This window comes from Haematobia irritans, chromosome 5, assembly GCF_050003625.1.
Source record: "Haematobia irritans isolate KBUSLIRL chromosome 5, ASM5000362v1, whole genome shotgun sequence".
Lineage (NCBI taxonomy): Eukaryota > Metazoa > Arthropoda > Insecta > Diptera > Muscidae > Haematobia > Haematobia irritans.
The window spans coordinates 120,795,527-120,867,615 of NC_134401.1; the positions used below are offsets into that span (position 1 = coordinate 120,795,527).

Genomic DNA, 72,089 nt, shown 5'->3' on the forward strand with positions numbered 1-72,089 from the left:
CACGCAAAGAAAATTTCCTTAAAATTGAGTCAACCAATGCAAATGTTTACGCAAAGCATACAATATTTCATTCTTTACAAAAAGTTTCATTTTAATAACGAGAAAAAAACACACTAAACTTTGGAAAGTCTTTCGTTTTTTTTTTTATTAAGATGTGTAACAAAATTTTCTTAATCCTATGTATACGTTAGAAATTCCAGAAGCTGACAATATTAGAACTAAATAAAACTAATATATAAGCCTACTAAAAATTTATAAGGAATATTTTCATAGTAATTAAGCACATTTAACTATTGACTGGAATGGTACCATTGCCATAAGTTGATATTTTTCTGTCTAGTTCGTTGAATTGGATCATTATAATAATGTAGCTCATTATGGATGATAAAAGCTGAAAAATAGATTAAAAGAATAGAAAAACAAAAAATTGTTATTAGCGATGACATAAACAAACCAGAAAGGATGAAGATCCTCGATGGGAGCTATAAACACAAAAAAAACTATTTCCCTACACAAAAAAAAAAAATCTGATTCTATCACGAAATTAATTGATCCAATTAATTTTTTAATTGAAATGTCTTCAATCACAGAAATGATAGTATAAATTAATTAAAATTTATTGAAAGTCAATTAAAAAATAATTTATCCAATTAAACAATTATTTGATACTATTAATTTTTGTGATTGATTTTTATTTCAATTAAAAAATTTGTTGAATCAATTACATTTTTAATTGAATATTTTTTTTGATTTTTTTTCTGTGCAGAGAACGAGATTTTAGACAAAAGAATTCCCCCCTGTGAAGTATTTTCTTTTGACCCAACTTAATGATTGTCGATTGTATTTAAATAAAAAACAAGTATATATGGCCGTAAGTTCGGCCAGGCCGAATCTTATGTACCCTCCACCATGGATAGCGTAGAAACTTCAACTAAAGACTGTCATCCACAATCGAATTACTTGGGTTGCGGTAACACTTGCCGATGGCAAGGTATCTTAAAACTTCCTAACACCGTTTTCTAAATTGTGAGTTAGTCCATACGTGGTATATATTAGACACAAAAAGGTAGGTGTGGGTAAGTCTACAAATAATTACGAATCGATATGGACTTTAGCACGGTACGTAGGGAGCCAGAATTGAATTATGGGGTTAGCTTATATGGGGGCTATATACAATTATGAACTTGATATGGACCAATTTTTGTGTGATTGGGGATCAATTTATGTGAGGGCTGTATATAATTATAGACCGATATGGACTTAGTTAGGCATGGTTGTTAACGGCCATATACTAGCACAATGTACCAAATTTAAACTGACTCGGATGAAATTTGCTCCTCCAAGATGCTCCAAAACCAAATCTCGCGATCGGTTTATATGGGGGCTATATATGATTATGGACTGATATGGACCACTTTTGGCATGGTTGTTAAATATCATATACTACCAACACGTATCAAATTTCAACCAGTTCGGATGAATTTTGCTTCTCCAAAAGGCACCGGAGGTCAAATCTGGGGATCGGTTTATATGGGGGCTATATATGATTATGGACCGATTTCGAGCAATTTTTGCATGGGTGTTTGATGCCATATATTAACACCATGTACCAAATTTCAGCCGGATCGGATGAAATTTGCTCCTCCTAGAGGCTCCGAAAGCCAAATCTGGCGATCGGTTTATATGGGGGCTATATATAATTATGGACCGATGTGGACCAATTTTTCCATGGTTGTTAGAGACCATATACTAAAACCATGTACCAAATTTCAACCGGATCGAATGAAATTTGCTTCTCTTAGAGGGTCTGCAAGCCAAATCTGAGGGTTCGTTTATATGGGGGCTATACGTAAAAGTGGACCGATATGGCCCATTTGCAATACCATCCGACCTACATCAATAACAACTACTTGTGCCAAGTTTCAAGTCGATAGCTTGTTTCGTTCGGAAGTTAGCGTGATTTCAACAGACGGACGGACGCACGGACGGACATGCTCAGATCGACTCAGAATTTCACCACGACCCGGAATATGTATACTTTGTGGGGTCTTAGAGCAATATTTCGATGTGTTACAAACGGAATGACAAAGTTAATATACCCCCATCTTATGGTGGAGGGTATAAAAAAACAAGTAAATAAAATCAAAAGTATTTGAGATATGTGTCGCCAGATATCGGCTATATAGATTTTCTTTAAAATTTATGTTTTGGGTACTTTATGCTAGCAAACAAACTTTAATCCATTCGTTTCTCCTTCTTCATGTGCTATAAAAGTCATTTAAGTACGTGTTAATGTGGAAAAAAACATGTGGTTTTTCATATCGATTTTTTGCAATGACAGGAAACGACACTATATGTTTCGAAAATCCTTTTCGGGAATATGTTATAAGATTGTCGCTTGGATATTTTTTCCAAAACAATATTTGACCGAAATAATAAATAATTTAATTAACTTTATAAAAAAATTTAATTAACTTCATAAATAATTTAATTTAATAAATAATTTATATGTATGTTTACTTACCTTAAAAATTGTTCTACTATTCATTGCAAACATCCCCATAGCATTCAATATTGGTTTCTGTTGTAAATGCTTCCACATGATTTTATTTATCTAGGATAGACATAATCATTGAATCAATGAATACATTTAGAGACATTTTAATATGAATTGAAAATCTGTAAAATACAAAATGTTGAAATAATAAAAAAAGAAACACGGAGAGTATAGAAGGGATGTACGGAGAGAAGAGTAAGAGTCAGAGATCAATATGTCTATCAAAGAAAAACACATTTTTTTGTCAAAATTCGTTTTTATTATTCAACATAGTTCCCTTCAAGAGCAATACAACGATTATAACGACCTTACAATTTTTTGATACCATTTTGGTAGTACTCCTTCGGTTTTGCCTCAAAATAGGCCTCAGTTTCGGCGATCACCTCTTCATTGCAAATTTTTTCCCTGCGAGCATCCTTTTGAGGTCTGAGAACAGGAAAAAGTCGCTGGGGCCAGATCTTGAGAATACGGTGGGTGGGGAAGCAACTCGAAGCCCAATTCATGAATTTTTGCCATCCTTCTCAATGGCTTGTGGCACGGTGCGTTGTCTTGGTGGAACAACACTTTTTTCTTCTTCATATGGGGCCGTTTTGCCGCGATTTCGACCTTCAAACGCTCCAATAAAGCCATATAATAGTCACTGTTTATGGTTTTTCTCTTCTCAAGATAATCGATAAAAAATATTCCATGCGCATCCCAAAAAACAGAGGCCATTACTTTGCCAGCGGACTTTTGAGTCTTCCCACGCTTCGGAGACGGTTCACCGGTCGCTGTCCACTCAGCCGACTGTCGATTGGACTAAGGAGTGTAGTGATGGAGCCATGTTTCATCCATTGTCACATATCGACGGAAAAACTCGGGTGTATTACGAGTTAACAGCTGCAAACACCGCTCAGAATCATCAACACGTTGTTGTTTTTGGTCAAATGTGAGCTCGTGCGGCACCCATTTTGCACAGAGCTTCCGCATATCCAAATATTGATGAATGATATGACCAACACGTTCCTTTGATATCTTTAAGGCCCCTGCTATCTCGATCAACTTCATTTTACCGTCATTTAAAATCATTTTGTGGATTTTTTTGATGTTTTCGTCGATAACCATCACTTTCGGGCGTCCTCTGCGTTCACCGTCCTCCGTGCTCATTTCACCACGCTTGAATTTTGAATACCAATCAATTATTGTTGATTTCCCTGGGGCAGAGTCCGGAAACTCATTATCAAGCCAAGTTTTTGCTTCCACCGTATTTTTTCCCTTCAGAAAACAGTATTTTATCAAAACACGAAATTACTTTTTGTCTATTTTTTCACAATAACAAAAGTTGCTTCACAAAAGACGCTCTAGCTCACAAACTAATTGGCTTACAGACGTCAAATTTTTACACGAATCATTTGAAGGTTGGTACTATATAAAAATAATATGCATTTAATACTAGGGACGTCATCTATGTGTCAGACCGGGGACTTATTAGCCAACCTGTTATGATGGCTATATACAATTATGAACTTGATAAAGGGTGATACGGTCAAAATTTGGTCAAGGGAAAACGCGTGTAAACCGGTGAAATCGTTTATTTAAAAAATCAAATTAAATTTCTTTTTCAAGTTCAATTAGTATAAAATTCAGGAAAAATATTCAGTTAGGCTTTCGCTTTTCCAAATCCGAATTGCTGGGCCTCACGCTGGACACCTGCCATCAGATTTTGTACAGCCACCTTGTCCACCTTCTTCGCCGCAGAAAGCCAGTTTGCCTTGAACTGCTGCTCGTCCTTAGCAGTTTTTTGGTCTTCTTCAGGTTCCGCTTGACAATAGCCCAGTATTTCTAAATTGGGCTCTGGCGTGTTGGGAGGGTTCTTGTCCTTGGGAACCACCTGAACGTTGTTGGCGGCGTACCACTCCATGGCCTTTTTACCGTAATGCCAAGATGCCAAATCCGGCCAAAACAGTACGGAACAACCGTGTTTCTTCAGGAAAGGCAGCAGACGTTTATTCAAACACTCTTTCACGTAAATTTCTTGGTTGACAGTCCCGGAAGCTATGAAAATGCTGCTTTTCAAACCACAGGTACAGATGGCTTGCCAAACCAGATATTTCTTTGCGAACTTTGACAGTTTTATGTGCTTGAAAATATCTGCTACCTTTCCCCTTCCTTTTGCCGTATAAAAGTCCTATCCCGGAAGCTGCTTGTAGTCGGCTTTGACGTCCATTACCACGCAGTCAAACTTCGTCAGCATCGTCGTGTACAGCCTCCGGGATCGCGCTTTGGCCGTCGTATTTTGTTTATCATCGCGATTTGGAGTCACTACCTTCTTGTAAGTCGATAGTCCGGCTCGTTTTTTTGGCACGATGCACGGTTGTAGACGATACACCCAGCTTATTTGCGGCATCTCGGAGAGAGAGGTTACGGTTTCGCTTGAAACTACCGGCAACTCTCTTTGTCGTCTCAGCGGCTTCCGGTTTTCGATTTCCCGCCGATCCAGACTTCCTGGCTGTCGACAAACGTTCCCCAAACACTTTAATTACATTTGTAACGGTTGATTTGGCAACTTTTAGCGATTTTGCCAGCTTTGCGTGCGAGTAGCTCTGATTTTCGCGATGCGCGAGCAAAATTTTGATACGCTGCTCTTCTTGCTTGGACGTCATTTTGACAACTGAAGAGTGAATTCCAAAATCAAAATAGGAGCAACATTCTACACACACACACACCTTCAATATGAGGGGTGTTACGTCAAGTTTATATTGACCAAATTTTGACCGTATCACCCGTTATGGACCAATTTTTGTGTGATTGGGGAGGTCTATATCTCTATAGACCGATATGGACCTAGTTAGGCATGGTTGTTAACGGTCATACACTAGCACAATGTACCAAATTTCAACTGACTCGCATGAAATTTGCTCCTCCAAGAGGCTCCAAAACCAAATCTCGGAATCGGTTTATATGGGGGCTATATATGATTATGGTCTGATATGTACCACTTTTGGTATGGTTGTTAAATATCATAAACTAACACCACGTACCAAATTTCAACCAGTTCGGACGAATTTTGCTTCTCCAAAAGGCGCCGTAGGTCAAATCTGGGGATCGGTTTATATGGGGCTATATATAATTATAGACCGATTTCGACCAATTTTTGCATGAGTGTTTGAGGCCATATATTAACACCACGTACCAAATTTCAACTGAATCAGATGAATTTTGGGGGCTATATATAATTATGGACTGATATAGCGCAATTCCTGCATGGTTGTTAGAGACCCTATACTAACACCACGTACTAAATTTCAATCAGATCGAATGAATTTTGCTTCTCTAAAAGACACCGAAGGTCAAATCTGGGGATCGGTTTATATGAGGGCTATATATAATTATAGACCGATTTCGACAAATTTTTGCATGAGTGTTTGAGTCCATATATTAACACCATGTACCAAATTTCAACTGAATCAGATGAATTTTGGTCTTCCAAGAGGCTCCGGAGGTCAAATCTTGGGATCGGTCTATATGGGAGCTGTATATAATTATGGACCGATGTGGGCCAATTTTTTCATGGTTATTAGAGACCATATACTAACACCATGAACCAAATTTCAGCCGGATCGGATGAAATTTGCTTCTCTTAGAGGCTCAGCAAGCCAAATCGGGGGATCGGTTTATATGGAAGCTATATATAATTATGGACCGATGTGGGCCAATTTTTGCATGGTTGTTAGAAACCATATACTTACATCATGTACCATATTTCAGGCGGATCGGATGAAGTTAGCTTCTCTTAGAGGATCCGCCAGTCAAGGGTCCATTTATATGGGGGTTATACGTAAAAGTGGACCGATATTGCCTATTTGCAATACCATCCGACCTACATCAATAACAACTACTTGTGCTAAGTTTCAAGTCGATAGCTTGTTTCGTTCGCAAGTCAGCGTGATTTCAACAGACGGACGGACGAATGAACTTTATGGCATTATTTTAATTTACAATTAATTATTATTCGACCTTTTTGGACAAAATAGATTAAGAAACTTGATCAATAGTCATTGAAAAGAAAACGCCAGATACAAATATTTACAAGCCTGACTGTACATGTTTCAGTTCGGACGAATGAACCTTTCCACAGCCTTTAGTATAGATCTGGGTGGGATAGATAACTCAATTTTGGGTCCTTTAGACTAACTTCTTATGGAGAAAACATCTAGGAATTTTCCTCTTACAAATTCAATCAGCTTTACTCCCACAGTGCATCATCTCGTCCCTATATCTTATTTCTATTTCGTTTTGTTAGTGCAGTTATGTTGACTTACCATATTGCATTTCATTCCTGATTTTGGCGATATCTTTGATATGATATGAATTGTTTTATTTGCCTGAAATAAAAATATGGTAACGTTGGATATAATTAAAATTTAACAAATAACAAAAGATTTAATGATAAAGGTATCCACGAGCGTTTTAAAATGATAAGAATCAATAAACAAAGTTATTTAAATAAATTTACTGTTCTAGTATGATTGAAGAAATCAAGATCATATGGCCTGGGTGAAGACTCATTACTTATATATCTTGAAATTCCTTGCACGATTTTTTCTAGACAATATAGCCTATAAGGCGAAAAGTTGAATCCTATACCTACTAACAAGCACAATTTCTTCCAAATTAATTTCTATGCCGTAACAGTTGTGTTCATCAGTTTGCTCCATCAGACGCACGATATCCAAAGGTAATTATCTTATTTGAAAAGTTTTTATACCTACCACCATAGAATGGTGATGGGGGTATTATAAGTTTGTCATTCCGTGTGTAACACATCGAAATATCGATTTCCGACTATATAAAGTATATATATTCTTGGTCAGGGAGAAATTCTAAGACGATATAAGCATGTCCGTCTGTCCGTCCGTCCGTCTGTCTGTCGCTTGTAATCACGCTACAGACTTCAATAATGGCGCTATCGTCCTGAAATTTGAATTTAACATGGGCTAGTCATAGGACGGATGTCCACCATTTCACTTAAGGTTTGCTCCGAATTCAGTGTTTTCGATGTGAATTAAAAAAAAAATTGTGATATTTTGTCAAATAAATATTTTTTTAATTTGTTTATGATTTTTTAATGCATCCGAGCTTGTCTGAAACATAATTTTAATGGTAATTTTTGGTAATTTTTAATTTATCTTGTGTATTATCTGAAAACACTGATATTGAAATGTATAGCACTTAATAAGACAATTTGATAACTTGTGAGTGTAGTATTGAAATTCTTACCTCATTGATTAAAACATTACACTTGAATATCATCACATATATAATAGTCCATGGTAAGCTCCAAATTGCTATTACGACAACAAATATAACTATGTACCAAATACTTTCTTCGAAATTATTCATGAATAGCGATATTATCAAATAGGGTCCGGATGGAGCCGAGAGTAAAATATAGGAAAATATCAGCAATACTATAAATCCATAGCATTGATTTAAAATTTCATGACAAAGTCGCAACAATTGATATCGATTTTCAATTACAAGTCGAAATTTTTCCCGGGTTTCAAATGTGGTGTCCATTGCTAGGAATTCCAAATGAACATTTGTCTCGCGAATATCAATTATGAAAATATTTACAATGCTCATATAAATTGAAATAATAATTCCAAATATCATTTCAATAGATGACTCGACTATTAGGTACGAAAGATTTACAGTCCAATGGCTCAGAAATTGATAATAACTTGCAACTGAGTTAAAGAAAGTCGTGATAGAAATTATAGCATATGCATAAAACTGTTTACGACTAGAATTTTCTCTATTGCACTTTTCATTATGATACTTTAATAATTTTTGCATGCAGGAAATATTTTTGGAACGATTTAGGTGGAAATATCCATAGGTGCAGGAAATAAATAAACAACTGCTTCCAAATAATAATATTGTATGGTGATTTCCAGTCCCGGTATATTCCGAAAATTGGAAATTTTGTGGTTGTAAACAACAATTCACTAAAATGGAAATATACAGTAATTGTATAAGAAAAAATACTATCTTGGCTCTTTTTTCATGGGTGCGGTTGAAAATAATACTCAATTTCTTATTATTATCCTGTTGGCAGTAGCAGGTTAGCAAACCTAAGTAATTCAATGTTTTAATGTGTAAATACAGTTCTGGATAGGACGACATGTCAAACTATACTACTGACTATACAGTTAAGTGAAATTGAAATTAATTTCGAGTGAAGCAAGTTGATATCATTCTACAACAATCTAGCTTTAATATTTAATGTGATAAAGGAATATTGAATAATGATAACACCATCAACAAATGTCTTTTCCGATAAGTGTAGAGGCAGACAAAAGTTATTAGATGCAACCTTGGTCTTGCAGGGCCTGCACTATAGGATAACTGATATTAAAGCTAATATGTGAACTGTTCCGAGCATTGAACAAATTGGGGAGCTGATGAAGGCTCGCTTAAGGCAGAATGTCCTCGAGTAGCCCCTTAGGAAAAAACTACAAAACCATTGTGCTACAAAGACAAAAAATTCCGTGGTTAAACTAAAGCTAAATTTAACTTATTTTTATTACAAAAAAAAAACAAGTATATACGGCCGTAAGTTCGGCCAGGCCGAATCTTATTTACCATCCACCATGGATTGCATAGAAACTTGTACTAAAGACTGTCATCCCCAATCGAATTACTTGGGTTGTGGTAACACTTGCCGATGGCAAGGTATCTTAAAACTTCCTAACACCGTCTTCTCAATTGTAAGTTAGTCCATACGGGGTATATATTAAAAAAAAAAAATAAAAAAGACCGATTAAATACGTATATAATTCAGTTTGACAAATTTTCTATAGAAATAAAATTTTGACAAAATTATCCATAGAAATAAAATTTTGACAAAATTTTCTATAGAAATAAAATTTGGACAACATTTTCTACAGAAATAAAATTTTGACAAAATTTTCTATAGAAATAAAATTTTGACAAAATTTTCTATGGAAAGAAAATTTTGACAAAATTTTCTATGGAAATAAAATTTTGACAAAATTTTCTATAGAAAGAAAATTTTGACAAAACTTTCTATAGCAATACAATTTTGACAATTTTCTATAAAAATAAAATTTTGACAAAATTTTCTAAAGAAATAAAATTTTGACAAAATTTTCTGTAGAAATAAAATTTTGACAAAATTTTCTATAGATATAACAGTTTGACAAAATTTTCTATAGAAATAAAATTTTGACAAATTTTCTATAGAAATAAAATTTTGACAAAATTTTCTATAGAAATAAAATTTTGACAAAATTTTCTATAGAAATAAAATTTTGACAAAATTTTCTATAGAAATAAAATTTTGAGAAAATTTTCTACAAAAATAAAATTTCGTGTTGTTGCATTACTATGTAACAAAATGAAATAAAATAAAATTAAGGGACTTGTAAGTTATATGAAAAGATGATGTACGGTGGGAGAAAAGATGATTCAATTTGTAAGAGGAAATTTCCCAAATGTTTTCTCCATAAGGAGTTAGCATAAAGGGCCCAAAATTGAGTTATCTCTCCCAGCCAGATCTATACTAAAGGCTGTGGAAAGGTTAATTCGCCCGAACCGAAACATGTACAGTCCAGGCGTGTATAGATTTGTATCTGGCGTTTTCTTTTCAATGGCTCTATTAACCATGTTCCTTAATCTATATCTGTTCATAAAGCTCGAAAAATAATTGTATAATTAGATATAATGCATTTGGACGTCAATTGCCTGTTTCGGTATCAGGCTAACATGTAATATGACAAAATTTTCTATAGAAATAAAATTGTGACAAAATTTTCTATAGAAATAAAATTTTGACAAAATTTTGTATAGAAATAAAATTTTGACAAAATTTTCTATAGAAATTAAATTTTGCCAAATTTTCTATAGAAATAATATTTTGACAAAATTTTCTATAGAGATAAAATTTTGACTAAATTTTCTATAGTAAGAAAATTTTGACAAAATTTTCTGTAGAAATAAAATTTTGACAAAATTTTCTATAGGAATAACAGTTTGACAAAATTTTCTATAGAAATAAAATTTTGACAAATTTTCTATAGAAATAAAATGTTGACAAAATTTTCTATAGAAATAAAATTTTGACAAAATTTTCTATAAAAATAAAATTTTGACAAAATTTTCTAAAGAAATAAAATTTTGACAAAATTTTCTATAGAAATAAAATTTTGACAAAATTTTCAATAGTAATAAAATTTTGGTAGATTATTTTTGGGGATCGGCGGCTATAATAACTGTAGACCGATATGGACCAATTTTGGCATGGTTGTTAGCGAACATATACTAGCGCAATGTACCAAATTTCATCACGTATCAAATTTCAACCGAATTGGATGAATTTTGCTCTTCCAAAGGGCTCCGGAGGTCAAATCTGGGGATCGGTTTATATGGGGGCTACATATAATTATGGACCGATATGGACCAATTCCTGCATGGTTGTTATAGACCATATACTAACACCATGTACCCAATTTCAACCAAATCGGATGAATTTTGCTCATCCATAAGTCTCCGGAGGTCAAATCTGGGGATCGGTTTATATGGGGGCTACATATAATTATGGACCGATATGGACAAATTCCTGCATGGTTGTTAGAGACCATATATTAACACCATGTACCAAATTTCAACCGGATCGGATGAATTGTGCTCCTCCAAGAGGCTCCGCAAGCCAAATCTGAGCGTCGGTTTATATGGGGGCTATACGTAAAAGTCGTCCGATATGGTCCATTTGCAATACCATCTGACCTACATCAATAACAACTACTTGTGCCAAGTTTCAAGTCGATAACTTGTTTCGTTGGGAAGTTTCAACATACGGAAGGACGGGCGGACATGCTAAGATCGACTCAGAATTTCACCACGACCCTGAATATACATACTTTATGTGGTCTTAGAGCAATATTTCGATGTGTTACAAATGGAATGACAAAGTTAATATACCCCCATCCTATGGTGGAGGGTATAAAAATATTTATTAAATTTGGTTACCGGTTGGTACCGGTTTTTAGCCAGTAACCAATTGTAAAGGAATCCCTCTTCCGTTGGGCTATGATTACCAGCTCGGAACCATCCTCGCGCTACTTTGATGTGGATCCCATGTGATCCTTCTAGTCCGCATCCAGATTCAAGCTTACATTGTTCATATCGTAGTGTCCATATCAACCTTTTTCCTCCGGGAAACGTGTTCTACAAATCGCTCTATGACCTGTCAGTTCCTCTCACTTCTAGATTATATTTCTCAGAGTGACATGTCCAATTTCTTCTTCTTGCGCTGTCCGTCCTTCTGCCCCTTGGCTACATCTAAAAAATGTATGTTCCGCGACCTCTTCCTCGTAAATAACAGGTTGGCTGATAAGTCCCCGGTCTAAAAAAGAAAAACACATTTTTTTTGTCAAAATTAGTTTTTATTATTCAACATATGTCCCTTCAAGAGTGATACAACGATTATAACGACCTTCCAATTTTTTGATACCATTTTGGTAGTACTCCTTCGGTTTTGCCTCAAAATAGGCCTCAGTTTCGGCGATCACCTCTTCATTGCAGCCAAATTTTTTCCCTGCGAGAATCCTTTTGAGGTCTGAGAACAAGAAAAAATCGCTGGGGGCCAGATCTGGAGAATATGGTGGGTGGGAAAGCAATTCGAAGCCCAATTCATGAATTTTTGCCATCGTTCTCAATGACTTGTGGCACGGTGCGTCGTGTTGGTGGAACAACACTTTTTTCTTCTTTTGCCGCGATTTCGACTTTCAAACGCTCCAATAACGCCATATAATAGTCACTGTTGATGGTTTTTCCCTTCTTAAGATAATCGATAAAAATTATGCCATGCACATCCCAAAAAACAGAGGCCATTACTTTGCCAGCGGACTTTTGAGTCTTTCCACGCTTCGGAGACGGTTCACCGGTCGTTGTCCACTCAGCCGACTGTCGATTGGACTCAGGAGTGTAGTGATGGAGCCATGTTTCATCCATTGTCACATATCGACGGAAAAACTCGGGTGTAGTACGAGTTAACAGCTGCAAACACCGCTCAGAATCATCAACACGTTGTTGGTCAAATGTGAGCTCGCGCGGCACCCATTTTGCACAGAGCTTCCGCATATCCAAATATTGATGAATGATATGACCAACACATTCCTTTTATATATTTAAGGCCTCTGCCATCTCGATCAACTTCATTTTACGGTCATTCAAAATCATTTTGTGGATTTTTTTGATGTTTTCGTCGATAACCACCACTTTCGGGCGTCCTCTGCGTTCACCGTCCTCCGTGCTCATTTCACCACGCTTGAATTTTGCATACCAATCAATTATTGTTGATTTCCCTGGGGCAGAGTCCGGAAACTCATTATCAAGCCAGGTTTTTGCTTCCACCGTATTTTTTCCCTTCAGAAAACAGTATTTTATCAAAACACGAAATTCCTTTTTTCCATTTTTTTCACAATAACAAAAGTTGCTTCACAAAAGACGCTCTATCTCACAAACTAATTGACTTACAGACGTCAAATTTTGACACGAATCATTTGAAGGTTGGTACTATATAAAAATAATATGCATTTAATACTAGCGACGCCATCTATGTGTCAGACCGGGGACTTATCAGCCAACCTGTTACAGTTCTCTGAGCTGAATTTCCCCATACGATGCAGTTACTTTCGAAAGTATCTGTGACCAGAGAGCATCTGAGTAATATAATACCTCACTTTCCCATATCTTCTCTCTCGCCATAACTCCATTTGCCCTTAGTCTAGTTCCTCCATCGTTCCTGCTATTTATCTATGGTCTCTGGTTGAATATTCGGTATCAAGTCCTTCGCGCCTTGTTGTTTAGCTTCGAAAAACCTTTTGCCGCTCAATTGCCTGGAAGTCTATTGGGATCGCTGAAGTGATTCTCTGAACAGCCTTTGTATGTAGTGAAAGCAGCATTTTCGCTCTTTACCGTGTCTGTAGGGTCGACGCAATGATTTCACATCCATTGAGGAGTATACTGTTTGTCATCTGCATGAGTATCCTTTTTATACCCTGCGCCACACTGTGGAACAGGGTATTATAAGTTAGTGCATATGTTTGTAACACCCAGAAGGAGACGCGATAGACAAATGGTGTCTTTGGCAATAATGCTCAGGGTGGGTCCCTGAGTCGATATAACCATGTCCGTCTGTCCGTCCGTCCGTCCGTCTGTTTGTGAACACATTTTTGTGATCAAAGTCTAGGTCGCAATTTAAGTCCAATCGCCTTCAAATTTGGCACATGTTCCTGATTTGGGTCAGAATAGAACCCTATTGATTTTGGAAGAAATCGATTCAGATTTAGATATAGCTCCCATATATATCTTTCGCCCGATACGGACTTATATGGCCCCAGAAGCCAGATTTTTGGCGGAATTTGGTTGAAATTTTGCACTAGCAGTACAATTAGTAGTATAGTCAAGTGTGCAAAATTTGATTGAAATCGGTTCAGATTTAGATATAGCTCCCATATATATCTTTCGCCCGATATGGACTAATATGGACCCAGAGCCAGAGTTTTATCCCGATTAGCTTGAAACTTTGCACAAGGAGTACAATTGGTAGTATAGTCATGTGTGCCAAATTTGATTGAAATCGGTTCAGATTTAGATATAGCTTCCATATTAATTTTTCGCCCGATATGGACTTATATGGCTCCAGAAGCCAACATTTTGGCCCAATTTGGTTGAAATTTTGCACAGGGAGTAGATTTAGCATTGTAGCTATGCGTGCCAAATTTGGTTGAAATCGATTCAGATTTAGATATAGGTGCCATATATATCTTTCGCCCGATATGCACTTATATTGACCCAGAGCCAGAGTTTTATCCCGATGAGCTTGAAATTTTGCACAAAGAGTACAATTGGTAGTATAGTCATGTGTGCCAAATTTGATTGAAATCGGTTCAGATTTAGATATAGCTCCCATATATATGTTTTTCAGATTTCGACCAATATGGTCAAAATACCAACATTTTCCTTCTTAAATCGCCACTGCTTAGTCGCAAAGTTGTAAAAATGACTCTAATTTTCCTAAACTTCTAATACATATACATCGAGCGATAAATCATAAATAAACTTTTCCGAAGTTTCCTTAAGATTGCTTCAGATTTAAATGTTTCCCATATTTTTTACTAAAATTGTGTTCCACCCTAGTGCATTAGCCAACTTAAATTTTGAGTCTATAGATTTTGTAAAAGTCTATCAAATTCTGTCCACATCGAGTGATATTTAAATGTATGTATTTGGGACAAACCTTTATATATAGCACCCAACACATTTGACGGATGTGATATGGTATCGAAAATTTAGATCTACAAAGTGATGCAGGGTATAATATAGTCGGCTCCGCCCGACTTTAGACTTTCCTTACTTGTTCTATTTAGAAGAGAGCCTTCTATGTTTGACAGCAGCTTGCTCAGTCGCGACCTTATCGTACACACAAAACAAAAATCTTATTCAATCACGAAATTAATTGATCCAATCACAGAAATTATAGTATCAATTAAAAAAATAATTGAAAGTCAATTGAAAAATTTATTGATCCAATTAAAAAATTGATTGATACTAATAATTTTTGTGATTATTTTTTGTTAAAAAAAAATTTGTTGAATCAATTAAATTTTTAATTGAATATTTTTTTAAACTTAAATAAGACTTTTTTTGGTAAGAATTTTCATTAAATTTTTTCTGTGTAGCAGCTTTCTCCGTTGCGTACTATATCTGCTTGGAGTTCGTTAGTTTGAATCCAAGCTACTTCGAGTTCAGACTGACTGACTGGTTGGGATTAAAATGTCGTCGTATGTCCATCTCTATTTCTAGAGGCAAATGCGTGTCGTTAGTAGTAGCAGTTCGGACTTTTGCATGGCTTATTGTAGACCATGCATATCTATTCAGTCTTTAGCGCTTATGAAGGTTTCTCGCCCTTATCACTGCGTCTCAACGTAGCCAACAAGGAGTGTATCGTCTGGCATGGGTATTTCAGTATTTCGTCGTATGTCGCATTGCATAGATCTGCTGCAAGGATTGGGCGCTGAGCGGCACCTGAGGTCGCTTCCATTCTTCTTTGGCCCTGTTAGTGTCATAAAGGGTGATACGGTCAAAATTTGGTCAATATAAACTTGGCGTATTTCTTTCAATTTTGCATATAAAAAAACCTGAACACCCCTCATTTTGAAGGTGTGTGTGTGTAGAATCTTGCTCCTATTTTAATTTTGGAATTCACTCTTCAGTTGTCAAAATGCCGTCCAAGCAAGAAGAGCAGCGTATCAAAATTTTGCTCACGCATCGCGAAAATCCGAGCTACTCGCACGCAAAGCTGGCAAAATCGCTAAAAGTTGCCAAATCAACCGTTACAAATGTAATTAAAATGTTTGGGGAACGTTTGTCGACAGCCAGGAAGTCTGGATCGGGGGGGAAATCGAAAACCGGAAACTTAGACGACAAAGAGAGTTGCCGGTAGTTTCAAGCGAAACCCTAACCTCTCTCTCCGAGATGCCGCAAATAAGCTGAGTGTATCGTCTACAACCGTGCGTCGAGCCAAAAAACGAGCCGGACTATCGACTTACAAGAAGGTAGTGACTCCAAATCGCGATGATAAACAAAATACGACGGCTAAAGCGCGATCCCGGAGGCTGTACACGACGATGCTGACGAAGTTTGACTGCGTGGTAATGGACGACGAAACCTACGTCAAAGCCGACTACAAGCAGCTTCCGGGACAGGAGTTTTATACGGCAAAAGGAAGGGGAAAGGTAGCAGATATTTTCAAGCACATAATATTGTCAAAGTTCGCAAAGAAATATCTGGTTTGGCAAGCCATCTGTACCTGTGGCTTGAAAAACAGCATTTTCATAGCTTCCGGGACTGTCAACCAAGAAATTTACGTGAAAGAGTGTTTGAATAAACGTCTGCTGCCTTTTCTGAAGAAACACGGTTGTTCCGTACTGTTTTGGCCGGATTTGGCATCTTACCATTACGGTAAAAAGACCATGGAGTGGTACGCCGCCAACAACGTGCAGGTGGTTCCCAAGGACAAGAACCCTCCCAACACGTCAGAGCTCCGCCCAATTGAGAAATACTGGGCTATTGTCAAGCGGAACCTAAAGAAGACCAAAAAAACTGCTAAGGACGAGCAGCAGTTCAAGGCAAACTGGCTTTCTGCGGCGAAGAAGGTGGACAAGGTGGCTGTACAAAATCTGATGGCAGGTGTCAAGCGTGAGGCCCGGCAATTCGGATTTGGAAAAGCGAAAGCCTAACTGAATATTTTTCTTGAATTTTATACTAATTGAACTTGAAAAAGAAATTTAATTTGATTTTTTAAATAAACGATTTCACCGATTTACACGCGTTTTCCCTTGACCAAATTTAACCGTATCACCCTTTATATCAAAAATCGATCATAAGATAGTCGTTCAATATCTTCGTTAAGAATTTCGGAATGTCTCCAGGTTGTAAAGGGTGATTTGTTAAGAGCTTGATAACTTTTTTTTAAAAAAAACGCATAAAATTTGCAAAATCTCATCGGTTCTTTATTTGAAACGTTAGATTGGTCCATGACATTTACTTTTTGAAGATAATTTCATTTAAATGTTGACCGCGGCTGCGTCTTAGGTGGTCCATTCGGAAAGTCCAATTTTGGGCAACTTTTTCGAGCATTTCGGCCGGAATAGCCCGAATTTCTTCGGAAATGTTGTCTTCCAAAGCTGGAATAGTTGCTGGCTTATTTCTGTAGACTTTAGACTTGACGTAGCCCCACAAAAAATAGTCTAAAGGCGTCAAATCGCATGATCTTGGTGGCCAACTTACCGGTCCATTTCTTGAGATGAATTGTTCTCCGAAGTTTTCCCTCAAAATGGACATAGAATCGCGAGCTGTGTGGCATGTAGCGCCATCTTGTTGAAACCACATGTCAACCAAGTTCAGTTCTTCCATTTTTGGCAACAAAAGGTTTGTTAGCATCGAACGATAGCGATCGCCATTCACCGTAACGTTGCGTCCAACAGCATCTTTGAAAAAATACGGTCCAATGATTCCACCAGCGTACAAACCACACCAAACAGTGCATTTTTCGGGATGCATGGGCAGTTCTTGAACGGCTTCTGGTTGCTCTTCACTCCAAATGCGGCAATTTTGCTTATTTACGTAGCCATTCAACCAGAAATGAGCCTCATCGCTGAACAAAATTTGTCGATAAAAAAGCTGATTTTCTGCCACTGATTTTGGTAATAAAATTCAATGATTTGCAAGCGTTGCTCGTTAGTAAGTCTATTCATGATGAAATGTCAAAGCATACTGAGCATCTTTCTCTTTGACACCATGTCTGAAATCCCACGTGATCTGTCAAATATTAATGCATGAAAATCCTAACCTCAAAAGAATCACCCTTTATATTACGACTGTCCACCTTAGGCCATTGACAACGTTCTTAATATCTAGCGCCGACAGTAGAATTATAGATGTGGAAGAGTGACTGCCCTCTTGATACTTCCTTAAGGGATCCTAGCAGGGCTGTGGAGTCGGAGTCGGAGTCTTGGAGTCAGAGTCTGAAGATTTGGCTGGAGTCGGAGTCGGAGTCGTAAAAATTTTGCTCGACTCCGACTCCGGCTAAACCAAATTTTTTAAAACACTTCACATTTTTGTAACTAAAAAAGTTTTTACGCAAATTAGTTTCCAATGCGTTATGCATTCGATCAATGTACACCACGATTGGAAATAAAAATCAACTTCCAATTACGGCTATCATTTTATGTTTCCTAGAATGTTAGACTAGCAAATGGGCTGGATCGATCCATTTTAATCCCCATATCAATTTATTTGAAATAATTCGAACAATAATTCGAATTTATTGTTTTTAATTTTATTTTAAGGCTATATACCTACACACATATGACAGAAAAAATTGTCAAAGGTGTTTTTTATAGAAAATTTTGTTACTATTGTATTTATATGGAATGTTTTGTCAAAATTTAATTTCTATAAAAAAATTATTCGAAATATTATTACTATAGAAATTTTTTTTCCTATAGAAAATTAAGTCAACATTTATTTCTATAGAAAATAAAAAATAAAACAAGTATATACAGCAGTATGTTCGTCCGGGCCAAATCATAAATACCCACCACCATGAATCAAATATACTAATTTCCTTAGAAAATTTCATGGGGGTTTGATGACAGATCAGTTTAACCAGTTCGCATCCCGAAAATAAATGCAAAGATTTTACCTATCAGATTCCGGATTTATAAGAACTATTTTTGTTTGAGTTTTAAAGGAATCATAAACATATCCTGTAAATGTGCAAGAAAATTAAGAAAAAATACCTTGATTTGAAATCTAAAATCTATAGTACACCAACTGCTTTATGATTACGAGAAGTAATATCTGGCAAATTTACATTCATGGTAAATGCACCTTCTGTATCCTCAATATCAGAAATCGGTCTATATGGAGGCCTTACCAGCGTTGCAACAACGAATTTTTATTTTGGACCAAATTTTTCCAAAATTCGTACCAGGGGACCAGTTTTCTAATTTAAATTAAAATAATTTAAAAGTTCCAATTTTTCTAAAATTTTTCTTCGAAAGAAAATTTTTTCAAAATTTTATTTCTATATAAAATGTTGACCTCATTCTATTTCTATCGAAAATTTTGTCCATGTTTTATTTCTATAGAAAATTTGGTCCAAATTTTATTTCAATAGATTTCATTTTAGCCAAAATTTAATTTCTATAGAAAATGTAGCCAAAGTTTAATTCTATTGAAAATTTAGCCAAAATTTAATTTCTGTAAAAAATTTAGCCAAAATTTTATTTCTATTACATATTTAGCAGAAATTTGTACAAAATTTTTGCATAATATTGTATCCCAAAATTTTTTAAGAAGCTTATTTCTATACAAAATTTTGTTAAAATTTTATTTCTATGAAAAATTTGTTAAAATTTTATTTCTATGAAAATTTTGTTAAAATTTTATTTCTATAGAAATTTTTGTCCAAATGTTATTTCTGCAGAAAAATTCCATTTGGTCTGACCATCGGACCAACTTCAATAATTTTTTGGGTCTATTTTGGTCAATCGGACTAATGGGGCTAAGCCAAAAACATGGAAGGATACGTACAGTATTCAGCACATCTATTGTAGTTCTAGAATATAGACTCCAAAACGGAGGGCCGGTTTATAAGGGGACTATATCAAAAACTGGACCGATACACAATATATTCGGCACACCTCTTAATGGTCCTAGAATACCTCCAGATTTCAAATTTCAGGCAAATTGGATAAAAACTACGGATTGTAGAAGTCCAAGAAGTAAACTCGTAACATCGGTCTAAAAGGGGGCTATATCAAAACTTCGTCCGATAGTGACCATCTTCGGCACGCCTTGTAATGGTCCTATAATACCTCCAGATTTCCAACTTCAGACAAATTGGATAAAAACTACGGATTCTAGAAGCTCAAGAAATAAAATCGGGAGTTCTGTCTATATGGGAGCTATATTAAAACATGGTCCGATAATCACCATTTTCAGCACTCCTCCTTATAGCCCTAGAATACCTCTAGGTTTCCAATTTCTGGCAAATTGGATAAAAACTACGGTTTTTATAAGCCCAAGACCCCAAATCGGGCGATCGGTTGATATGGGAGCTATATCAAAACCTGGACCGATCTAGCTCATCTTCGACATGACAAACTTATTATACCCCTGTCACCATTCTATGGTGGTGGGTATAAAAATATTTTTATGTAGAAAATTTTGTCAAAAATTTATTTCTATAGAAAATTTAGCCAAAATTTTGCTTCTATAGAAAATTGTGCAAAATTTTATTTACACAAAAAATTTTCCAAAATTTCTATTAATAATTTTTTCAAATTTTATTTATATAGAAAATTGTCTCAAACATTTATTTATATAGAGAATTTAGTTCAAATTTTGTTTCTATAGAAAATTTTGCAAACTTTTATTTACTACACAAAAATTTTTCCAAAATTTCTATTTATATTTTTTTTCAAAATTTTATTTCTATAAAACAATTTGTCAAAATTTTATTTATGTAGCAAATTTTTTTCTTACTGCTACTCACTGCTAAGTCGAAAACAGGTAAAAGTGACTCAAATTTTGCTATATAAAAAATTATGAATGTTTCCCAAATATTGCACGAGATTTTGTAGAAGTCTGATTTCAGATTTTATCAAAATGTTGATCTAAATACAAAGTTGTGCAGAGTATGTTACAATCGGCCCGCCCGACTTTAGACTTTCTTTGCATTTTTATTTTTTGCTATAATTGTGTTACGTCCCATAACGTTAGATTTACAGGTACAGAGATTTTCTAGAAGTATATACAATTTTGTCTAAATCGATTCAGATTCAAATTCATGCATATGGGAATATAACCCTTTATAATAATTTTCGTCCACAAATACATATACTGTCGGTATCTTCTCATATTATGATGGGTATTTATATCATTATTTTATTTATTAAACATTGCCCTAAATTTGAAATAAAGAGTTTAATTGGTATAAATGCGAAATTAAGACCCTTCTTGCACACATAAATAAATACGATACTTTATATCGATCCATATATATACCCCATATAAAGGGTGATTCTTTTGAGGTTAGGATTTTCATGCATTAGTATTTGACAGATCACGTGGGATTTCAGACATGGTGTCAAAGAGAAAGATGCTCAGTATGCTTTGACATTTCATCATGAATAGACTTACGATCTGCCACAACGTCGAATTTTCAGTGAATGGGCCCTAGAAAAGTTGGCAGAAAATCCGCTTTTTTATCGACAAATTTTGTTCAGCGATGAGGCTCATTTCTGGTTGAATGGCTACGTAAATAAGCAAAATTGCCGCATTTGGAGTGAAGAGCAACCAGAAGCCGTTCAAGAACTGCCCATGCATCCCGAAAAATGCACTGTTTGGTGTGGTTTGTACGCTGGTGGAATCATTGGACCGTATTTTTTCAAAGATGCTGTTGGACGCAACGTTACGGTGAATGGCGATCGCTATCGTTCGATGCTAACAAACTTTTTGTTGCCAAAAATGGAAGAACTGAACTTGGTTGACATGTGGTTTCAACAAGATGGCGCTACATGCCACACAGCTCGCGATTCTATGGCCATTTTGAGGGAAAACTTCGGAGAACAATTCATCTCAAGAAATGGATCGGTAAGTTGGCCACCAAGATCATGCGATTTGACGCCTTTAGACTATTTTTTGTGGGGCTACGTCAAGTCTAAAGTCTACAGAAATAAGCCAGCAACTATTCCAGCTTTGGAAGACAACATTTCCGAAGAAATTCGGGCTATTCCGGCCGAAATGCTCGAAAAAGTTGCCCAAAATTGGACTTTCCGAATGGACCACCTAAGACGCAGCCGCGGTCAACATTTAAATGAAATTATCTTCAAAAAGTAAATGTCATGGACCAATCTAACGTTTCAAATAAAGAACCGATGAGATTTTGCAAATTTTATGCGTTTTTTTTTTAAAAAAGTTATCAAGCTCTTAACAAATCACCCTTTATATCCCCTCAATAGAACTACAAATTAGTGGTACTAAAATGAGATTTAGTTATATTACCCGGAGTCGACTCCGGAGTCGGAGTCGGAGTCGAGCTGATGAAAAATGCTGGAGTCGGAGTCGGAGTCGAGCAAAATTGGCTCGACTCCACAGCCCTGGATCCTAGTGCCGATTTCCCAGGAATTCCGTATTGTCTGGCAGAGAGACCCCCAACAGAGAATTTTGCAACTTTAGTTAAAACTGTTTTTGGAATTAAGTCCTAGATTTAAAGCTATTTAGATAATCCCCTAAAAATCTTCTTAATTTTAAATAAGCCGCATCTGTGACTCGGAGTCAATAGCAAAATCCTTAAGGGAAGGACAAAATCTTTGGTTCCAATTAATCTTTTTGAAGTGTATATAAATATCTTACCTCAACAGTTAAACCTCCACATTTAAACATCATAATGATGATAACGATCCATGGCATACTCCAAAAGCATGTGACAATTGTGGGTACAATTATAGTCATTATATCTTGACTAATATCAATATTTAAAATTCTCGAAATCACCAAATATGGACCAGATGGTATAAATATCAATAAATAGATGCATGTCATTATAAGTACTATGCCAAAGCGACGATTTAGACCCTGATGACATATGCCCAGTAAACGATTTTGTTGTTTCACAATATTTTTAAAATCATTATCGGTACCTCCAAATTTATTTTCGATTAGTTCACCATTTAAATGCCTCATGGATATAGTGAATATTTTGACAATTGTTGCATATATACTAATTATAATACCCACTACGGATGTGATGCTAGAGTGGAGTATAATTAAGAATAAGGTGGCTGGCCAGTTTTTCAAGTTTGCCACATAACTGAATGTGGAAATTAAAAAAGTTATTAAGGATATTGCTGCATACAAGAAGAATTGACGACGACATGCTTTGACCACTTGTCCTCCGGCTCCTTTGTTATACATGTCATTATAATATATTAATATGTCCTTCAGGAATGAGACATTCTTGGCATGTGTCACATAGAAATATCCATAGATACACGATATCAGTATGCAACTGCTTCCAAACAAGAATATTGAATGAAGATTACCCGTTTCCGTAAATATTGCTAAATAAAAATCTTTAGGGCGTATAATGCAATAGAGTAGCAAGGAATTATACATCAGTTGAATGAAGCAAAATATGCTTTTAGCCTGTCGGTCATAATTTGTTCCTCTCGCAATGTCCACATTATTGTTGGCACCGTCCAAGTGACAGTCACAACAAATTAAACCAAAGAAATTCAATGTTTTAATGTGTAAATATAGTTCCGGATAGTATGACATTCCAACGAAAACTGGAAGCAAATTCTAATTATTTTCAACAACAATGTTTCAATGGTCACACATACTATTAAGAGAACGAAAGAGGTGGGGATTGGCTGGATATACATGTAAGGACAACGGACTTTTCTTTACTACTCATCATTTGCGACTATTTAAAGTTAACATGTTTGTGTCATCAGTGCGTTATTCTAAATTGTCTTTCTACCGTTCTACGATAGAATAGAGAAATAATAAGTTTGTTATACCGGTCGTAACACATTGTAATATTTTTTTCCAAACTCATGTTAATTTATAAAAAAAGCAACTAAAATTTGGGAAGAATAATTCACGTATGTAAATTTCATAAGAAATTAACATAGCAGACCCAAATTAAATCATCTCACCCGGCCTGATCTCGCTAAAGATTATGGAAATGTGTAGTGGCCAACACTGAAACATATACGGGATGGGTTTCTGGAATTTTCTTTTCAGTAATTTAATAATATCAATTCCCTTAATCTTTCTGTCCAATAAACTCGCAATCCATGGTGGAGGGCACATAAGATTCGGACTTATAGCCGTATATACCTATTTATTTTGTTTTTTATACCCTCCACCATAGGATGGGGGTATATTAACTTTGTCATTCCGTTTGTAACACATCGAAATATTGCTTTAAGACCCCATAAAGTATATATATTCTGGGTCGTGGTGAAATTCTGAGTCGATCTGAGCATGTCCGTCCGTCCGTCCGTCTGTTGAAATCACGCTAACTTCCGAACGAAACAAGGTATCGACTTGAAACTTGGCACAAGTAGTTGTTATTGATGTAGGTCGAATGGTATTGCAAATGGGCCATATCGGTCCACTTTTACGTATAGCCCCCATATAAACGGACCCCACAATTTGGCTTTCAGACCCTCTAAGAGAAGCAAATTTCATCGGATCCGGCTGAAATTTGGTACCTGGTGTTAGTATATGGTCTCTAACAACGATGCAAAAATTGGTTCACATCGGTCCATAATTATATATAGCCCCCATATAAACCGATCCCCCGATTTGGCTTTCGGAGCCTCTAAGAGAAACAAATTTCATCCGATCCGGCTGAAATTTGGTACATGATGTTCGTATATGGTCTCTAACAACCATGCAAAAATTGGTCCACATCGGTCCATAATTACATATAGCCCCCATATAAACCGATCCCCAGATTTGGCTTGCGGAGCCTCAAAGAGAAGCAAATTTCATCCGATCCGGCTGAAATTTGGTACATGGTGTTAGTATATGGTCTTTAACAACCATGCAAAAATTGGTCCACATCGGTCCATAATTACATATAGCCCCCATATAAACCGATCCCCAGATTTGACCTCCGGAGCCTCGTGGAAGAGCAAAATTAAACCGATTCAGTTGAAATTTGGTATGTGGTGTTGATATATGGCCTCAAACACCCATGCAAAAATTGGTCGAAATCGGTCCATAATTATATATTGCCCCCATATAAACCGATCCCCAGATTTGGCTTGCGGAGCCTCAAAGAGAAGCAACTTTCATCCGATCGGGCTGGTCTAACATGGTCTCTAACATCCATGCAAATATTGGTCCACAACGATGCACAACTATATATAGCCCCCATATAAACCGATCCCCAGATTTGACCTCCGGAGCCGCTTGGAGGAGCAAAATTCATCCAATCCGGCTCAAATTTGGAACGTGGTGTTAGAATATGGCCGCTAATAACCATACCAAAATTGGTCCATTTCGGTCTATAGTTATATATAGCCCATCTCTAATCACACAAAAATTGGTGCATATCGCTTCACAATCATGGTTGCAACTCGAGCCAAAAATAATCTACCAAAAATTTATTTCTATAGAAAATTTTGTCAAAATTTTATTTCTATAGAAAATTTTGTTAAAATTTTATTTCTATAGAAAATTTTGTCAAAACTTTGTTTCTATAGCAAATTTTGTTATACTCGTAATTTTATTTCTATATAAAATTTTGTGAAAATAGTATTTCTATAGAAAATTTTGTTAAAAGTTTATTTCTATAGAAAATTTTGTTAAATTTTTATTTCTATAGAAATATTGTCAAAACTTTATTTCTATAGAAAATGTTGTCCAAATTTTAATTCTATTGAAAATTTTTTCAAAATTTTATTTCTATTGAAAATTTTGTCAAAATTTTATTTCTATTGAAAATTTTGCAAAATGATATTTCTATAGAAAATTTTGTCAAAATTTTATTTCTATAGAAAATGTTGACAAAATTTTATTTCTCTAGCAAATTTTGTTATACTCGTAATTTTATTTCTATAGAAAATTTTGTGAAAATTGTATTTCTATAGGAAATTTTGTTAAAATTTTATTTCTATAGAAAATTTTGTCAAATTTTATTTCTATGGAAAATTTAGCAAAATTTTATTTCTATAGAAAATGTTGTCAAAATTTTAATTTATGTTGTCAAAATTTTAATTCTATTGAAAATTTTGTCAAAATTTTATTTCTATTGAAAATTTTGCAAAATGATATTTCTATTGAAAATGTTGTCAAAATTTTATTTCTATTGAAAATTTTGACAAAATTTTATTTCTATAGCAAATTTTGTTAAACTCGTAATTTTATTTCTATAGAAAATTTTGTGAAAATTTTAGTTCTATAGAAAATTTTGTTAAAATTTTATTTCTATAGAAAATTTTGTCAAATTTTATTTCTATAGAAAATTTAGCAAAATTTTATGTCTATAGAAAATATTGTCAAAATTTTATTTCTATTGAAAATTTTGCAAAATGTTATTTCTATAGAAAATTTTGTCAAAATTTTATTTCTATAGAAAATTTTGACAAAATTTTATTTCTATAGAAAATTTTGACAAAATTTTATTTCTATAGAAAATTTTGTCCAAATTTTACTTCTATAGAAAATGTTGTCAAAATTTTATTTCTATAGAAACTTTTATCACAATTTTATTTCTATAGAAAATTTTGTCAAGCTTAATTATATACGTATTTAATCGGCCTTTTTAGTTTAATATATACCACATATGGACTACCTTGCAATTAGAAGACGGTGTTAGGAGGTTTTAAGATACCTTGCCATCGGCAAGCGTTACCGCAACTCAAGTAATTCGATTGTGTATGGCAGTGTTTAGAAGAAGTTTCTACACAATCCATGGTGGAGGGTACATAAGCTTCGGCTTGGCCGAACTTACGGTCGTATATACTTGTTTGAAGCTCTTTTTTTGCTGGGTTCGTGAGTGTGCGTGGGTAACGAATTGCGGAAAAACACGCTCACGAAAATAATCCCGCTTACGAGTTGAATTCATTTATAATTTTAGTGACATCCTAGGTGCTAAGAGTTCTATAACGGTCTCGATTTTAATCATACTCATGTTTTCAGTCGGGTTCTATAGGTAAATTACTCATAAAATTATTCGTGAGTCACGAGGTTTTTCGTGAGTCACGACATTTTTCATGAGTCACGACATTTTTCGTGAGTCACGATATTTGTCGTGTGTCACGACATTTAAAAGGAGTTCGTGCGTGAGTTCAAATTTTCTTTCCGTGAGTGTGAGTCCTACCAAAAAATGCGTGAGTAAGATTTCTACGTCGTGATTGTGCGTGTGCGTGAGCAAACTATTACTCACGTACACACCTCTACTCCAGAGTCGATCTAGCCATGTCCGTCCGTCCGTCCGTCTATCTTTGAACACATATTTGTGATCAAAGTCTAGGTCGCAGTTTTAGTCCAGTCGACTTCAAATTTGGCACAAGTATGTTTTTTGGGTCAGAATAGAAGCCTATTGATTTTGGAAGAAATCGATTCAAATTTAGACATACACAGTCTCACACAAGTTTACATATGATTAAAGAATTTGTATTTTATTTAAAAAATAAAATATTATAAACTATACATATACATGCTTTAATTTTTGTAAAATAATTTGAAAAACAAAGTATTTGTTAATTTTTAACAAAAGTTTTTTAGTGTGGTTTATAAAAAAAACAACAAGAAACATGCTTATTTAGAAGGTTAAAAACTCATGAGTATGTAAACTTGTGTAAGACTGTGTAGCTCTCATATCTTTCGCCCGATATGCTGTTATATGATCCCAGAAGCCAGAGTTTTACGCTGACATGCATCAAATTTTGCGTAAGGAGTACACTTAGTTGTGTCGTAAATTTTGGCATAGATTTAGGCATAGCTTTTATATATCTTTCGTCCGATATTTACTTATACGTCCTCAGAAGCCACAATTTTACTCAGTTTTTCATGAAATTATACACATGAAGGGTAAAGATTCTTACTATATATGCTAAATTTGGTTAAAATCGGTTCAGTTGTAGATATAGCCCCAGAAGCCAGAGTTTTACACCGATGCCCGTGAAATTTTGCACAGAAAGTAGAAATAACATTCTAAATATGCATCCCAAATTTGGTTGAAATCGGTACTGACTTAAAAATAACTCCCATATACACTCATAGAGAGACCATAGAGGTCACAGTTTCACTCCGATTTATGTGGAATTTTGCATAGGGAAAAGAAATAACATTATGACTATGCGTTCCAAATTTGTTTGAAATCGGTTCAGATTTACATATAGCTCCTTTCGCCCGAGTTACACTAATATAAACATAGAGGTTGAAATTGGTTTAGATTTAGATATAGCTCCCATATATATGATTTTCCGATTTGGGCAAAAAAAAAATGGCCAAAATACCTACACTGAAAAAAATATTTATGTAATATTAAAGATTACCTAATCTCAATTTTAGGATGCGCAATTTACACACTATTAAGGACAAATTTCTTTAAAATAATGAAATTTTAATTAAAAGAAAGTTTATAATCTTTGCTTCAAACATTTTTTTCATTAAATTTAGGACACAAATTTTGAAAATTTGCGTCCCTTCATTAAAGTTACATGTCTCTCAACTAAGACAAATTTTCCTTAAAGTAAATAAACACATTTTTGATTTAAACAAATCGTCCTTAAATTAACTTAAATATTGAATCTTTAGATTTAATATAAAAAAGCTTCAAATATAGGTTACGACTTATTTTGAGGATTTAGCATCTTTGGTTTAAAGTTTTTTTTTTGGAATGAAGAAAATATTTTTTACTTCGAGGTATCCGTCATAATTTGGATTTTTAAACTGGCATTTGTTTGCACGTAAATAGCTTTATTAATATATCGGAAAAATATAATGAAAATTCGATAAATGAGATCTGTATTCTAATTTTCATTTTATAGATCCCAGATAGGTCGCAAAAAAATTTCCTTATTTTAAATAACCCGCATCTTTGGAATCAATACCAAAATCCTTAAAGGAAGGTCAAAATCTTTGGATCCAAGTAAACTTTTTTTGAGTGTATGTTTCGCCACTGCAAATTCGAAAACTTGTTAAATTGAATAAAATTTTCATATACCTTTAATACATATACATCGACCTATAAATCATAAATGCACTTCTGCGAAGTTGCATGAAAATTGCTTGAGATTTCAATATTTCCCATATTTGTTTACTAACATTGTGTTCCACCCCAGGGCGTTAGCCGACTTAAATTTAAAGTCTATAGATTTTGTAAAAGTCTAAAAATTAAAGAAAACTACAAAAATTAGATGAAATATCCATTAACACACATATGTTATCTATATTAATTAATTATATTTTATTTTTCAATACATGTATACTGAATATAATTATTCTTGTAAATAAAAATTCCTATAATTAGTGGGATCTTCTTTATAAGACCGAGACTGAACTGCGTAGAAAACGGGTTGGGTAGAGGTGGATTCTGTTTACTACGACGATATTTGTTTTTGTTGTTTTTTTTCGGAATTAAGAACTGGCTACGAAATGGTGTCAATTATTGTGAAATATAAAAAAATCAATGTTTCTTTATGTTTTCTTCCTACCACAAACATTTGTTGTTTTGGTAAAAATCAAAATGTGATAACTTGTTAATGACTTTGCAGAAAATTCTTCAGTCACCAATAAGAAAAAGAGTTATTTAAATTTTAAACTAGTGTTAGTAGCAGTGACTCTCTGCTTAAAACAAAATTTGTTAGTAAGTGGGGGAAAAACTGTACTGTACAAGGCATGGGCCGTACAATCAAACATTGATTGACAATATTTCATTGAAATATAAAAATAAGGAATTTCATTTGTACGAGCGTATTTTATCAGTTAAATTTCAAAACGACTTTGAAAAACATGAAGCAATGAGGCAGACCAATGAAGTCTGGCGGGTGTAGAACGCCGCCAGTCCCCCCACCCACTATCCATCTCTTTCATATGCAATGGTGACTAAAATTATAATACCAGCTAACATTTGATAATCACGTGAAGTTTTATGAGAGAACGAGGGTTTTAAACGTGATCATATATTACGTTTTTGCAGAGACCAAAACTCTCCCAGTGCGTTTTTGTTTCTCTGTACTACAGTCACCACACAAACAGAAGGGTAATGACTTTTAAATTACGTCTCTTTCTTTCTCTCTCTCTCTCTCTCTTTGCGAAAACATTGTTTTTGTTTTATATTGGTACATATCAATTGGCGAACGAAAGCAAATAGAAGTCTTGGTCATGTTCACAATTTCTGCTATATAACAACATTTATTATAATTGTGCCGATTGTGGTTGTTGTACTCTCTTCAGTTTTTGTTTATTATTATTTTGCGCCAAAGGAAATACATTTATGAAATTAACAAGAACAACAAACGGAGTGTAGTACAAACACTAACAAGAAAATGGTCGAATAGGTTATCATTATGATTGGGAATATACTGTTTTTTTTTTTTTGCAATCACATGAATTGTTTTGATTATATTTCAGTTGTTAAATATAGGCAGTACTTTATAGGTGCATAAATATGGAGATATCTTATTAAATAATTTTAGTTAGGTTATGTTTGACAAAGGAGTCTGATCTTCTTAGGCTCGCTCTTCTCGGCTGACAACCCCATATGAAGCATTCGAATTGGTGTAGGATTTACACACTAAAAATATTTTTTTTTTTTCTTCCAAACAGCGTTCTCATTTTGGTACCATCGGACCAAAAATGGATTTCTAATTTTTAAATTGTTCCCACACTGAGAAAAATATTATCGTGAGGTCTATTTTGCTTAGCATAGAAGACGCATTTCTCTTATATAAAGTTTTTTTCCTTGTCCAAAAGTCGATCAACTTTCCAATGAAGTTGTATTGTCCTTATAATTAAGTGATTTAACTTAAAAATGGGTATATTAACATGAAAGAAAAAATGTTTGGGCTAATGTCAACTTGGCTTTAATAATTCAAACAATTCTTTAAATTTAATGAAATTGTCTTTAAATTTGTTGTCTTTTTGTATCTTGACTACACACAGAAAACAAATTTGTTGTGACAACTAATTTTTTTGCCAACCAATTTATTTGGTTCCATCTACTACCGGAATCTAACCGATAGAATTTGTTGCCTCAACCAATTGACAGTAAAATTGGCAGTCACAACCAATATAATTGTATTTGTTTTTTTATGACAGCCAACTATTGTTTGAAGTAACTGCCTTTTGAATTATCAGGGCAACCAATAAAATTGCTATCGGTCCCCATTTGAACCACGAACAGCTTGCAAAATTATGCAAAAAATCATTATTTATTTTTAGTACTTTATTGTTCAATAATATAAAGGTATAAATAATACATATTTAGATATAAAATTTTTTGTAATACTAATCTGATTTTATTGTTTCCTTCAAATCGCAATGTATTTTTCGAGTTATCTTCCGAATCTATTTTGTGCGCCGGGGTGTATGGGGAAATAATCGTAACGTTCTTTTCCTCCTGTAGCTACCGCCAAGATTTTGTTGTTGAGTGAGTTGCTACGTAGACCCAATGGTTTTTGATGGGTAACGTTCAGATGTCCCGAAACGGCTACCATTGCGTATACATTTAGACAAATCCATTATTTAAGATTGAAGTACTGTTTTGATGTGCATGAGATACAAGAAACATTTGAAAATACCTCTCAGGCTGACGAAACATAGATCCACTGGTATGCATCAGAGATCAAGGAGCAATCGAAACAATGAACTTACTTCTTTTTATTTCGTTTTGGCGATGGATGGATTAGCAGTATTCAGATTTTATTCGTATATAAAGGGTGATTCTTTTGAGGTTAGGATTTTCATGCATTAGTATTTGACAGATCACGTGGGATTTCAGACATGGTGTCAAAGAGAAAGATGCTCAGTATGCTTTGACATTTCATCATGAATAGACTTACTAACGAGCCACAACGTCGAATTTTCAGTGAATGGGCCCTAGAAAAGTTGGCAGAAAATCCGCTTTTTTATCGACAAATTTTGTTCAGCGATGAGGCTAATTTCTGGTTGAATGGCTACGTAAATAAGCAAAATTGCCGCATTTGGAGTGAAGAGCAACCAGAAGCCGTTCAAGAACTGCCCATGCATCCCGAAAAATGCACTATTTGGTGTGGTTTGTACGCTGGTGGAATCATTGGACCGTATTTTTTCAAAGATGCTGTTGGACGCAACGTTACGGTGAATGGCGATCGCTATCGTTCGATGCTAACAAACTTTTTGTTGCCAAAAATGGAAGAACTGAACTTGGTTGACATGTGGTTTCAACAAGATGGCGCTACATGCCACACAGCTCGCGATTCTATGGCCATTTTGAGGGAAAACTTCGGAGAACAATTCATCTCAAGAAATGGACCGGTAAGTTGGCCACCAAGATCATGCGATTTGACGCCTTTAGACTATTTTTTGTGGGGCTACGTCAAGTCTAAAGTCTACAGAAATAAGCCAGCAACTATTCCAGCTTTGGAAGACAACATTTCCGAAGAAATTCGGGCTATTCCGGCCGAAATGCTCGAAAAAGTTGCCCAAAATTGGACTTTCCGAATGGACCACCTAAGACGCAGCCGCGGTCAACATTTAAATGAAATTATCTTCAAAAAGTAAATGTCATGGACCAATCTAACGTTTCAAATAAAGAACCGATGAGATTTTGCAAATTTTATGCGTTTTTTTTTAAAAAAAAGTTATCAAGCTCTTAACAAATCACCCTTTACTATACATATTTAAGCTGAAATGTAAATTTTCAAAATATTATCGATTTATTGACATTTAATATTCTACTTACCTTTTTAACAATTTTACTCACATTGAAGTATTGAAGTTGTTATATCCAAATATTGGTTGCAGCAACAATCAGTTTTTAAATCTGTTGAAACAACCAAATTATCTGCTGTACAGACTTTTTGTCAGTTTTGCTGACACTTTGGGAAAATAAATCAATCAACACAACAGAGCGGTACACAATGAAATTTGTTTTTAATGAATTGAGTTACAACGACCAATATTTGGTCGTTAGTAATAGCATTTGATTGCATTGATATTTTATTGGTTATATCAACGACCAAACGAAAGAAATAACAAACATATGATCCACACAACTAAAAATAATGTATCTGAACTATCTTTCTGTTATCCTGCTCGAATTCCAACCAACCATTTCTCTGGGTGTACAAAGCAAAAAATCCTTCAAATATAGGACATGTTTTTCAAAACTTTATTTTAAACACCTTTTTTACTTGAAACATGGCATAAATTCTACTGGAAGTCGAGTCTTAATTTGGAAAATAAAGTTGCCGTTAACTTGCTTTTAAAGGACTTTGATAGGATATGAAGAAAAAAAAGCTGAGAAAACGAAAAATTAAAATTTGCTTCCTAGAAGCAAGTACACAAAGCCCAAATTTAAAAGAGAATTGTGTCTTAAAAGTATCCTTCTCCGCTTCTTTGGCTCGTAATCAATACCAAATTTTTTAAAGTAAAGACAAAATCTTTGGAACCGGGCATGCTTTTTTTTTGCAGTGCATGCACATTGCGCCAAATGACCGAAATCTCACGCATAAAATTTTTGAACTTGTGAAAATTAAACATTTGGTGCTACGAAAAAGTTGACAACACATTACCAAAAACAAATCCAAAATGGTAAAACAATATGGCAAGCCGTTTGGTCGTTTCAGGGCGACGAAGTGGCAACTCTTTGTTATTGATTTTTTTCTTGAATTTATAGTTTAGCAAGGTGCTTTAGAGATTTTGCTGGTACAAAAAAGTTTTTAAAGTTATAAACTTAATTTGAAATGTAAAGTTTAAGTCAAGGTATGTACTTTTAGTAAAAATTAACAGCGATTGTAAACATTGTTTGGTTATTGAAGAAAAATGTGTGACAAAAAGCATATTTTTTTCTTTGCTTAATTTAATATATGTCCCATGTTGTCTCGAGTAGAACTTAATATATTGGAATGAATTGGTACACCCAAAGAAATTTGTTAGTAGGGACAGCAGAAAAGTCTGCTAAAACAGCAGAAAGTCTGCTGAAAAAGGGACAGCAGTCACTGTTTGCTGAAATAGCAAACCTTTCCTGCTATTTTTTAAGATTGATTACACTAAAACATGTTTTATTTTGGCTAAAACAAATAAAAATGTCAACTTAGGAGCTATCCTAACATAATTAAAACAATATCTATAGTATTTGACCAAAAATCTGAATATTTATCGAATTGAGGCATAACAGCAAACAAAATGTTTGCTGATCGTATTTGGGAGCTTGTAGGTATATGACAGTGCAAAAATATACCAAAAACTACTTTTGGTTCTTTAATATGCTTTGGGGAAAAATTTATAACCTAGAAATTTTATAAATTGTTCACTTGGCCCGGAAGTACAAAAATATAAGAGAAGACATCGACTGCTGTTTTTAGCAGACTTTTTTCTATGAGTGTAGAGTTCTATATAGAAAGTTTGAAATGTTGGCTTTCTTGCAAGCATAAATTTGTCTACTTATAAGGGCTAATAAAGGTACTCTATTTTACATCCTTCTTCAAAATGTGAAAACTTTAATGCCCATATGTAAAATAATTTATTGACAGTTTATCGAAGGAATTTATATGGTAAAAGTAGGCTTGAAGTTTTCTTTAACGTTTTTGCATATGGGGGTAACTCTCTAAACTATTTGTCAAATGAGCGGAGATAATATCATTAAAATCGAAAAGAAATCGGAATTGTCCATTTTGTGAATAAAAAATCGTCAAAATGCCGATAAATCGGCAAAATTGGCAGCACTGAATATGAGCATGTCATGCATGATGCGGAGGGAAAGAAATCAATTAAAAACCTCTTGTGTGAGTGTCCTGCATTTGGTGTAAGGCGTAAGCGAATTTTAGGGGGCATATGACTTTAGATTACGAGCGGGCATGGGAAGTATTAACTTTGGTAATGTTTTTGGAACAAGACTAGCAAATGGACTGAATAGTCTAAGTGAGCCTGAAATAAATCGGGCTGCCACTTTAACCTAATCTTACCTAAATATATTCCGCCTCGATATAGAGATTCCTCCATTCCTCCATCTGTTAAAATAACGCTAACGAAAAAAGCCATCGGTTTATAACGATATTTTGATGCAATGTACTCAAGAATAGACCCATAGATCCCATATGTGGTGAACTAATTGAGGCAAGGCATTGGCTTTTATGCGGCTTTGGCAGTTAAAAAAAAACTTTCACACCTCTGAGGTGACCAAATTTGAAATCAACATCTTTAAATTCTGTATCCATAACCTGTACGTTTAGTAATTTATTTTCGTTTAAATTTTTAGAAATTTTTATTGATAATCAAACATGCGCAAAATGCAACTTCTTGAATTGATCTTATTTTCCATTTAATTTATATTCAACAAATTTGATTAAATCAATTACATATGTCAAAATGTCATTTTAATCTTTATTTAAATTTAAGCCATAAATATTTTTAGAAACCTTTTTGATATTTTTCTGATTAATTATGATTTGGCATATATATTTCATGCAAAAATATATGATCACAGTGATAAGCCAAAAATCGTGATAAACACGCGATTACCGTTTTAAACGTGTGTCACTCAACACTTGCTTTGACGCATTGTTTTGTATTATAGAATATGTTCGGGAGGAAGGAACTGATTTTTATTTGCACTCGAATGAGTTGACAAAAATGTGTTTTGTGATGTATGTGCCAGCGATAAGTTTTGATTTGATGGTATAAATGTATGACATCGAAACTTTCAACCGCTCACGTGAAGCATGTGTGGTTGATAAATTCCAAAAATGAAAAGCGAAATTTTGTATGCTTCACTATTTTGTATATTTTATGGGAATTTCATCATATTCAATCAGATTTAACGCCAATCCAATATCTATATTCATTAATTTTCTTTAGAAATAAAATTTTGACAAAAATTTCTATAGAAATAAAATTTTGACAAAATTTATTACAGGAATAAAATGATGACAAAATTTTCTATAGAAATAAAATTTTGACAAAATTTTCTATAGAAATAAAATTTTGACAAAATTTTCTATAGAAATAAAATTTTGACCAAATTTTCTAAAGAAATAAAATTCTGACAAAATTTTCTATAGAAATAAAAATTTCACAAAATTTTCTATAGAAATAAAATTTTGACAAAATTTTCTATAGAAATAAAATTTTGACAAAATTTTCTATAGAAATAAAATTTTGACACAATTTTCATAGAAATAAAATTTTGACAAAATTTTCTATAGAAATAAAATTTTGACAAAATTTTTTATAGAAATAAAATTTTGACAAAATTTTTTATAGAAATGAAACTTTCCTATAGAAATAAAATTTTGACAAAATTTTCTATAGAAATCAAATTTTGACAAAATGTTTTATAGAAATAAAATTTTGACAAAATTTTCTATCCCTTTCCGACCTATAGCCGATCCACGTGATAGATTTTCCTAAATTTTTCAATTCTGTTATTTATGTGTACATAGAACATTTTAAACTATTAAGTTTGTTCAGTTTGATCCTGTATCCTGTTTTTTCAGGATACGTACAATTGTTGCAGTCCGGTAAATTCCGGTAAAAGTCCGGACGTAAAAATATCAAAAAACACAAAATAATCACGAAGTTACTGTTTGCATACAATATTTAAAATGTTTTCTTATTGAAAACACTTGTTTGATGAAATATTCCACAATTTAAGTAATTTTAATATATTTGCAAACTTACATCTTCCACTCATTTTTACAAATGCGCAAAGTACACTGCTGAAACTACAAAATTAATATGAAAAGCAAATATTTATAACGGTTCTTCACATTCTTAGACAAAGAGAGAGCATACACCATTATTTTTTTGCCGCTCTTATCGCAGTACGTCATATATTAAAGAAATTATAGAGACTTAAACTTACCCGCACAATTGTGCGTACACGGTCGGAAAGGGCTATAGAAATAAAATTTTGATAAAATTTTCTTTAGGAATAAAATGTTGACAAAATTTTCTATAGAAATAAAATTTTGACAAAATTTTCTTTAGAAATCAAATTTTGACAAAATGTTCTATAGAAATAAAATTTTGACAAAATTTTCTATAGTAAAATTTTGAAAACATTTTAGATAGTAATAAAATTTTGAAAAAATTTTCTATAGAAATAAAATTTTGACAAAATTTTCTATAGAAATAAAATTTTGACAAAATTTTTTATAGAAATAAAATTCACGTGAAGCATGTGTGGTTGATAAATTCCAAAAATGAAAAGCGAAATTTTGTATGCTTCACTATTTTGTATATTTTATGGGAACTTCATTAGATTCAATCAGATTTAACGCCAATCCAATATCTATATTCATAAATTTTCTATAGAAATAAAATTTTGACATAATTTTCTATAGAAATAAAATTTTGACAAAAATTTCTTTAGAAATCAAATTTTGACAAAATTTTCTATAGAAAAAATTTTCTATAGAAATAAAATTTTGACAAAATTTTCTACAGAAATAAAATTTTGACAAAATTTTCTATAGGAATAAAATGTTGACAAAATTTTCTAAAGAAATAAAATTGTGACAAATTTTTCTATAGAAATAAAATTTTGACAAAATTTTCTATAGAAATAAAATTTTGACAAAATTTTCTATAGGAATAAAATGTTGACAAAATTTTCATAGAAATAAAATTTTGACAAAATTTTCATAGAAATAAATTTTTGACAAAATTTTCTATAGAAATAAAATTTTGACCAAATGTTCTATAGAAATAAAATATTGACAAAAATTTCCATAGAAATAAAATTTTGACAAAATTTTCTATAGAAATAAAATTTTGACAAAATTTTCAATAGAAATAAAATTTTGACAAAATTTTCTATAGAAATAAAATTTTGACATAATTCTATAGAAATAAAATTTTGACCAAATGTTCTATAGAAATAAAATTTTGACAAAATTTTCTTTAGAAATCAAATTTTGACAAAATTTTCTATAGAAAAAAATTTTCTATAGAAATAAAATTGTGACAAAAATTTCCATAGAAATAAAATTTTGACAAAATTTTCTATAGAAATAAAATCTTGACCAAATGTTCTATAGAAATAAAATATTGACAAAATTTGCTATAGATATAAAATGTTGACAAACTTTTCCATGGAAATAAAATTGTGACAAAAATTTCCATAGAAATACAATTTTCACAAAATTTTCTATAGAAATAAAATTTTGACCAAATTTTCTATAGAAATAAAATTTTGGCAAAATTTTCCATAGAAATAAAATGTTGACAAAACTTATTATAGGAATAATAGTTTGACAAAATTTTCTATAGAAATAAAATTTTGACAACATTTTCTATAGAAATAAAATTGTATGTGTTGTTTTGATCTCAGCTTTAAAACCATTGTGTTGACTAAACTACAGGAGTAGCTTATACAACAGAGGAAAATAATCTTTGGCAAATTTATTTGGGCAAAGCCCTATAGACTGCAAGAAGGTTGGATGGACGCACATTTCGGAATTACCACATTCCTCATCTGCATCCTCTACTTGCAGCAAAACTATCAACCAATTATCAGAACAAATTCAGGCAGTTCACTAAACCCAAGGTGAACCACACTTGAACCTTCCGAAAAAAGGTTTATGATAGCCGGCTTATGCCGAAATAAATTCATACAAACATTTATCTTTTCCTTTGCCACCATCAAATCATCGATTTGAGCGTAGTTTGTTGGGTTTATTTTGAGCGTGCTTTCCCTTACTTCATTCGTGCTTTGTTTTTTTTCACGTTTATGGGTCATCTCAAACCTTTCATTTAAGTGCTAACATCGATATGATCGGACATTTCTAACTCGATATATAATTTGTTTAGTGAAAAAAGAGCGAAAAAACTAAAAAAACGGGATATCTCAAAAACTGTTCCATATTTTTTTTTTATATTTTTAATACCCACCACCATAGAATGGGGATGGGGGTATAATAAGTTTGTCATTCCGTTTGTTACACATCGAAATACCGATTTCCGACGAGAAATTGTAAGACGATATAACGATGTCCTTCTGCACGTCTGTCTGTCTGGATGTCTGTTGTAATCACGCTACAGCATTCAATAATAAGACTATCTTGCCTCCTTTTTGCACAAGCTCGTTTTTGTCTCCAAGCAGGTCAAGTTCGAAGATGGGCTATATCGGTCCATGTTTTGGTATAGCCCCCATATAAACCGATCCCCCGATTTGGGGTCTTGAGCTTCTAGAAACCATTTTTTCTATCCGATTTGTCTGAAATTGGAAACCTAGAGGTATTTTAGGACCATAAATAAGTGTGTCGAAAATGGTGCCTATAGGTATAGCTCCATATAAACCGAGCCCCCGAAATCTAGAAGTATTTTAGAACTATAAATAGGTGTGTCGAAAATGGGGTGTATCGGTCCATGTTTTGGTATAGCCAGTGAAAGTAAAATTTCCAAATCTATAGATTTTGGATTTCAAATCAAGGCGTTATTTAATCATTTCTATATATTATCATTCTATGCATTATCAAGTAACCCGCTATATATTATTAAGTAACACACTACTACGGAGAGTTTTCAAAGGTAACTGTTATATTTGATTCATGGTTTTTAAGATTCGGCATGACCGAACTTATTGCTGTAAATACTTGTTTTATTATTTTTTTCGAATTCAGCATATCAAAATACATAACAAAAGTCACGTCTCATCAACTGTATATTTTCAGTGCAAACTAGTGTAATAGGTTAGGCTAGGTTAGGTGGCAGCCCGATGTATCAGGCTCACTTAGACTATTAAGTCCATTGTGATACCACATTGGTGAATTTCTCTCTTATCACTGAGTGCTGCCCGATTCCATGTTAAGCTCAAAGACAAGGGACCTCCTTTTTATAGCCGAGTCCGAACGGCGTTCCACATTGCAATTAAACCACTTAGAGAAGCTTTGAAACCCTCAGAAATGTCACCAGCATTACTGAGGTGGGATAATCTACCGCTGAAAAACTTTTTGGTGTTCGGTCGAAGCAGGAATCGAACCCACGACCTTGTGTATGCAAGGCGGGCATGCTAACCATTGCACCACCGTGGCTCCCAACTAGTGTAATTGGTTGATAGTTTTGCTGCATATGCACTTTCGCCCGATATGCACTTATATGGACCCAGCAGCCAGAGTTTTATACCGATTTGCTTGAAATTTTGTACAAACATAACACTTAGTCGTATAGTTAAGTGTGCAAAATTTGATTGAAATCGGTTCAGATTTAGATATAGCTCCCATATATGTCTTTCGCCCGATATGGACTTATATTGCCCCAGAAGCCAGATTTTTGGCCGAATTTGGTTGAAATTTTGCACTAGGAGTACAATTAGTAGTATAGTCCTGTGTGCAAAATTTGATTGAAATCGGTTCAGATTTAGATATAGCTCCCATATATATCTTTCGCCCGATATGGACTTATATGGCCCCAGAAGCCAGATTTTTGGCCGAATTTGGTTGAAATTTTGCACTAGGAGTACAATTAGTAGTATAGTCAAGTGTGCAAAATTTTATTGAAATCGGTTCAGATTTAGATATAGCTCCCATATATATCTTTCGCCCGATATGGACTAATATGGTCCTAAAAGCCTGAGTTTTGGCCCAATTTGGTTGAAATTTTGCACAGGTAGTAGATTTAGCATTGTAGCTATGCGTGCCAAATTTGGTTGAAATCGATTCAGATTTAGATATAGCTCCCATATATATCTTTACCCCGATATGCACTTATATGGGCCCAGAAGCCGGAGTTTTATCCCGATTAGCTTGAAATTTTGCACAAGGAGTACAATTGGTAGTATAGTCATGTGTGCCAAATTTGATTGAAGTCGGTTCAGATTTAGATATAGCTTCCATATGTATTTTTCGTCCGATATGGGCTTATATGGCCCCAGAAGCCAGAGTTGTGGCCCAATTTGGTTGATATTTTGCACTGGGAGTACAATTAGTAATACAGTCGACTCCGCTTTAGCGCAATGCGCTTTACTGAAAAACCTCGGATAACTGAAATCGATCGCATTCCCCAGTTGTTTTTTCTGTCCATTTCATTTAAATTACTCCGCTTTAGTGAAACTCCGCTTAACTGAAAAAATCGGATTACTGAAAAGTTTTTTGTGTTCAAATGAGTTTCGTCACATTAGTATGACTTCGCTTTACTGAAAATGCCACATTCTCGCTATTGAGAGAGAGTACATTTTCTTCTCCGTATTGAGAACGCTTTATTTCAAGTGAAGATGGCACTTTCAAAACAGTTTAAATCACTCTGTAAATAAAATCAACTGAAAGGTAAAATTGTAGATGGCACACACACGGAATCAAACACCTTGTTTTTATTATTTTATGTACATAGCATTGGTCATAAGTTCGGTTAACTGAAATTGAGTGGATTTTTTTCCAGTTATACGGAGTCCGCTTTACTGAAACTTTTTCAATTATCCGAAGTTCGCATTACTGGAAGTTTTTTTCAGTTATCCGTAGTCCGCTTTAGCAAAAACTTCGGATAACTGAAATTAAATGGCTGCATTTTTAACGTTTCAGTAAAGCGGAGTCGACTGTATAGTCATGTGTGCCAAATTTGATTGAAATCGGTTCAGAGTTAGATATAGCTCCCATATATATGTTTTTCTGATTTCGACAAAAATGGTCAAAATACCAATATTTTCCTTATTAAATCGCCACTGCTTAGTCGAAAAGTTGTAAAAATGACTCTAATTTTCCTAAACTTCTAATACATATATATCGAGCGATAAATCATAAATAAACTTTTGCGAAGTTTCCTTAAAATTGCTTCAGATTTATATGTTTCCTATATTTTTTTACTAAAATTGTGTTCCACCCTAGTGCATTAGCCAACTTAAATTTTGAGTCTATAGATTTTGTAAAAGTCTATCAAATTCTGTCCAAATAGAGTGATATTTAAATGTATGTATTTGGGACAAACCTTTATATATAGCCCCCAACACATTTGACGGATGTGATATGGTATCGAAAATTTAGATCTACAAAGTGGTGCAGGGTATAATATAGTCGGCCCCGCCCGACTTTAGACTTTCCTTACTTGTTGTTTATTAATATTCAGAAAATCTAAATGTATTGGGAAAAATACGTAAAACAAAGGATTTTTATATACAACCTCAAAAGAACTTTTTGTGAAGGGAAAGTTAATTCCATCTCTAGAGGTACATGTTTGGATCTTAATTAAAAATAATAAGTTTTTTTTGCGGGGAAATTAAAAATAACCTCACGTCGAAAAATAAATTAATAATTTCTAGGAACTCCAAATTGTACCTATTGCGGAATCCACTTTTTCTTTGAACTCTCGTTCTAAACAATTATTCATTCCAGGAAGGTTAAATTTTTGGTTAAATCTAAAAATATCCGATCTTATCAAGTATAGTGCATACGATTTTATATTGTTTAGTAAACACCAAAAATACGTGATGTTTTTAATCCATACATGTGAATGATTTTCATAAAACGTTCTCATGTGGGTGTTTTTTCCATTCTAATCATTGACATTCTGGTGAAAACACGTTAATTGCCTGCAATGTCGTGTGAGGAGATTAACATTTTGCGGAATGTTATTCTTTAATGATTTATGATTTAACATGAGTAATAATTACAAATTTAAGTTTGTCTGAATCACCCTGTTAATGATTTTTAAAATTGTTCAAAATCGTAGCCTATTTTTAGGCTCGTGGCTAATAACATTGGGGAACATCTGTATGTTTTTAAAGTGATCAGTTGAATATGGATACAACGCGCAATACAATGCAGGAATTGGAATGTATGTACTCGAAGTAAGCTAAGGTGTACAGTGGGGGTGATATATATATTGCATCCAATTTCAGGTTGCTATCATTACTAAACCGCTCGTCTGACAGCAGACAGATTTATTCCAATGGCACTTCATTTTATTGTTAACAAGCATACAAAAGCATTTTGATCTATTACATTAAAAATAAAGTTAGTCGTAATGGAGTTCAAGCGTGATAGTGTGATCGCTTTATATTTGACTAGAAAACCATACGTGGCTATCGTTGGATCCTTCCAGTATTTAAATGTGAATAAATCTTTTGTTTCTCGTACCACTGCTTGTTACTGTGGTACTGCTTCGTGGCGAAAAAATGGAAAAAACATTTGAAATTATCAGAAAAATGAAGGCCGGATTTAATCGAAAGTCACGCAGCAGTTGTAGAGCTGAACATACGGATGAAACACATATTGAAATATGAGCTTGGACTAAAACCAAAAAAAGTACACGCAGAGAAGAAACATGATTGTCACAATCATATTCGAAGAGCAAAATAATATGATAGGAGCTATTTTTGCGGCGAGCATGTAACATTTTAACCTGCAACCATGTTGGCTCAGTGAACATGGTTCTAAGAAAAATGTAATTGTCCTCATCTAAAATGTTATTATATTGATAAAAAGAATTTTGTTTGAATGAAAAGACAATGGTCACGATTTAAAATGTTATGGTATTCATTAAAAATGTTTTTCTCCTAGTTAAAAGAACATGGTCACAACCTAAAATGTTTTGATCTTTATGAAAAAACTTTTTTCATCGTCGAAAAAAGGACGCCACTTGAGAAAGAAAACACAAAATTAATTTTATTTGTTTGTTTTTATTTATTTATAAACTAATTCATTGTTTATTTGTATTTATAATGCTGTTCAAGCAAACATCATATATTTTTACACACTCTATTTTATTTCAATTTCAACAATAAGTAATTATTCCATATTTACATCGAGCTCATCAAATGTACAAACGCAGACATCATGTAACTGCAAATAAAAATAAATTATACCATATAGTAAAATGCAGAACAATAAAAAGGTACATTTTTTCAATTACACTTTCCTTTTATGTGTTCACATAAAACCACGTGCCACTTCTGAATAAATAAACACAAAACACAGTAAATCCGTATTCTCCGTCCATTCCAAGAAACAATCAACACACGACTGACGCGCAAAATGAAAATCGTGTGTACCTGCTCAATGTTTTTATAAAATTCTTTTCGCTGCAAACAAGTTAAAAAATTAAATGGTCACGAAAAAATGTAAATGGTCTTTATGGCCATGTAATGGTTCTAGACATGTCTATACTTAACCTATAAAAATACTTTTTTCCCTGTAAAAAAGTAAAAAAAAAATTGAATGGTCAGGTACATGATTTTCCGACCATTTAATGGTCTCAAATTCTATCATTTAAATGATAGAACATGTTTGGGGTATTTGAGAACCATTCAAATGCTTATTGCCACCATACATTTTTCTCCGCTCGAAAACTATTTTTACAAAGACAAAATACATGGGTTTCGCGGCAATTACATGCTCTAGATAAGCATTAAATGGATGCGGCAACCATGTCCAAACATGGTTTTTCTGTGCGTGTATATATGGCCGTAAGTTCGGCCAGGCCGAGTCTTATGTACCCTCCACCATGGATAGCGTACGAATTACTTGGGTTGTGGTATCTTAAATCGTTTTCTAAATTGTGAGCTAGTGGTATATATTAGACAAAAAGGTATGTATAGGTAAGTCTACAAATAATTACGAATCGATATGGACTATTGCACGGTACGTAGGGAGCCATAATTGAAATATGGGGGTCGCTTATATAGGGGCTATATACAATTATGAACTTGATATGGACCAGTTTTTGTGTGATTGGGGATCGATTTATCTGAGGGCTATATATAACTATAGACCGATATGGACCTAGTTAGGCATGGTTGTTTAGGGCCATATACTAGCACAATGTACCAAATTTCAACTGACTCGCATGACATTTGCTCCTCCAAGAGGCTCCAAAACCAAATCTCGGGATCGGTTTATATGCACTGTTAGAAAAATATGTTTTTCATATGTTCCGATATAAACAAAATGTGTTTCGGGCACGATTTTAAACCACAATATATTTAAGTGCGAACATGTAATGTTCCTGAACTAACACTAAATGTTTGGGACATCTATGTTAATATGTTAGAATATATTATGTTTGGGGCATGAATGTTTCATAAAAATCATATGTGTGAATACAAACATATATAAATTTACAAATTTCGACTAAACATACATATGTTGTGATATTTTATTCAAAGCGACAGAGAGAGTATAGAGAGAAATAGAGATGGAAACCGGGAGAGTTGACGAAAGATATCAATATAACACAGCAAAAGAGTCAAAAGAGAACAATTTCTGTGAAACCGCTTGTATGTTGTTTCGGAAAACTGTTTTATGATAAGGCCAAAAATTTGATATGTTTAAGTCTAAATATTATTTAATTTGAATAAAGAGAATAAAAATTCTGAACCAAGAGAATAGACATTTGAAAAACAAACAGCTTATGTTTTCGCCTTGAGAGCAGCATTTTATGTATGTGTGGACATGTGTTTTGTTTATCATTTTGGCATTATGGGCACAATTTTTTTCTTGGTTCGTTAAAAGAAATCAGGGGTCTTCATAAAAATAACGAAAGGGCACTATACTCTTTTTAGAGTTGGGACAGTAAAATGAAATAAGGAGGAAATAGTGAAAAATTACACAGTAAAATGTAAAAAAACAAACTTTAGTTCCTCTTTATTTAAAAGTAGTCCACGAGGAGTTGACGGACACCATCAAATATAAAAGCGGGCATTAAGTTCGAGTTTTACAGCTAAAACAATTTAAAAAGTTTATTTTCTTTAAAATGAATTATTAAAGAAAAATAAAAGGAATTTTAGAGCGATGGTGTTAAATGCTAGTAAAACTAGCATTTAATATAAACATAAATAAATTTATGTTTATATTATAAAATTATGTATGTATGTTTATACTCGACTCCACGTTCTTCTTTTGTTAGTTTTTGAATTCCTTCCAAATTTTAAAGTTTTGTACAAAAACAGTTTTTTATTACAAGATTGTTATTTTTGCAATAAAAAATAATATTTTATCCAAAAATCAGTCAATTTCGTTTATATCAAGCACTGTTACTGACTATAAATCTTTAATAACACACATTTCGAAGTTTCATTTAAAAAAAAAATTAATATAGTGTAAATATAAATGTGTAAATTAAAAAAAAAAAACAAAAAAAAAATGTTCGGTCGGAGCAGGGATTGAACCCACGACCCTTTGCATGCAAGGCAGACATGCTAACCACTGCTCCACGTGGCAAACAAATGTATGTTTCTGTTAAATAATGTTATGTTTGCATAGGCTCGTGGGCGCTGCAAACTATGCTATATAAATGTAACTTAAAACGATAATTATCTACTGGTGACTATAACAGCTACGTAGCCCAGTGGATAGTGTGTTGGCTTACAAACTGTATGGTCCTCGGTTCGATTCTCCGTGCAGGCGAAAGGTAAAATTTAAAAAATTTATAAAAGTGAATAATTTCTTCAACATTATTTGTATTACAGAGAAAGGTGCCAATAACTAAAAAAATTCGTGGAAGTGAAAATTACGAGTATGTTAGGAAATTCTTCCAAGCATATAATATTTTTGGCTCAAAATGCTTCCAAACATATAATATGTTCACATAAAACAAACATATTAATGTTTCGGCAGTATGCAATAATATATGTGCTTCCTGCAAAATATGTTTGGAACATATGTTAAAGAAGCGATTTTTTTTGAGGGTGTGAGGGCTATATATGATTATGGACTGATATGGACCACTTTTGGCATGATTGTTAAATATACTACCACACATACCAAATTTCAACCAGATCGGATGAATTTTGCGTCTTCAAAAGGTACCAGAGGTCAAATCTGGGGATCGGCTTATACACTGTTAGAAAAATATGTTTTTCATATGTTCCGATATAAACAAAATGTGTTTCGGGCACGATTTTAAACCACAATATATTTAAGTGCGAACATGTAATGTTCCTGAACTAACACTAAATGTTTGGGACATCTATGTTAATATGTTAGAATATATTATGTTTGGGGCATGAATGTTTCATAAAAATCATATGTGTGAATACAAACATATATAAATTTACAAATTTCGACTAAACATACATATGTTGTGATATTTTATTCAAAGCGACAGAGAGAGTATAGAGAGAAATAGAGATGGAAACCGGGAGAGTTGACGAAAGATATCAATATAACACAGCAAAAGAGTCAAAAGAGAACAATTTCTGTGAAACCGCTTGTATGTTGTTTCGGAAAACTGTTTTATGATAAGGCCAAAAATTTGATATGTTTAAGTCTAAATATTATTTAATTTGAATAAAGAGAATAAAAATTCTGAACCAAGAGAATAGACATTTGAAAAACAAACAGCTTATGTTTTCGCCTTGAGAGCAGCATTTTATGTATGTGTGGACATGTGTTTTGTTTATCATTTTGGCATTATGGGCACAATTTTTTTCTTGGTTCGTTAAAAGAAATCAGGGGTCTTCATAAAAATAACGAAAGGGCACTATACTCTTTTTAGAGTTGGGACAGTAAAATGAAATAAGGAGGAAATAGTGAAAAATTACACAGTAAAATGTAAAAAAACAAACTTTAGTTCCTCTTTATTTAAAAGTAGTCCACGAGGAGTTGACGGACACCATCAAATATAAAAGCGGGCATTAAGTTCGAGTTTTACAGCTAAAACAATTTAAAAAGTTTATTTTCTTTAAAATGAATTATTAAAGAAAAATAAAAGGAATTTTAGAGCGATGGTGTTAAATGCTAGTAAAACTAGCATTTAATATAAACATAAATAAATTTATGTTTATATTATAAAATTATGTATGTATGTTTATACTCGACTCCACGTTCTTCTTTTGTTAGTTTTTGAATTCCTTCCAAATTTTAAAGTTTTGTACAAAAACAGTTTTTTATTACAAGATTGTTATTTTTGCAATAAAAAATAATATTTTATCCAAAAATCAGTCAATTTCGTTTATATCAAGCACTGTTACTGACTATAAATCTTTAATAACACACATTTCGAAGTTTCATTTAAAAAAAAAATTAATATAGTGTAAATATAAATGTGTAAATTAAAAAAAAAAAACAAAAAAAAAATGTTCGGTCGGAGCAGGGATTGAACCCACGACCCTTTGCATGCAAGGCAGACATGCTAACCACTGCTCCACGTGGCAAACAAATGTATGTTTCTGTTAAATAATGTTATGTTTGCATAGGCTCGTGGGCGCTGCAAACTATGCTATATAAATGTAACTTAAAACGATAATTATCTACTGGTGACTATAACAGCTACGTAGCCCAGTGGATAGTGTGTTGGCTTACAAACTGTATGGTCCTCGGTTCGATTCTCCGTGCAGGCGAAAGGTAAAATTTAAAAAATTTATAAAAGTGAATAATTTCTTCAACATTATTTGTATTACAGAGAAAGGTGCCAATAACTAAAAAAATTCGTGGAAGTGAAAATTACGAGTATGTTAGGAAATTCTTCCAAGCATATAATATTTTTGGCTCAAAATGCTTCCAAACATATAATATGTTCACATAAAACAAACATATTAATGTTTCGGCAGTATGCAATAATATATGTGCTTCCTGCAAAATATGTTTGGAACATATGTTAAAGAAGCGATTTTTTTTGAGGGTGTATGGGGGCTATATATAATTATGGACTGATATGAACCAATTCCTGCATGGTTGTTGGATACCATATACTAACATCACGTACCAAATTTCAACCAAATCGGATGAATTTTGCTGTTCCAAGGGGCTCCGGAGGTCAAATCTGGGGATCGGTTTATACACGCAGAGAAGAAACATGATTGCCACAATCATATTCGAAGAGCAAAATAATATGATAGCAGCTATTTTTGCGGCGACCATGTAACATTTTAACCTGCAACCATGTTGGCTCAGTGAACATGGTTCTAAGAAAAATACAATTGTCCTCATCTAAAATGTTATTATATTGATAAAAAGAATTTTGTTTCCATTAAAAGACAATGGTCACGATCTAAAATGTTATGTTATTCGTCAAAAATGTTTTTCTTCTAGTTAAAAGAACATGGTCACAATCTAAAATGTTTTGATTTTTATGAAAAAACTTTTTTCGTCGTCGAAAAAAGGACGCCACTTGAGAAAAGAAAACACAAAATCAACTTTATTTATTTGTTTTTATTTATTTATAAACTAATTCATTGTTTATTTGTATTTATAATGTTGTGCAAGCAAACTTCACATATTTTTACACACTCTAGTTTGGTTCAATTTCAACAATAAGAAATCATTCCATATTTACTTCGTGCCCATCAAATGTACAAACACAGACACCATATAACTGCAAATAAAAATAAATTATACCATATGTCAAAATGCAGAACAAAAACCAGGTACATTTGTTTCAATTACACTTTCCTTTTTTGTATTCACATAAAACCACGTGCCATTTCTGAATAAATAAATTAACACAAAACACAATAATTCCGTATTCTCCGTCCATTCCAAGAAACAATCAACACACGACTGACGCGCAAAATGAAAATCGTGTGTACCTGCTCAATGTTTTTATAAAATTCTTGTCGCTGCAAAAAAATTAAAAAATTAAATGGTCACGAAAACAATGTACATGATCTTTATGGCCATGTAATGCTTGTAGACATATCTATACGTAAACTATAAAAATACTTTTTTCTTTGCAAAAAAGTAAAAAAAATTGAATGGTCAGGTACATGATTTTCCTGACCATATAATGGTCTCAAATTCTATCATTGAAATAATAGAACATGTTTGCGGCATTTGAGAACCATTTAAATGCTTATTGCCAACATATATTTTTCTCCGCTCGAAAATTATTTTTACAAAGACAAAATACATGGTTTTCGCGACAATTAAATACTCTAAATAAGCATTAAATGGATGCGGCAACCATGTCCAAACATGTTTTTTCTGTGCGTGTATGGGGCCTATATATAATTATTCATTTTATTGTTAACAAGCATACAAAAGCATTTTGATCTATTACATTGACTAACTAGTCGTAATGGAATTCAAGCGTGATAGTGTGATCGCTTTATATTTGAGTGGAAAACCATACGTGGCTATCGTTGGATCCTTCCAGTATTTAAATGTGAATAAATATTTTGTTTCTAGTACCACTGCTTGTTACTGTGGTACTGCTTCGTGGCGGAAAAACGGAAAGAACATTTGAAATGATTCGAAAAATGAAGGCCAGATTTAATCGAAATTCACGCAGCAGTGGTAGAGCTGAACATATCACTAGTACGGATGAAACACATATTGAAAGATGAGCTTGGACTAAATCAAAAACAAGTATATACGGCCGTAAGTTCGGCCAGGCCGAATCTTATGTACCCTCCACCATGGATTGCGTAGAACCTTCTACGAATGACTCTCATCCACAATCGAATTACCGATAAGGACCTAGTTAGGCATGGTTGTTAACGGCCATATACTAGTACAATGTACCAAATTTCAAATGGATCGGATGAATTTTGCTCCTCCAAGAGGCTCCGGAGGGCAAATCTGGGGACCGTTTTATATGAGGGCTATATATGATTATGAACTGATATGGACCACTTTTGACATGGTTGTTAAATATACTACCACACGTACCAAATTTCAACCAGATCGGATGAATTTTGCTTCTCCAAAAGGTACCAGAGGTGAAATCTGGGGGCTATATATAATTATGGACTGATATAAAGGGTGATACGGTCAAAATTTGGTCAATATAAACTTGACGTATTTCTTTCAATTTTGCATTTAAAAAACCTGAACACCCCTCATTTTGAAGGTGTGTGTGTGTAGAATGTTGCTCCTATTATGATTTTGGAATTGCTCCTATTTTGATTTTGGAATCAAAATTTTGCTCGCGCATCGCGGAAATCCGAGCTACTCGCACGCAAAGCTGGCAAAATCGCTAAAAGTTGCCAAATCAACCGTTACAAATGTAATTAAAGTGTTTGGGGAACGTTTGTCGACAGCCAGGAAGTCTGGATCGGGGGGAAATCGAAAACCGGGAGCCGCTGAGACGACAAAGAGAGTTGCCGGTAGTTTCAAGCGAAACCCTAACCTCTCTCTCCGAGATGCCGCAAATAAGCTGGGTGTATCGTCTACAACCGTGCATCGAGCCAAAAAACGAGCCGGACTATCGACTTAAATACAAGAAGGGAGTGACTCCAAATCGCGATGATAAACAAAAACGACGGCCAAAGCGCGATCCCGGAGGCTGTACACGACTATGCTGACGAAGTTTGACTGCGTGGTAATGGACGACGAAACCTACGTCAAAGCCGACTACAAGCAGCTTCCGGGACAGGAGTTTTATACGGCAAAAGGAAGGGGAAAGGTAGCAGATATTTTCAAGCACATAAAACTGTCAAAGTTCGCAAAGAAATATCTGGTTTGGCAAGCCATATGTACCTGTGGCTTGAAAAGCAGCATTTTCATAGATTCCGGGACTGTCAACCAAGAAATTTATGTGAAAGAGTGTTTGAATAAACGTCTGCTGTCTTTCGGTTGTTCCGCACTGTTTTGGCCGGATTTGGCAACCCACCCAACACGCCAGAGCTCCGCCCAATTGAGAAATACTAGGCTATTGTCAAGCGGAACCTAAAGAAGACCAAAAAACTGCTAAGGACGAGCAACATTTCAAGGCAAACTGGCTTTCTGCGGCGAAGAAGGTGGACAAGGTTGCTGTACAAAATCTGATGGCAGGTGTCAAGCGTGAGGCCCGGCAATTCGGATTTGGAAAAGCGAAAGCCTAACTGAATATTTTTCCTGAATTTTATACTAATTGAACTTGAAATAGATATTTAATTTGATTTTTTTAAATAAACGATTTCACCGATTTACACGCGTTTTCCCTTGACCAAATTTTGACCGTATCACCCTTTATAACTAATAATAGCTTTGGTATTAAATTTGAGTGAATCGCTAGGGAAACTTTGTTCACACCCTACCAAATACAAAGCCAAGTTAAATGAGCCAAATTAGTTGAGCCAATTAAAATATAATTCACACTTTGTGACAGATTTGAATTTTGTTCAAATAGATTTGGTTACAAATACTCTGAGAGCAGAGCACAGTCATTAGTACTTGAGACGTTTAACAAAGTGGAGCAATTCTAGCGTAAAATACGGAAAGTCGTAAAATGTTAGGAACACCAAGTGTTGAAGAATTAAGAAATCATACATTGGGAATAAGACATCTACAGTGCCTACTTTTGGCTTTGGGCCTATCGGTGGGCTATGCCAATCGGGTAAATTTATCGGTGGCTATAGTGGCAATGACCGATGTACATGAATACAAGGAAGGTGTAGAGGTATGGCGTTTTAGAACAAAGGCCGGAACAATGTTCGGGTTTCGCAGTGGAAATCGGTTTATCGGTTTTGCGGTTGCTCTTTCTTAACAATAAGCAAAATTTTTAATTAAATCAAATCAATTCCGGTTAAATCTAGACGAAATCTACATGAAATACCGCGAAAATTTCCAAGCGAAAACCGAAAATAGTTTGGGACTTTAACTGCAATATATTGTCCCCCTAATAATACCTCCCCTTGTTCCCGCAGATTTTCCAGTGGAGTGAAAAAGAAAAGTCTTTAGTACAAAGCAGTTTCTTTTGGGGCTATGTTCTTACACAAATACCAGCGGGCCAGTGGTGCCGTAAATTGGGAGCCAAAGGCCTCTTCCTATGGGGTAACATTATAAGTTCCACTTTGGCGTTGTTGACACCATATTTAGTCACAGTGGGAGATTGGCAGACCTTAATGGCGGTTCGTATTGTTCAGGGTTTAGTCCAAGGTGTAATGTTTCCCTGTACGCACAGTGTTCTCTCGCGCTGGTGTCCGCCTGGAGAAAGGGCTACTCTTTGCAGTTTAGCTTATGCTGGAACATTTCTGGGAGCCATCCTAATGTTTGGCAGTAGCGGCTGGATTATAACATATCTACATGGTTGGCCTACAGTCTTTTATATATCTGGATTTTTGGGATTCATATGGTGTTTCGTATGGTATGTTTGGGGTTCCAATAGCCCACATTCGTACAAGCATATATCCCCCCAAGAGAAATTTATGATTTTACGATCTATGGAAACGCCAGAGGAAAGAAATTCGGAGAATCTAACGAAAACCCCGTGGCGTAATATTATCTGTTCCATGCCATTTTGGGCTTTGCTTTTGGATCATTGTGCCCATAACTGGGGATTTTGGACATTGCTTACCCAACTTCCTTCCTATATGAAATATATACTAAATATGGATATCCAAAGGAATGGCTTATTCTCAGCTTTACCCTATTTGATAATGTTGCTACTCACATTTCTCTTGGGCTATATGGCTGATGTCTTCCACAAACATCGTTGGATGTCTACGAATTTCAGTCGAAAACTTTTCAATACCATTGGTCAATGGTTGCCCATGATCTCATTGGCCGCTTTGGGATTTTGTGATTCCTCCCATTTGGTATGGGCTTTGGTATTCATAGTTCTTTCGGTGGGCTTAAATTCTTCTTCGTTCCTGGGATTTCAGGTAAATCATTTGGATTTATCACCCAACTATGCTGGTGTCCTAATGGGTATCACCAATTGTGCAGCAAATGTTATGAGCATTTTAGCTCCCCTTACCGTGGGATTTGTGGTAACTGATGTGGTAAGTATTCAGGAAGAGACATAATTTGGTGGTATATTTTTCTAATTTTGTTTTTTTGATTTTTCACAGACAAATCCTTTACAATGGCGTACAGTTTTTTTCGTCTCGTCTGGTTTTTATTTTGTGGGAAATTTCTGTTTTCTCTTATTTGGTCAAACAAGTGTGCAAAAATGGAATGATCTTACACCCAAACCAGCGGAAATGCAATTAATTGCTATTAGAGAAATTGACAATAATGAAAATAAATAAAATTTATTTTAGTGATACGATAAAAATAAAGTAAAAAAAGTATATACGGCCGTATGTTCGGCCAGGTCGAATCTTATGTACCCTCCACCATGGATTGCGTAGAAACTTCTACACCCAGAGAAGGAATATGATCACCTCAAACATGTTGTAAGAGCAAAATGTTATTTTTGGGTGGTGACCATGTAACATGGCTTTCGCAACCATGTTATTTTTTCGGAAATCATGTATCTGATTTCGGCAAGCAGGTTATATTTGACGGGAAAATAACATTTTAGTGACAAACATGTTACATGGTCACCATACAAAAATAAAATTTTGCTCTTGAAACATGTTTGAGGTGATCATATTCCTTCTCTGCGTGTACGACTGTCATCCACAATCGAATTACTTGGGTTGTGGTATCTTAAAACTTCTTAACATCGTTTTCTAAATTGTGAGTCGATACGTGGTATATACTAGCCAAAAAAGTGTACAAATAATTACGAATCGATATGGACTTTTACACGGTACGTACACGCAGAGAAGAAACATGATTGTCACAATCATATTCGAAGAGCAAAATAATATGATAGGAGCTATTTTTGCGGCAACCATGTAACATTTTAACCTGCAACCATGTTGGCTCAATGAACATGGTTCTAAGAAAAATATAATTGTCTTCATCTAAAATGTTATTATATTGATAAAAAGAAATTTGTTTGAATGAAAAGACAATGGTCACTATTTAAAATGTTATGGTATTCATTAAAAATAATTTTCTCCTAGTTAAAAGAACATGGTCACAACCTAAAATGTTTTGATCTTTATGAAAAAACTTTTTTCATCGTCGAAAAAAGGACGCCACTTGAGAAAAGAAAACACAAAATTAAATTTATTTGTTTGTTTTTATTTATTTATAAACTAATTCATTGTTTATTTGTATTTATACTGTCGTGCAAGCAAACACCACATATTTTTACACACTCTATTTTGGTTCAATTTCAACAATAAGTAATCATTCCATATTTACTTCGTGCCCATCAAATGTACCAACGCAGACATCATGTAACTGCAAATAAAAATAAATTATACCATATATCAAAATGCAGAACAAAAAACAGGTACATTTTTTCAATTACTTTTTTGTGTTCACATAAAACCACGTGCCACTTCTGAATAAATAAATTAATACAAAACACAGTAAGTATTCGTATTCTCCGTCCATTCCAAGAAACAATCAACACACGACTGACGCGCAAAATGAAAATCGTGTGTACCGGCTCATGTTTTTATAAAATTCTTTTCGCTGCAAAAAAGTTAAAAAATTAAATGGTCACGAAAAAATGTAAATGGTCTTTATGGCCATGTAATGGTTCTAGACATGTCTATACTTAACCTATAAAAATACTTTTTTCCCTGTAAAAAAGTAAAAAAATTGAATGGTCAGGTACATGATTTTCCCGACCATTTAATGGTCTCAAATTCTATCATTTAGATGATAGAACATGTTTGCGGTATTTGAGAACCATTCAAATGCTTATTGTCACTATATATTTTTCTCCGCTCGAAAACTATTTTTACCAAGACAAAATACATGGTTTTCGCGACAATTACATGCTCTAGATAAGCATTAAATGGATGTGGCAACAATGTGCAAACATGGTTTTTCTGTGCGTGTACAGACCCAGAATTGAAATATGGGGGTCGTTTATATTGGGGCTATATAGAATTATGAACTTTATATGGACCAATTTTTGTGTGATTGGGATCGATTTATCTGAGGGCTATATATAACTATAGACCGATATTGACCTAGTTAGGCTTGGTTGTTAACGGCCATATACTAGCACAATGTACCAAATTTCAACTGACTCGGATGAAATTTGCTCCTCCAAGAGGCTCCAAAACCAAATCTCGGGATTGGTTTATATTGGGGCTATATATGATTATGGACCACTTTTGGCATGGTTGTTAAATATCATATACTACCACCACGTACCAAATTTCAACCAGATCGGATGAATTTTGCTTCTCCAAAAGGCATCGGATGTCAAATCTGGGGATCGGTTTATATGGGGGCTATATATAATTATTTACTTATATGAACCAATTCCTGCAAGGTTGTTGGATACCATATACTAACATCACGTACCAAATTTCAACCGAATCGGATGAATTTTGCCCTTCCAAGGGGCTCCGTAGGTCAAATCTGGGGATCGGTTTATATGGGGGCTATATATAATTATGTACCGATTTCGACCAACTTTTTCATGGGTGTTTGAGGCCATATATTAAAACCACGTACCAAATATCAACTGAATCAGATGAATTTTGGTCTTCCAAGAGGCTCCGGAGGTCAAATCTGGTGATCGGTTTATATGGGGGATATATATAATTATATACCGATGTAGACCAATTTTTGCATGGTTGTTAGAGACCATATACTAACACCATGTACCAAATTTCAGCCGGATCGGATGAAATTTCCTTCTCTTAGAGGCTCCACAAGCCAAATCTGGGGATCGGTTTATATAGGGGCTATATATAATTATGGACCGATTTCGACCAATTTTTGCATGGTTATTAGAGACCATATACTAACACCATGTACCAAATTTCAGCCGGATCGGATGAAATTTACTGCTCTTAGAGGCTCCGCAAGCCAAATCTAGGGATCGGTTTATATGGGGCTATACCTAAAAGTGGACCGATATGGCCCATTTGCAATACCATCCGATCTACATCAATAACAACTACTTGTGCCAAGTTTCAAGTCGATAGCTTGTTTCGTTCGGAAGTTAGCGTGATTTCAACAGACGGACGGACATGCTCATATCGACTCAGAATTTCACCACGATCCAGAATATATATACTTTATGGGGTCTTAGAGCAATATTTCGATGTGTTAAAAACGGAATGACAAAGTTAATATACCCCCATCCTATGGGGGAGGGTATAAAAAAAAATCCATTGTTTTTGTAGCAATGTTGCTCTTAAAACTTACCACAATTCTCTATTAATCTGAAAAGTCTCCAATCTAGAAAGAAAGAAACCCTAATGTTGAAATAACGGATTTTCACCTGGAGTTGTCTGGATTTAAATTTGTTCAATGTCTTCATACATTAGAGTCTGAAAATGTATTGAGTATTTTGCTATAACCTGACAATGATTCGAATATGTCAAAATTGTTAAGGACGACCCGCTTTTCTTCCGGGCAATAGTCAATATACTTGAGAATTTCTCCTCTCGAGTATAGTATAGAATTTCCTAGCTGCAACTAATCACTATAGTATTTGCAACCAAACATGAGTCGATGACGTCAAAATTCTTTTATGAAACTATTCCCAGAGTATCACCCATATTCGATAGCATTTTCAAAAACTCTGTCATCGACCTGTTTATTGTGATATGTTGTGAGATAGAAATAAGGTCTGCAAATAAAGACAAGGAGCGAAGCAACCCTAGTGTTCCTATTGTAAAGCTAGGCCTTTTTGAGGTTATACGAAGTCAGAAGGTTTTGATATACCAGCGTTATTTGTGTTCTTTATAGCAACTTAAAAGATTCATCTTGTCCAAAAAATTGAATTAAATCGTGAAAATTTTCGAGCGATTATTTCATGCAACTTTCGGTATGGTTAACTCAAAAACAGTACATCGATAAATTGAATTCAATTTGCCATTAAGCTCCAATAAGTACCCGTGTTTATTGATGGCATGGTGAATTTAATCGAGGTTGTAGTCCACTCCAAAACGAATTTCGTGAAGGTTGTCTAAAATCAGTTGCTGTTCCGCATATCATTGATACTGATGCTAACCTATCGTGAGAGTGAGACAATCTTAGGTATTAATACATTCAATATTGCATGAACATTTGACCGTGAATAAATTGTTCGCATTGGATTTGTTAACAAGGTTCGTGTCGATTGGTCGAAAGAAATGCTCCAAAAATACGATCGCGTTACTTCGAAACACGTCTAGGACATCATGACAGATGATGAATCGTGGATTTATGAGTACGAGTTCGAATGTAAACAGTAGTTGACTGTTTGACACCTGAAGAAGCGGTTGATGCCTTCGGAATGCATGTTTTGGAGATAACCCAATCAGAGTGGGAAAAATATCTCCACAATTGATTCAAACGCATACAAAAGTGTATTGACCATAATGGTTCCTCCATTATTGAAAATCAGTAAAGCTATTTTCGATGAATTCAGTCCTGTCAAAACGTTGGCCTCGGAACTAAGACTCGCTTAGTTCATCTTCTGTGGTGTTCAAGATACTCTCTGTTCCAATTCTCGCAGTAGTCATTCAAATTACCATGATTTTCATGGAGAACCATGATATAAGAATAGGAGGTCCTCAAGGAGGCACCTACGGTCAAGCAAGCCTTCTTGGCAAATAATGACCACTACTGAACTATTCAAAGCCAGTGTGGAAAACTCTCTTTAGAGTTAAAAATAAGTGTCTTCGCTGTGTAACCGAAGATTGTCTAAAAGTGAGCGAAGATCCTATGGGTACGACGACCTAACTTCTCACAGTAACCAAGCAAGAGGATTAGCAATTCATATATAGCTTCATTTGGGCGCCAGTTCATAGTGGAGCCAAACGACATAAAATATCCGAAAACTCAACGCTGGTTGAGGTAAAGGAATCGGCACCGGGCGCATTTGCAACTGTTTAGAAAAGTGTGTCTATTAGAAGCACATACCCATTCTGTAGTTAATGCAGCATCTGTTATGAGTCATCACAAGATACACTTAATTAGGCGGAAGCATGATACAATCCTGAAAATATTTCGTAGCAGTAAGAACGTAACATAAGTTGGCCGCCAAGTCATACTACAATCGGATGATACGAAATATCCGACAACTTCCAATTCGAGAGGAGGCTTTTTTTCGCCAGTCGTTATGAACATAGCATGTCTCATGTTCGAACTGTATTAATGAGGATGTTGTAGTGATGAACAGTAACAAGATCATTTCATTTATGAAGTCCTTGCGAACTAAAAGACCGATAGACACTGCGCCCTCTTACAGCACAGACCCATTCTGTAGTTAATGCAGAATCTGTTATGAGTCATCACAAGATACCCTTATTTAGGCGGACACATGATATCAATCCTGAAAATATTTCGTAACAGGAAGAACGTACCATAAGTTGGCCGCCAAGTCATACTGGATTCGGAGGAAACGAAATATCCGACAACTTCCAATTCGAGAGGAGGCTTTTTTGACCAGTTGTTATGAACATAGCATGTCTCATATTCGAACTATATTAATGAGGATGCTGTAGTGATGAAAAATAATAAGATCATTCCATTTATGAAGTCCTGGCGTACTAAGAGCCCACCGTGGTGCAATGGTTAGCATGCCCGCCTTGCATACACAAGGTCGTGGGTTCGACTCCTGCTTCGACCGAACACCAAAATGTTTTTCAGCGGTGGATTATCCCACCTCAGTAATGCTGGTGACATTTCTGAGGGTTTCAAAACTTCTCTAAGTGGTTTCACTGCAATGTGGAACGCCGTTCGGACTCGGCTATAAAAAGGAGGTCCCTTGTCATTGAGCTTAACATGGAATCGGGCAGCACTCAGTGATAAGAGAGAAGTTCACCAATGTGGTATCACAATGAACTGAATAGTCTACGAGAGCCTGATACATCGGGCTGCCACCTAACCTAACCTAACCTGGGCTATATATGATTATGGACTGATATGGACCACTTTTGGCATGGTTGTTAAATATCATGTACTACCACCACGTACCAAATTTCAACCAGATCGGATGAATTTTGCTTCTCCAAAAGGCACCGGAGGTCAAATATGGGGGTCGGTTTATATGGGGGCTATATATAATTATGGACCGATTTCGACCAATTTGTGCATGGGTGTTTGAGGCCATATACCAACACCATGAATCAGATGAATTTTGGTCTTCCAAGAGGCTCCGAAGGTCAAATCTCGTGATCGGTATATATGGGGCTATATATAATTATGTGCCGATGTGGACCAATTTCTGAGTGGTCATTAGAGAACATATACCAACACCATGTACCAAATTTCAGCTGGATCGGATGCAATTTGCTTCTCTTAGAGGCTCCGCAAACCAAATCGGGGGATCGGTTTATATGGGGGCTATATATAATTATGGACCGATGTGGACCAATTTGCATGGTTGTTAGAGACCATATACTAACACCATGTACCGAATTTCAGCCGGATCGGATGAAATTTGCTTCTCTTAGAGGATTCGCAAGCCAAATTTGGGGGTCCGTTTATATGGGGGCTATACGTAAAAGTGGACCGATATGGCCCATTTGCAATACCATCCGACCTACATCAATAACAACCACTTGCACCAAATTTAGCTTGTTTCGTTCGGAAGTTAGCGTAAATTCAATAGACGGACGGGCGGATGGGCGGACGGACATGCTCAGATCGACTCAGAATTTCACCACGACTTAGAATATATGTACTTTATAGGGTCTTACAGCAATATTTCGATGTGTTACAACCGGAATGACAAAGTTAATATACGCCCATCCTAGGGTATAAAAACGTAATATTAACATAAGTTGGGCGCCAATTCATACTGCAATCGGAGGATAGGAAACATCCGACAGCTTGCAATTGGGGACGAAGAGAGTACGAAGCCACAGAGTCTCGTCGCTGATTTAGCGGCTTGAATCGCTTCTTTCTCTGCACCGGAAATTGAACTTAGAGAACCGAAAGTCTATAGGCTACATACACGGGCTGAGATAAAGGAAGCGACCCCGAGCGTACATATAACTGTTTCGAATAGAGTGGATATCGATACCGAATGAGAGGAAACTTTTGAGTATTTCCTCTCTTATAAGCCTCAAGACATCGTTATTTTTGAAGAGACATGATACTAATCGTGAACATATTTGTTCCCCGTAATATTAGCATTTTTTGGGTGCCAGTGGAATCTGGGCTCTTTTAAGAAAATTAGAACTTTGATGGCCTGTTCCTGTATATTGAACGAAAGGCTTCTTTCGTATTCCAAACGAAAGAAAATTGATTTTTGTTCTTCTATTTCGAAAGGCAAGTCACTTCATATTTTGTTGTCGAGTAATAAACGAACATATACAATAAGTGTCAAGAAAAAAGTAAAAACATTGTTAACATTTGACTGAATTCTCAGACCAAAAATTTGAAAATACTCATTTTGGATAATCAATGTATTCTCCTACAAACGAAACGAACTTTAAAAAATAGAAAAACCCAAATTCATACGAATTCGAGTGACTGCCTTTCTTTCGAATGAGTTTTCGTTCGATATACAGGAACAGGCCATGAGAACTCAAAGTCGGTAGAACAGACACAAGTCTGTGAGCAGGGAGTGAACCCATGCCCTTTAAAGACCATGGGGCTGAGATACAAGCGTTTGGAATAGCGTGGCTATCGATAAGACGGATCATTTGCGTTGAATAAGAGTGAATACCAAAACCGAATGGAACCATATGAGTATTTCCACTCTTATGAGCCTGTCATCACAAGATACAGGTCTCGTTATTTTAGAGGGGACATGACACCAATCCTGAACATATTTGGTCATCTGAGCATAAGTTGGGCGCCAGACCCTACTGGAATCAGAGGTAACCAAATAGCTGACAACATACGATTCGAGCCGGACTTTAGAGAAATTAAGCTTTGAGAAAGCAAGGTCGATAGCTTACATGTGAACTAAGAAAAAGAAACGTACAGCTATCCGTTTACTCCGAGTCGAAAAGACCCGTCTCATTCTTTCAACCTAACCCAACATATACTTATAACGAAGAGTCAATGATCATATAAAAATATATCTATTAAAAAACAACTAATGACAAAATTATTTAAAATTTGTTTTATTTTATCATTTTTCTAGTCTCTTTTAAGTTTTTTTTTGTTTATATTAAATGCAAGACATTAAAACTAAACTTAAACTAATTGTAATAAAATACATAACGACAAACATCACAAAAAAAACAACAGTAAAATTCATTACGGAATATGAACCTATTCCTAATTTTGTTTCTTCTTTTTTTGTTTTTTTGCTATTACACATCTATTATTGCATAAAAAACAAAACTTAAGGTTTGAAGTCAAGGCACATATGGTACAAATTAATCACTTTAGACCTGGATTAGTTTGAATTCATCAAAACTTTCAGAGAATGACAATTCAAACAGCAGGCCTATTGGGCTTATTCACTCCTAAGAGAGTTAGTCATTTTACATTTTGAAGAGAAAAACTAAAATATACCAACTAACAGGATTAATATAAGGAATACATATTAAGCTAATGTTGCGATTCCACATATGTAGAATTACGTTTTTCTGTTGAATGTTTAGGCTGTACATCATTCCAAGGTTGTACTTCTGTTTTGCCAAAGATCACAAAGAGTAAATTACCCAGGAAATAGAAACCAGCGGCAATGAAGAATATAATACGCCATTGATCCGGATTTTTCTGCAAGAGAAAGTGTATTAAAATGTATAGAGTATTAGTTATCAAATATTTTAGTAAAGTTAAAAATAGGGACAAGATAAAAATATACCAGTATGAATTCAGTGCAGAAAGCATCTATTCGGAAATAGACCAAAAACGATTTTTTTAAGTTTATTTCTATAGAAAAACTTTTACAAATTTTGTCAAAATTTTATTTCTAAAGTAAATTTTATCAAAATTTTATTTCTTAAGAAAATTTTGTCAAAATTTCGTTACTACAGCAAATTTTGTCAAAATTTTATATCTAAAGGACATTTTGTCAGTTTTATTTCTATAGAAAATTTTGTTAAAATTTTATTTCTATAGAAAATTTCAACATTTTATTTCCATCAAAAATTATGTCAATAGAAACTTATGTCAAAATTATATTTCGAACGATTTTTTTTCGAAATTTTATTTCTAAAGAAAATTTTGTCAAAATTTTATTATTATAGAAAATTTTGTCAGAATTTTATTGCTATAGAATATTTTGTCAACTTTTTATTTCTATAAAAAGTTTTGTCAAAATTTTATTTCTATAGAAAATTTTGTCTAAATTTTGTCAAAGTTTTATTCCTATAGAAAATTTTGTCAAAATTTTATTTCCATCAAAAATTATGTCAATAGAAAATTTTATCAAAATTATATTTCCGTTTTTTCGATATTTTATTTCTAAAGAAAATTTTGTCACAATTTTATTGCTATAGAAAATTTTGTCAAAATTGTTGTCAAATTTTTTTCCCCATAGAAAAAATTGTTCAATTTTTATTTCTAAAGAAAATTTTGTCAAAATTGTATTTCCATAGAAAATTGTGTCAAAATTTTATTTCTAAAAAATGTATGTCAAAATTTTATTTCTAAAGAAAATTTTTTCAAAATCTTATTCCTAGAGAATATTTTATCAAAATTTTGTTCCTAGAGAAAATTTTATTAAAATTTCATTATAAAAAATTTTTGTTTTGTTATTGTTGGTTTTGTTCTTTAAGCATTGTTGTTTTTTTCTCAAAATTCCATTATAGTTTTGTCAAAATTTTATGTCCATAGAAAATAGTATTTCTATCAAAAATTTTGTCAAAATCTTATTTCCATGAAAAATTTTATATCTATCGAACATTTTATCACATTTTTATTTCAACAGAAAATTTCGTCAAAATTTTACTTCTACAGAAAATTTTATCAACATTTTTATTTCTATAGAAAATTATGTCAAAATTTTATTTCTATAGAAAATTTGTCAACATTTGATTTCTATATTCCATTTCCATAGAAAATTTTTTCAAAATTTTATTTCTAAAAAAAACTTTGGCAAAGGGTTTTCCCCATTAAAAAAAATTTTCAATTTTTATTTCTATAGAAAATTTTGTCAGAATTTTATTTTGTCAAAATTTTGTTACTATAGACAATTTTGTCAAAATTGTATGTCTGAAGAAAATTTTGTCAAAATTTTATTTCCGTAGAAAATTGTGTCAAAATTGTATTACCCTAGAAAATTTTATCAAAAATTTAATTTCTATAGAAAATTTTGTTAAAATTTTATTTCTATAGAAAATTCTGTCAAAGTTTTATTCCTATAGAAAATTTTGGCAACATATTATTTCTATAGAAAATTTCGTCAAAATGTTATTTCCATCAAATATTATGTCGATAGAAAATTTTATCAAAATTATATTTCGAGCGTTTTTTACGAAATTTTGTCACAATTTAATAATTTATAAAAAAAGTTTTATAGAAAACTTTGTCAAAAATTTTTCCCCATAGAAAAAATTGTTCAATTTTTAATTTATATAGAAAATTTTGTCAAAACTGTATATATATAGAAAATTGTGTCAAAACTTTATTTCTAAAAAATGTTTGTCAAAATTTTATTTCTAAAGGAAATTTTTTCAAAATATTATTCTTAAAGAATATTTTATCAAAATTTTGTTCCTAGAGAAAATTTTATTAAAATTTCATTATAGAAAATTTTTTTCAAAATTCCATTATAGATATTTTTGTCACATCTTATTTCCATGAACATTTTTATATCTATCGAACATTTTATCAAAATTTTACTTCAACAGAAAATTTCGTCAAAATTTTACTTTAGAGAAAATTTTGTCAACATTTTTATTTCTATAGAAAATTATGTCAAAATTTTATTTCTATAGAAAATTTGTCAACATTTGATTTCTATAGGAAATTTTGTCAAAATTCTATTTCCATAGAAAAAGTTTTTCCCCATTAAAAAAAATTGTTCAATTTTTATTTCTATAGAAAATTTGGTCAAAATTTTATTTCTATAGAATTGTATCAAAACTTTACTTCTAAAAAAATTTTGTTAAAATTTTATTTCTAAAGAAAATTTTTTCAAAATCTTATTCCTAGAGAATATTTTAACAAAATTTTATTCCTAGAGAAAATTTTGTTACAATTTTATTGCTATAGAAAGTTTTGTCAAAATTTTATGTCCATAGAAAATATAATTTCTATAGAAAATTTTGTCAAAATCTTACTTCCATGAAAAATTTTATATCTATTGAAAATTTTATCAAAATTTCATTGCAATAGAAAATTTCGTCAAATTTTTACTTCTATAGAAAATTTTGTCAAAATTTTTATTTCTACAGAAAATGTTGTCAACATTTTATTTCTACAAAACATTTTGTCAAGATTTTATTTGTGTAGAAAATTTGTGAAGTAGAAATATTTTGCAAAATCTACCAAAGCAGCAAGAATTCGACCAATCTTCCAAACAGAAAAAATCTACCAAAAGGAAAAATCTACCATTTTTGGTAGAATTATACCAGCTGTGGCAACCGTGTGAAAAAGACCAATAGAAAATTTTTTCAAATTTTTATTTCTAAAAAAAAATGTCAAAGTTTTATTTCTAAAGAAATTTTTTTCAAAATCTTATTCCTAGAGAATATTTTATCAAAATTTTATTCCTAGAGAATATATTATCAAAATTTTATTCCTAGAGAAAATTTTGTTAAAATTTCATTATAGAAAATGTTGTCACAATTTTATTACTATAGAAAGTTTTGTCAAAATTTTATGCCCATAGAAAATATTAATACTATAGAAAATTTTGTCAAAATCTTAATTCCATGAAAAATTTTACTTCAATAAAAAATTTCGTCAAAATTTTAAAATTTCATTATAGAAAATGTTGTCACAATTTTATTACTATAGAAAGTTTTGTCAAAATTTTATGCCCATAGAAAATATTAATACTATAGAAAATTTTGTCAAAATCTTAATTCCATGAAAAATTTTACTTCAATAAAAAATTTCGTCAAAATTTTACTTCTATAGAAAAATTTGTCAGAATTTTTATTTCTATAGAAAATTATGTCAAAATTTTATTTCTTTAGAAAATTTTGTCAAAATTTTATTTTTATAGAAAATATTGTCAAAATTTTATTTCCATAGAAAATTTTGTAAAAATTTTGTTACTATAGAAAATTTTATGCCTGAAGAAAATTTTGACCAATTTTTATTTCGGTCGACAATTTTGTCAACATTTTATTTCCGTAGAAAATTGTGTCAAAATTTTATTACCGTATAAAATTTTGTCAAAATTTTATTTCTATAGAAAATTTTGTCAAAATTCTGTAGAAAAATTGTGAAGTACCTCTTAGGTAGAGAGGAATATTTTGCAAAATCTACCAAAATATCATGAATTCTACCAATACACCAAACAGTAAATAATCTACCATTTTTGGTAGAATTCTACCAATTGGGGCAATCGTGCTTTTGCAATTCATTTTGTGTAAACAAGAAGACCGATACCGTTGATAATTTTTAAAAAGTGGCATAAAAGGTACCAGTGTAAATAAAAGTAATTTTAAAAAATGGCTCCAGAAGTGGCACATTTCTTGATTTCCAAATTAACTTTTTTTTTTTCATCTCCCTATCATTGACAATCACTTTATGAAATAACCAGGTATATGCAATAAACCTGTTTATCTACAAGCGAAAGTTTCCTTATTGCATATTTTAAGGCTGTACATAAGTTTGCTTGTAAAGAGGTATGGTATGTGAAGGGAAAGCACTAAACAATATATAGTATAAAAGGAATTAATTGAAAAGTGGCATAATATGAAAAAAAAAAGATGCCACAAATGTGAAAATATGGCTTTTAGCGGAACAACAAAAATGCGGCCTAAAATGGCCATGATATGAAAATATAGCACAACGGTACCGCTCGCCAAAATAATAAAAGTGTATTAAAATGTATAGAGTATTAGTTATCAAATATTTTAGTAAAGTTAAAAATAGGGACAAGATAAAAATATACCAGTATGAATTCAGTGCAGAAAGCATCTATTCGGAAATAGACCAAAAACGATTTTTTTAAGTTTATTTCTATAGAAAAACTTTTACAAATTTTGTCAAAATTTTATTTCTAAAGTAAATTTTATCAAAATTTTATTTCTTAAGAAAATTTTGTCAAAATTTCGTTACTACAGCAAATTTTGTCAAAATTTTATATCTAAAGGACATTTTGTCAGTTTTATTTCTATAGAAAATTTTGTTAAAATTTTATTTCTATAGAAAATTTCAACATTTTATTTCCATCAAAAATTATGTCAATAGAAACTTATGTCAAAATTATATTTCGAACGATTTTTTTTCGAAATTTTATTTCTAAAGAAAATTTTGTCAAAATTTTATTATTATAGAAAATTTTGTCAGAATTTTATTGCTATAGAATATTTTGTCAACTTTTTATTTCTATAAAAAGTTTTGTCAAAATTTTATTTCTATAGAAAATTTTGTCTAAATTTTGTCAAAGTTTTATTCCTATAGAAAATTTTGTCAAAATTTTATTTCCATCAAAAATTATGTCAATAGAAAATTTTATCAAAATTATATTTCCGTTTTTTTCGATATTTTATTTCTAAAGAAAATTTTGTCACAATTTTATTGCTATAGAAAATTTTGTCAAAATTGTTGTCAAATTTTTTTCCCCATAGAAAAAATTGTTCAATTTTTATTTCTAAAGAAAATTTTGTCAAAATTGTATTTCCATAGAAAATTGTGTCAAAATTTTATTTCTAACAAATGTATGTCAAAATTTTATTTCTAAAGAAAATTTTTTCAAAATCTTATTCCTAGAGAATATTTTATCAAAATTTTGTTCCTAGAGAAAATTTTATTAAAATTTCATTATAAAAAATTTTTGTTTTGTTATTGTTGGTTTTGTTCTTTAAGCATTGTTGTTTTTTTCTCAAAATTCCATTATAGTTTTGTCAAAATTTTATGTCCATAGAAAATAGTATTTCTATCAAAAATTTTGTCAAAATCTTATTTCCATGAAAAATTTTATATCTATCGAACATTTTATCACATTTTTATTTCAACAGAAAATTTCGTCAAAATTTTACTTCTACAGAAAATTTTATCAACATTTTTATTTCTATAGAAAATTATGTCAAAATTTTATTTCTATAGAAAATTTGTCAACATTTGATTTCTATATTCCATTTCCATAGAAAATTTTTTCAAAATTTTATTTCTAAAAAAAACTTTGGCAAAGGGTTTTCCCCATTAAAAAAAATTTTCAATTTTTATTTCTATAGAAAATTTTGTCAGAATTTTATTTTGTCAAAATTTTGTTACTATAGACAATTTTGTCAAAATTGTATGTCTGAAGAAAATTTTGTCAAAATTTTATTTCCGTAGAAAATTGTGTCAAAATTGTATTACCCTAGAAAATTTTATCAAAAATTTAATTTCTATAGAAAATTTTGTTAAAATTTTATTTCTATAGAAAATTCTGTCAAAGTTTTATTCCTATAGAAAATTTTGGCAACATATTATTTCTATAGAAAATTTCGTCAAAATGTTATTTCCATCAAAAATTATGTCGATAGAAAATTTTATCAAAATTATATTTCGAGCGTTTTTTACGAAATTTTGTCACAATTTAATAATTTATAAAAAAAGTTTTATAGAAAACTTTGTCAAAAATTTTTCCCCATAGAAAAAATTGTTCAATTTTTAATTTATATAGAAAATTTTGTCAAAACTGTATATATATAGAAAATTGTGTCAAAACTTTATTTCTAAAAAATGTTTGTCAAAATTTTATTTCTAAAGGAAATTTTTTCAAAATATTATTCTTAAAGAATATTTTATCAAAATTTTGTTCCTAGAGAAAATTTTATTAAAATTTCATTATAGAAAATTTTTTTCAAAATTCCATTATAGATATTTTTGTCACATCTTATTTCCATGAACATTTTTATATCTATCGAACATTTTATCAAAATTTTACTTCAACAGAAAATTTCGTCAAAATTTTACTTTAGAGAAAATTTTGTCAACATTTTTATTTCTATAGAAAATTATGTCAAAATTTTATTTCTATAGAAAATTTGTCAACATTTGATTTCTATAGGAAATTTTGTCAAAATTCTATTTCCATAGAAAAAGTTTTTCCCCATTAAAAAAAATTGTTCAATTTTTATTTCTATAGAAAATTTGGTCAAAATTTTATTTCTATAGAATTGTATCAAAACTTTACTTCTAAAAAAATTTTGTTAAAATTTTATTTCTAAAGAAAATTTTTTCAAAATCTTATTCCTAGAGAATATTTTAACAAAATTTTATTCCTAGAGAAAATTTTGTTACAATTTTATTGCTATAGAAAGTTTTGTCAAAATTTTATGTCCATAGAAAATATAATTTCTATAGAAAATTTTGTCAAAATCTTACTTCCATGAAAAATTTTATATCTATTGAAAATTTTATCAAAATTTCATTGCAATAGAAAATTTCGTCAAATTTTTACTTCTATAGAAAATTTTGTCAAAATTTTTATTTCTATTTTGACAACAATTTTGTCAAAATTGTTGTCAAATTTTTTTCCCCATAGAAAAAATTGTTCAATTTTTATTTCTAAAGAAAATTTTGTCAAAATTGTATTTCCATAGAAAATTGTGTCAAAATTTTATTTCTAAAAAATGTATGTCAAAATTTTATTTCTAAAGAAAATTTTTTCAAAATCTTATTCCTAGAGAATATTTTATCAAAATTTTGTTCCTAGAGAAAATTTTATTAAAATTTCATTATAAAAAATTTTTGTTTTGTTATTGTTGGTTTTGTTCTTTAAGCATTGTTGTTTTTTTCTCAAAATTCCATTATAGTTTTGTCAAAATTTTATGTCCATAGAAAATAGTATTTCTATCAAAAATTTTGTCAAAATCTTATTTCCATGAAAAATTTTATATCTATCGAACATTTTATCACATTTTTATTTCAACAGAAAATTTCGTCAAAATTTTACTTCTACAGAAAATTTTATCAACATTTTTATTTCTATAGAAAATTATGTCAAAATTTTATTTCTATAGAAAATTTGTCAACATTTGATTTCTATATTCCATTTCCATAGAAAATTTTTTCAAAATTTTATTTCTAAAAAAAACTTTGGCAAAGGGTTTTCCCCATTAAAAAAAATTTTCAATTTTTATTTCTATAGAAAATTTTGTCAGAATTTTATTTTGTCAAAATTTTGTTACTATAGACAATTTTGTCAAAATTGTATGTCTGAAGAAAATTTTGTCAAAATTTTATTTCCGTAGAAAATTGTGTCAAAATTGTATTACCCTAGAAAATTTTATCAAAAATTTAATTTCTATAGAAAATTTTGTTAAAATTTTATTTCTATAGAAAATTCTGTCAAAGTTTTATTCCTATAGAAAATTTTGGCAACATATTATTTCTATAGAAAATTTCGTCAAAATGTTATTTCCATCAAAAATTATGTCGATAGAAAATTTTATCAAAATTATATTTCGAGCGTTTTTTACGAAATTTTGTCACAATTTAATAATTTATAAAAAAAGTTTTATAGAAAACTTTGTCAAAAATTTTTCCCCATAGAAAAAATTGTTCAATTTTTAATTTATATAGAAAATTTTGTCAAAACTGTATATATATAGAAAATTGTGTCAAAACTTTATTTCTAAAAAATGTTTGTCAAAATTTTATTTCTAAAGGAAATTTTTTCAAAATATTATTCTTAAAGAATATTTTATCAAAATTTTGTTCCTAGAGAAAATTTTATTAAAATTTCATTATAGAAATTTTTTTTCAAAATTCCATTATAGATATTTTTGTCACATCTTATTTCCATGAACATTTTTATATCTATCGAACATTTTATCAAAATTTTACTTCAACAGAAAATTTCGTCAAAATTTTGCTTTAGAGAAAATTTTGTCAACATTTTTATTTCTATAGAAAATTATGTCAAAATTTTATTTCTATAGAAAATTTGTCAACATTTGATTTCTATAGGAAATTTTGTCAAAATTCTATTTCCATAGAAAAAGTTTTTCCCCATTAAAAAAAATTGTTCAATTTTTATTTCTATAGAAAATTTGGTCAAAATTTTATTTCTATAGAATTGTATCAAAACTTTACTTCTAAAAAAATTTTGTTAAAATTTTATTTCTAAAGAAAATTTTTTCAAAATCTTATTCCTAGAGAATATTTTAACAAAATTTTATTCCTAGAGAAAATTTTGTTACAATTTTATTGCTATAGAAAGTTTTGTCAAAATTTTATGTCCATAGAAAATATAATTTCTATAGAAAATTTTGTCAAAATCTTACTTCCATGAAAAATTTTATATCTATTGAAAATTTTATCAAAATTTCATTGCAATAGAAAATTTCGTCAAATTTTTACTTCTATAGAAAATTTTGTCAAAATTTTTATTTCTACAGAAAATGTTGTCAACATTTTATTTCTACAAAACATTTTGTCAAGATTTTATTTGTGTAGAAAATTTGTGAAGTAGAAATATTTTGCAAAATCTACCAAAGCAGCAAGAATTCGACCAATCTTCCAAACAGAAAAAATCTACCAAAAGGAAAAATCTACCATTTTTGGTAGAATTATACCAGCTGTGGCAACCGTGTGAAAAAGACCAATAGAAAATTTTTTCAAATTTTTATTTCTAAAAAAAAATGTCAAAGTTTTATTTCTAAAGAAATTTTTTTCAAAATCTTATTCCTAGAGAATATTTTATCAAAATTTTATTCCTAGAGAATATATTATCAAAATTTTATTCCTAGAGAAAATTTTGTTAAAATTTCATTATAGAAAATGTTGTCACAATTTTATTACTATAGAAAGTTTTGTCAAAATTTTATGCCCATAGAAAATATTAATACTATAGAAAATTTTGTCAAAATCTTAATTCCATGAAAAATTTTACTTCAATAAAAAATTTCGTCAAAATTTTAAAATTTCATTATAGAAAATGTTGTCACAATTTTATTACTATAGAAAGTTTTGTCAAAATTTTATGCCCATAGAAAATATTAATACTATAGAAAATTTTGTCAAAATCTTAATTCCATGAAAAATTTTACTTCAATAAAAAATTTCGTCAAAATTTTACTTCTATAGAAAAATTTGTCAGAATTTTTATTTCTATAGAAAATTATGTCAAAATTTTATTTCTTTAGAAAATTTTGTCAAAATTTTATTTTTATAGAAAATATTGTCAAAATTTTATTTCCATAGAAAATTTTGTAAAAATTTTGTTACTATAGAAAATTTTATGCCTGAAGAAAATTTTGACCAATTTTTATTTCGGTCGACAATTTTGTCAACATTTTATTTCCGTAGAAAATTGTGTCAAAATTTTATTACCGTATAAAATTTTGTCAAAATTTTATTTCTATAGAAAATTTTGTCAAAATTCTGTAGAAAAATTGTGAAGTACCTCTTAGGTAGAGAGGAATATTTTGCAAAATCTACCAAAATATCATGAATTCTACCAATACACCAAACAGTAAATAATCTACCATTTTTGGTAGAATTCTACCAATTGGGGCAATCGTGCTTTTGCAATTCATTTTGTGTAAACAAGAAGACCGATACCGTTGATAATTTTTAAAAAGTGGCATAAAAGGTACCAGTGTAAATAA

The 72,089-nt window shown here is 32.5% G+C and overlaps 5 protein-coding genes across 7 annotated transcripts in view; 1 reads left to right on the forward strand and 4 right to left on the reverse strand.

Annotated features, from left to right (window-relative positions):
* Positions 1-119: 119 nt before the first annotated feature.
* Positions 120-6,917, reverse strand: LOC142237878 (gustatory and pheromone receptor 39a-like). The gene is made up of 3 exons (XM_075309335.1): positions 6,859-6,917; positions 2,525-2,614; positions 120-391 (listed from the first exon to the last, which is right to left on the reverse strand). Exons 1-3 carry the CDS (start codon positions 6,871-6,873, stop codon positions 287-289), a joined length of 210 nt encoding a protein of 69 aa, XP_075165450.1. The 5' UTR covers positions 6,874-6,917; the 3' UTR covers positions 120-286.
* Positions 6,918-7,716: 799 nt separating this feature from the next.
* LOC142240020 (gustatory and pheromone receptor 39a-like) lies at positions 7,717-8,725 on the reverse strand. Its single transcript, XM_075311739.1, has 2 exons — positions 7,817-8,725; positions 7,717-7,737 (listed from the first exon to the last, which is right to left on the reverse strand). The coding sequence occupies exons 1-2, from the start codon at positions 8,723-8,725 to the stop codon at positions 7,717-7,719; spliced, it is 930 nt and encodes a 309-aa protein (XP_075167854.1).
* A 6,790-nt stretch (positions 8,726-15,515) lies between these two features.
* On the reverse strand, positions 15,516-23,476 carry LOC142240021 (gustatory and pheromone receptor 39a-like). The gene is made up of 2 exons (XM_075311740.1): positions 22,553-23,476; positions 15,516-15,680 (listed from the first exon to the last, which is right to left on the reverse strand). The coding sequence occupies exons 1-2, from the start codon at positions 23,474-23,476 to the stop codon at positions 15,516-15,518; spliced, it is 1,089 nt and encodes a 362-aa protein (XP_075167855.1).
* A 28,428-nt stretch (positions 23,477-51,904) lies between these two features.
* LOC142238684 (putative inorganic phosphate cotransporter) lies at positions 51,905-53,732 on the forward strand. Of its 2 annotated transcripts, XM_075310395.1 has the most exons (4): positions 51,905-52,117; positions 52,365-53,255; positions 53,322-53,441; positions 53,511-53,732. In XM_075310395.1, the coding sequence occupies exons 1-4, from the start codon at positions 51,947-51,949 to the stop codon at positions 53,688-53,690; spliced, it is 1,362 nt and encodes a 453-aa protein (XP_075166510.1). In that variant the 5' UTR covers positions 51,905-51,946; the 3' UTR covers positions 53,691-53,732. The 2 variants fall into 2 exon arrangements, with proteins under 2 accessions (XP_075166510.1, XP_075166509.1); XM_075310394.1 differs by having other exon boundaries at positions 52,365-53,441.
* Positions 53,733-61,519: 7,787 nt separating this feature from the next.
* LOC142241726 (putative inorganic phosphate cotransporter) overlaps positions 61,520-72,089 on the reverse strand; it is a 70,970-nt gene continuing 60,400 nt past the window's right edge. For both annotated transcript variants that reach the window (XM_075313506.1, XM_075313507.1), the window contains exon 4: positions 61,520-62,139. In XM_075313506.1, coding sequence (XP_075169621.1) covers positions 61,969-62,139 — 171 coding nt within the window. In that variant the 3' untranslated portion in view covers positions 61,520-61,968. The remainder of the gene's footprint in view (positions 62,140-72,089) is intronic.

What these genes read in the sequence shown, in the direction of transcription:
- LOC142237878 (XM_075309335.1), bottom strand. An exon ending in ATAGTAGAACAATTTTTAAG is followed by an intron (nt 392 to 2,524) that starts GTAAGTAAACAT and finishes TCTATTTTTCAG; the next exon opens with CTTTTATCATCCATAATGAG.
- LOC142240020 (XM_075311739.1), bottom strand. Translation starts at nt 8,725, where the DNA reads ATGTCGTCCTATCCAGAACTGTATTTACACATTAAAACATTGAATTAC. An exon ending in GTAATGTTTTAATCAATGAG is followed by an intron (nt 7,738 to 7,816) that starts GTAAGAATTTCA and finishes CAGTGTTTTCAG; the next exon opens with ATAATACACAAGATAAATTA.
- LOC142240021 (XM_075311740.1), bottom strand. Translation starts at nt 23,476, where the DNA reads ATGTCATACTATCCGGAACTATATTTACACATTAAAACATTGAATTTC. An exon ending in GTGGAGGTTTAACTGTTGAG is followed by an intron (nt 15,681 to 22,552) that starts GTAAGATATTTA and finishes TGACACTAACAG; the next exon opens with GGCCAAAGAAGAATGGAAGC.
- LOC142238684 (XM_075310394.1), top strand. Translation starts at nt 51,947, where the DNA reads ATGTTAGGAACACCAAGTGTTGAAGAATTAAGAAATCATACATTGGGA. An exon ending in AATACAAGGAAGGTGTAGAG is followed by an intron (nt 52,118 to 52,364) that starts GTATGGCGTTTT and finishes TTGTTCCCGCAG; the next exon opens with ATTTTCCAGTGGAGTGAAAA. An exon ending in GATTTGTGGTAACTGATGTG is followed by an intron (nt 53,442 to 53,510) that starts GTAAGTATTCAG and finishes GATTTTTCACAG; the next exon opens with ACAAATCCTTTACAATGGCG.